We start from the raw sequence: 72,089 nt of genomic DNA, 5'->3' as shown, positions 1-72,089 counted from the left end.
ACCTCCGCCTCTTGGGTTCAAGTGATTTACATGCCTCAGTCTCCTGAGTAGGTGGGATTATAGATGCCTGCCACCACGCCCGGCTAATTTCGTGGTTTTAGTAGAGACAGGTTTTCACCATGTTGGCCAGGCTGGTCTTGAACTCCTGCCTCGGCCTCCCAAAGCGCTGGGGTTGCAGGTCTGAGCCACCACGCCCGGCCTCAGTGGTGATAGTTTTTGGTGATAGTTTTGTTTATAGTTTTTGTGATAGTTTTGGTGATAGTTTTTGGTGATAGTTTTTGGTGATAGTTTGGTGATAGTTTTACCAACGTCTGCAAAGGGGAACATGGGATTTTAAGCCACTTTTGCGTGAAGATGAGAGCCTTCGTCTGTCATTTCTGTGCATAATTTGCTGCATGTTATAACATAGCAGCAGTGGATACTAGAACCAAGTTCTAGCAGGTAAAAGCTCAAGGCAGATGAAATGTCTTTTGAAATAAGTGGAAGTCATTTGACGGTAGCCTGAGAGATTACAAAAATCAGACATATATTGTAAAAGAAGAATGACTTTTTTCTTTCTTTCTTTTTTTTTTTTGAGTCAGAGTCTCACTGCAACGCCCAGGCTGGAGGCAATGGTGCAATCTCGGCTCACTGCAGCCTCCGTCTCCCGGGTTCAAGTGATTCTCCTGCCTCAGCCTCCCAAATAGCTGGGATTACAGGTGCCGGCCACCATGCTTGGCTAATTTTTGTATTTTTAGTAGAGACGGGGTTTCACCATGTTGGCCAGGCTGGTCTGGAACTCCTGACCTCAGGCGATCCACCTGCCTCGGCCTCCCCAAGTTCTGGGATTATAGGCGTGAGCCACCACGCTTGGCCAGAATGAATTTTTTCATAGGTGAACTGGAAACTCCAAGAAACATTGTATGTTACAGCAACTAACTAAATCTCATTTGTCACTCTGGAACCATCTTCCTTGAGTAAATACTATATATATTAGTGCTTGGTTAGAGCCATTCAGAAAGGCCCAGTCATGTTTCTGGGCCTAGGTCTGGGACTGAAATTCTCTGGAAGCTGATTTCTTACTGTTGGGCTTAATTTTCTTTCTCTTTTTTTGAGACAGAGTCTCACTCTGTTGCCCAGGCTGGAGTGCAGTGGCGCGATCTTGGCTCACTGCAACCTCTGCCTCCTGGGTTCAACTGATTCTCCTGTCTCAACCTCCCAGGTAGCTGGAATTACAGGCATGCACCACCACGCCCAGCTAATTTTTGTATTTTTAGTAGAGACCGGGTTTCACCATGTTGGCCAGGCTGGTCTCTAACTCCTGACCTCAGGTGATCCACCCACCTTGGTTTCCCAAAGTGCTGGGATTTCAGGCATGAGCCACCGTGTCTGGCCCTCGGCTTGATTTTCTAAGTAGCTCATCTCCGCAGCTTCCAGCCATCCACTCATGGGTTCTATTTTACCACAAACTTGCTTCCCCCAGCCGAGTGCCAACTCTTCCTCCTCTTATTCTGTTTCTGCTGGAACTTCCAACACTTCTTTTTCAGGTTAAGGGTTTGAAAACATTATTTTAGAGAAAGTGTTCTGTTTCTAAATGCCCTTAAGGAATGTACTTAGAGGTGGCTGCATTAATTCCGGTGCTAATTCCTCTAATTAGCTTGAGCTGCTATGAGAAATACCACAGACTGGGTGACTTGGAAACAACAGAGATGTATTTCTCACAATTCTGGAGGCTGAAAGTCCAAGATCAGGGTGCCAGCATGGTCAGGTTCTGGTGAGGGTCGTCTTCTGGGTTACAGATGACCAACTTCATGTTGTATCCTACATGGCTAAAAGAGAGCAAGCTGTTTCTCTGCCCTCTCTTTTTTTTTTGTGAGATGGAGTTTCACTCTTGTTGCCCAGGCTGGAGTGCAATGGCGTGATCTCAGCTCACTGCAACCTCCGCCTGCCCGGTTCAAGTGACTCTCCTGCCTCAGCCTCCCAAGTAGCTGGAATTACAGGAATGCACCACCACGCCCAGCTAAGTTTTGTATTTTTGGTAGAGATGGGGTTTCACCATGTTGGCTAGGCTAGCCTGAAACCCCTGACCTCAGGTGATCTCCCCACCTCGGCCTCCCAAAGTGCTGGGATTACAGGCATGAGCCACTGCGCTCTGCCTCTTTTTTTTTTTTTTTTTTCAATTAAACTTTTTGAGACAGGGTTTTGCTCTGTCACCCAGTCTGGAGTGCAGTGGTGCGATCATAGCTCATTGCAGCTTTGAACTCCTGGGCTCAAGTGATTCTCCTGACTCAGCCTCCGGAGTAGCTGGGATCAAAGGCACATGCCACCATGCACAGCTAATTTTTAAATTATTCTTTTTTAGAGATGGGGTCTCACTATATTGCCCAGGCTGGTTTTGAACTCCTTGCTTCAAGAAATCCTCCCACCTCAGCCTCCCAAAGCAATGAGATTACAGGCGTGAGTTGCTGCACCCAGCTTGGCCTCTTCTTGTCTCATTCATGAGGGCTTCATTCTCATGACTTAGTTACCTCCCCAAAGCCTCCCCTCCAGATACCATCACATCGGAGATTAGATTTCAATGTATGAATTTTGGAGGGGACACAAATATTCGACTCATAACACCCCCATTTTGCAGGTGAAGCAAAAGAAAGCCAGAGAACTTGTAACTCATGTGAAAGCCATGTGTGTGTAAAAATTAGAAGAGTGCCTGACACACAGCAGATGAACAATACCATTATCTAGAATTACTTAAATTGCTAAGAGTCAAAGCAGGAGCTCAGAAGGTCTAAGATGGGGCAAGTCACAAGGGGATGGTCTATGGGCCCAAAGAAAATCCACCAGGGCTGGGCGCAGTGGCTCACATCTGTAATCCCAGCACTTTGGGAGGCCGAGGTGGGTGGATCACTTCAGCTCAGGAGTTTGAGACCAGCCTGGGCAACATGGCAAGATCCCGTCTCTACAAAAAATGCAAAATTTACCCAGGTGCGATGATGTGCATCTGTGGTCCCAGCTACTTGGGAGGTTGAAGTGGGAGGATCTCTTGAGTCTGGGAGGTGCAGGTTGTGGTGAGCCGAGATCGTGCCACTGCATTCCAGCCTGGGTGACAGAGCAAGACCCTGTCTCAAACAAACAAACAAAAACAAAGAAAAAAAGAAAATCCACCAATCCACCAGAGTGGTTCAAAGTCAATGCTCCCCAAGTTTTGCATGTGGCAGCATTCACAGAAAATGGTAATATTTTTGGCCAGGCATGATGGCTCGTGCCTTAAATCTAGCACTTTGGGAGGCTGAGGTGGGCAGATCACCTGAGGTCTGTGGTTCGAGACCAGCCTGGCCAACATGCTGAAACCCTGTCTCTATTAAAAATACAAAAATTAGCTGGGTGTGGTGGTGCACACCTGTAGTCACAGCTACTTGGGAGGCTGAAGTGGGAGGATTGCTTGAACCCAGGAAGTGGAGGTTGCAGTGAGCCGAGATTGTGCCACTGCACTCCAGTCCAGGCGACAGTGCGAGACTCCATCAAAAGGAGCCCTAAGGCTCTCTAAATGTTTTGTAAAAGTCATGCTTTTTATGATTGTGTCAAAGGTGTTGCAAAGGGTGATTTATCTATATTACCATAAAATTTCGTTGGAAAAATTGTGCCTCAACTTCCCAGTCAACCTTTAAATCCTTTTGACTTTAAGAATATGGTTGGAGTTTTAACCTACATTTTTAATACACAACATAATCATCGCTTCATGAATTTTCATTTATTTTTACAAGATGAAGTCACAGTCAAAATATTTTTACTTTTGACATTGAGATTTTGGTCTGTGTTTTAAGTGCATTTTCTTTAAGAGGCCCTTTTCTGATACCAAAAATCCAAGGATAACAGGGACCTTTCTGTACGTATTGTTCTGTGTTATTAACAACCAATGCAATATAAGTCTTTAGCCAGGTGCGGTGGCTCACACCTGTAATCCCAACACTTTGGGAGGCCGAGCCAGGTGGATCACTTGAGCTCCAGAGATCGAGACCAGCCTGGGCAATATAGTGAGACCCTGCCTTTACAAAAAGTAAAAAAATTAGCAGGGCAAAGTGTTGTGCACCTGTAGTCCCAGCTACGTGGGAGGCTGAGATGGGAGGGTTGCTTGAGTCTGGGAGGCAGAGGTTGCAGTGAGCTGAGATTGCGGTGCTACACTCAAGCCTGGGTGACAGAGTGAGAGCCTGTCTCAAAAAAAAAAAAAGAAAGAAAAAATAACAAACAACAAGAAAACAAATAAGTTTTTAGTAGGTGAGACATTATACCCAGGTAACTTGTTCAGTGTGCTTTCAGTTACTGGGTCTAACCTCAAAGACACTAGCTCTGAAAGACCACTTGAATTAGTGTGCTTCAAATTCTATGGTTCTATTAATGTTGATCGTCAAGATACACTTATTATTATACTTTAATTTATGTAATCCAACTGGAAGGAGTCAGTGGAGGAGGTTTGGGGCTTTCTTGTCCTGGAGATCATCAACAAAGAAATAGATGAGGGCTGGGCACGAGGCTCATGCCGGTAATCCCAGCACTTTGGGAGGCCGAGGTGGGAGGATCATTTGAGGCTAGGAGCTCGAGACTAACCTGGGTAAGATGGGGAGACCCTATCTTTATAAAAATAAAAATAAAATAATTAGGCATGGTGGTGTGTGCCTGTAGTCCCAGCTACTCAGGAAGCTGAGATGGAAGGATCGCTTGAACTCAGGAATTTGAGGTTGCAGTGAGCTATGATCATAGCACTACACTCCAACCTGGATGACACAGTCAGATTTTGTCTCTCTAAAAAAATTAAAAAGAAAAAAGAAATAGGTGAGTATCAGTTCTAAACCCCTGAGATGTTCATCTGACTGTGGATAGAGGGTTGTCCATAATACTCCTTTTGTTTTCTTTTTCTTTTTTGAGATGGAGTTTCACTCTTGTTGCCCAGGCTGGAGTGCAATGTTGCGATCTCAGCTCACTGCAACCTCCGCCTCCCGGGTTCAAGAGCTTCTCCTGCCTCAGCCTCCTGAGTAGCTGGAATTATAGGCATGCACCACAACGCCCTGCTAATTTTGTATTTTTTTTTTTTTTTTTAGTAGAGACGGGGTTTCTCCATGTTGGTCAGGCTGGCCTCGAACTCCCGACCTCAAGCCCACCTCGGCCTCCCAAAGTGCTGGGATTACAGGTGTGAGCCACCGCGCCTGGCCAATACTCTTGGCACAACTGGCAATTGAACATCATATTTAAAAGTCCCCTGGCATTTCCAAGCTGGGACTTTTCAACCTCAACCCCTCTCCTTGCCATTTTCATTGGCCAGGCAGAAACAAAAATGGCACAGGTGACGCCCTTTGGAGTTTGCATTGATTCCTGCCGCCCTTTGGTGCCTGATGAGGGCCTTGTTTCCATGCAATGGCTGAACAGACTGCTGGGCCATGGGTTGAGAGGCTCCTCTTAGCCTTCTCTTGTCCATTTACTCTTGCTGTGACCACCATGCTGTTTGGTGCTTTCATCCTTTTTGCATTTGTGTGTTTTCCAAATTAGTAGTTTGCTCTTGTGTGTTGACCTTTTTAATATTCTGTATTTTGATTGGTTGTTCTTACCATTCTCTCTCGTTTTCAGCCTGGCTAACCCTCCAGGGAAGAGGTGAAACAGCTATCCAATAAAAATACAAAATACTGAAAAGGTCAAAATACACTATTACAATAAATTACCATAACTCAAACAGGGAAGCAGGCATTAAAATTCTGATACGTACAAGGATGGAGATTGGCATGAGAGTTGAAAATGGCATTGCATTAATGCATTTGGATGTCAGAGTTCATCCAGAAGAGAGTAAACATTCTGAAACCAGAGTCTGAACATTATTTTGTGAGTCTTCTATGCTGTCACACCCCAGCATTGTTGAATAATAGAAATGCTGTCCTGAGCCGACGACTTTCACCGTTTTTCCTTCTTCCCCAGCAGTGAGGACAAGAGGGGAAAAAGAAAGAACAAACATCATCTCTGCAAGATGAAACTCTTAAATCTGGCTTGCCAAGAATCCTTTACAATTTATGGTTGGTCAAGACACAGGGCATTCATTTTATTTATTTTATTATCTGGGTTCTACGGCTGTCATTTGGCAGAAATGTCAGGTGCGTAAGATAGAAGCACATAGGTTGGGTAATATGGCAAGCTCCTCTCACTACAAAGAATAAAAAAATAGGCAGGTGTGGTGGCTGGCGCATCCCCGTAGTCCTATGGAGGACTGAAGTGGGGGGATCACTTGAGCCTGGGAGATTGAGGCTGCAGTGAGCCATGATCATGCCACTGTACTCCAGCGTGGGCGACAGAGTAGGACCCTGTCTCAAAAAATAATAACAATAAAAAAATAAAAAAAGAAATAAGAAGAGACCTAGTTCTAATACTGCCATGGACTTGCTATGGCTTAGGCCGTTTCCCTAACATTCTTAACCTAGTTTGCCTCATAAAAACATCAAAGTCATTATGAATATCACACAAGATATTGGGGATAAAAGTGCCTAACACAGGTTGTACCACTTTGCAAGTCTTGAGCAATATAAACTATCTTTTTCTCACCCCCCCGAGCTCTGTGATCTTGGACAAGTCTCTTAACCTCTTTGAGCCCTGCTTGCTTTCTTTTTTCTAGAGCTAGGAGGAGAAACCTAGTGGTCAAGTGGATGATTCAGTGACTTGCCAGGGAGTCTCTCTTCCCTCCATCCCATGTGGGCAGCAAAGTTCAATGAATCAGATCTCCAACCTGCAAGGCCATTTCATATTGGTTGGATCAATAGAAGCTCCATTTTTTTTCCCCTCTGAGATATCGCCAGCAGACATCACTTGGTGGCTACTGACAGCCAGGCAGCTGGCAGCTGTGGCCCGCTCACCTCTCCTGCCTGTCACCCAGTAATGATGGCAGACCCCCACAGGGGCAGGGTGTGCTATCAAATGCCTGACGGAACTTCAGGGGACAGAGCTTCTGCTCATGGGCATCGCAATCTAATCGGCTCCTGCTTGAACAAATTATCTCTTAAGTGCTAGCGTGAAGAGAGCTGTGTTAATCTACTAAATCATAAACCTTCCCCGCAGTGTGATGCCGCGATCCAGACAGATACTAATCTGCAGCCATGCTGTCAGTTTTGGTTTTGACACCAACACTTTGAATTGCCAACAGAAAATCGTATTTGACATTTAATTCCAATCACACAGAGGCTTTCATTGAAAGCACTGTCAGTTTACCTTTATTTGGGAAGAAAGAAGACAATATGCTCATGTCTTCTGGTAATTTTTTTTTCCCTTGGAGGAGGTGGGGGTGGAGGGGAGAGAGGAAGAAAATTCAAACTTCAAATAATGCACCAGCTGAAGAAGTGCTGTAATCCTCATGTCACCCTCATGTTGAATCCACTCCCACGTGCCTTTGGTTTTCATATTCTCACATTTGCCGCATTCCAGTAAATCTCCATCATTTTACACAGATTAGGCATTAATTCAGGTCAAATCAGGATTAATTAGTTAGTCTGAACCAGCCAGTGGCATCAATGTGCCAGCAAGCATTTTAAAATAATCTGTTCTTATTTTGAGTCAGTATTTTCCGAGAGTGGGACCTCTGGATAAAATTGCAATCAAGTATCAGATAGGACTGGAAATTTTAAAAAGCAAAATGTCAGTTTCAGCAATGTTTAAATCTCACCTGTCACTAGGATGCAACCTGAGTCCTGTGGGAAATAAAGGAATGGGTGGAGGGCTGGAGAGAGGGAATGTGTTCAGAGAGTAAGAGAACCAACCTGGAGGCTGGGCGTGGTGGCTCACAGCTGTAATCCCAGTGCTTTGGGAGGCCGAGGCAGGAGGATCGCTTGAAGCCAGGAGTTCGAAACCAGCCTGGACAACATAGGGAGACCCCCACCACCCCCATCTCTACAGAAAATTAAAAAATGAGCCAGGCATGGTGGTGCATGCCTGTAGTCCCAGCTACTTGGGAGGCTGAGGCAAGAGGATGGCTTGAGCCTATGAGGTCGAGGCTGCCAGTGAGCTATGATTATGTCACTGCACTCCAGCCTGGGTGACAGAGTGAGACCCTGTCTCTGAAAAAAAAAAGAAACGAAAAAAGAACCAGCCTTTCAAGTCAAGGGTTGTTTAATTTGAGAGTGTTCCAGAACCAGCCAGAGAACTTCTAAAAGACAGATCTCAGTGGGTGCCACCAACTTTCTGATTCAGTAGGGCCCTGGAGTGGGGCCCCCAAATTTGCAGTTTTAACAAGTTCCCAGTTGATGCTGATGTTGCCGGCCTGGGATTACCCTACTTTGAGAATCACTGTTTTAAAATCAGCATACCTGGTGGCCTTTAGATAGGGCAGAATGGAAACATACCCTGAGACGCGAAGAGTGGGGCTGGGGAAAACGTTTACCTCCAAATCAAACAGAAAGCATATCCCCTCTCTCTATGCCCTTTATCCATCCCTTTACTTCCCACAGGACTCAGGTTGAGAAAGGTAGCATTTCAGTGGCAGGCAAGATTTAAACGTGGCTAAAATGGACTTTTTTTTTTTTCCCATTTTGAGTCCTGTCTGATACTTGATTGCAATTTTATCCAGAAGTCTCACTCTCAGGAAATGCTGACTCAGAATAAGAACAGATTATTTTAAAATGCTTGCTGGCACATTGATGCCCTGGCCTGCAGACTTGGCAGGGAGGTCGGAAGTGCGGCCCCCAAACCAGCCAGTATTTGAGGACTAAGGGACTGCATTAGTCTGTTCTCATGCTGCTGATAAAGACATACCAGAGACTGGGTAGTTTATAAGAATAAAAATAAGTTTAATGGACTCACAGTTCCATCTGGCTGGGGAGGCCTCACAATCATGGCGGAAGGCAAAAGGCACGTCTTTCTTGGTGGCAGACAAGAGAATATGAGGACCAAGTTAAAGGAGTTTCCCCTTATAAAACCATCAGATCTCGTGAGACTTACTCACTACCATGAGAACAATATGGGGAAAACTGCCCCCTTGATTCAGTTATCTTCCACTAGGTCCCTCCCACAACATATGAGAATTATGGAAGCTACAATTCAAGATGAGATTTGGGTGGGGACAAAGCGAAACCATATTCAGGGCCAATTATGTGGTATAGCTGATCTTTTCCCATCTCACCTGTTGTCTTCCCACATTTTGACTATTTTGGCAATATAAGAAGGTATCAGGGCCACAGAGCAAACTGAAGGCAACTTATTTGGAGCACTGAAAATGAAATCAAAAGTGAAACTCTTGGTTAGGATAATGCATGCTCATTATGTGTGGGAGAGGCTCAAATATAGTAGAAAGAGCACTACATTGGGATTCAAAAAATCAGAGTTAAGTTCCAGTCTTGGCTTTGTAACTTAACCATTACTTGAGATTGCTAAGCCTCCATTGCTTCAACTGTAAAAGGAGGTAGTGATACTTATTGCATGGAATTGCTCTGCAAGTTAAGTGAGAAAGTGCACTGTATCAGTCCGTTTTTGCACTGCTATAAAGAAATATCCAAGACTGGGTAATTTATAAAGGAAAGTGGTTTAATTGACTCACAGTTCTGCATGGCTGGGGAGGCCTCTGGAAACTTACAATCATGGCAAAAGGAGAAGCAGGCATGTCTTATGTGGTGGCAGGCAAGAGAGATAGTGTGTGTTAGGAGGAAATGTCAAACACTCATAAAATAAAACCATCAGATCTTGTGAGAACTCATTCGCTATCAAGAGAACATCATGGAGGAAACTGCCCCCGTGATCTAATCACCTCCCACCAGGTCCTGCCCTTGACACATGGGGATTATGGGGATTACAATTCGAGATGACATTTTGGTGGGGTCACAGAACCAAACCATATTATGCACCAATATAAAGTAGGTGCTTAATAAATGCTTGCATCCTTTCTTCCTTAAGGATATCCCTCATCTAGGTCATTTTTTTCCCTTTAAGTTATATTGACTCCATTGTGGTTACAGAGCAGATAAAATTGCTTCAGACGTTCCCTTGATGTGGACGTAATTTTGTTACTCGACTTTGCACAGATCAGAGGTCTATCTTTCTGTTTTGTTTTGTTTTGACTGTTTTTTTTTTCAATAGAGATGGGATCTTGCTATGTTGCCCAAGTTGGTCTCAAACTCCTGGACTCAAATGGTCTTCCTCTTTAGCCTCCCAAAGTGCTGGGATTATGGGCATGAGCCACCGTGGCTGGCCAGAGGTCTATCTTTATAAGAAGATCTTGAGAGGCCACTTGGCTTGCTGAACATTTGGGCTGGAGAGGAAGGAAGAGAGAGATAACGAAAGATGGGATGTGGGGTTGGGGGTGGTTAAAGAGAACAGGGAGGTGGTCTTTGCTCTCTCTTCAGACTCTATGATCCTCTGAATCCCAGAGGATCTAAATGGCATCTAAAGCTTCCTGGGAGGGAAAGCCTGAATCCTTGCAGTGGGAATTCCACTCAGAGATGCTACTTGGAAGAAATACTCTACTTATATGATTCTGCCACATATGGGGAGCTCTATTCCCATAGCAACAGAGACGGAAAAAGGCAAAATCTCAACTGGGCTTGTGAGGCAGTGTGTCTTTTAGCTTCTTGACGGTAACTCTCTTGGGCTGACCTGAGCTTCCTAGCCCTTTGAATCTTGGTCACCCAGCTGAGAATGCCAGACTGCCATGGCTGGTGAGAGGTGTTTGTTCAGCAACTACTAGCTGAGGGCTTTCTCTGGGGGCCGGTTGCTATGGATACACAGATGAATAAGATGCACTACCTATGTGGTACTTGCCCAAAAGGACTGGAGGGGCTGGTGGGGGATTTGTAACCCCCAAACTCTATTACAGTAAGAAATGTGTTATAGTAGGATCAAATAAAATGAAGCATGACTGACAGGAAATGACTGATTCAGCAAGAAGTAATCAGGGCCCCCGAAAAAATGGTGGTGGGCTATGTTGAAGATCAGTGAGGTAGATGAGACATTTGGTGGCATTAACGTAGAAAGCCAGGCTCAAGCTTAGAGCTGGATTTGTATGATGGGAGACTTGACCTTGAAAAGGAAGACTAGCAAAAGCATGATGATTGGCCAGGCATAGTGACTCCCACCTGTAATCCCAGCTACTTGGGAGGCCAAGGTGAGAGGGTTGCTTGAGCCTAGGAGTTCAAGACCAGCCTGGGCAACATAGTGAGACCCCATCTCTACCAAACCCACCCCCAAAATTAGCCAGGCATTGTGGCATGCACCTGCAGTCACTGCTATTTGGGAGGCTGATGCAAGAGAATCGCTTGAGCCCAAGAGTTTGAGGCTGCAGTGAGCTGTGATTACATCACTGCACTCCAGCCTGGGTGACAGAGCAAGACTCTGTCTCTACCACAAACAAACAAACAAACAAACAAGCAAACAAACAACAACCCCAAAGTATGGTGTCTCTTTGTCCTGGAGGAATAGGTGTTTATCACCAGGGAGTAGTTCATCAAAACAAGGTCCGGATGGCCAGAGGCTGGGGTACGGGTGTCAGTGGGGACAAAGCTCATTTTTGAGAATTAGGCCACATGATTAGAGAAGAATTGACTGACATCCAAATGCTCAGAATATGAAAGTAGAGCTCCTTAATTCTCCCCATTTAAAGGCAAGAGTCTCTCAAATGTCCGAGAGGGACTGAACTTTCTCCTGGTACCAGGAGGCTCCAGGAGGGCTGGGTGGGCAGGGATGAAGGAAAGCCTGTATCATCACTGGCTGTGCCCTGCCTCAAGGTGTACCAGATGAGACCTCAAGGGCCCTCAGACCTCTGTATTACAGAAGTAGTCTGTTTGACAGTGAAGGAAGAAACTGGACAAAGATTCCGCTGGAGCCACTGGTCTGTTACCTTGTGCTGTAAGACAGGGGTCCCCACCTCTGGGCTGTGGACAGATACCAGTCCATGGCTTGCTAGGAGCCAGGCCACACAGCAGGAGGTGAGCGGTGGGCAAGTGAGCAAAGCTTCATCTGTATTTACAGCCACTCCCCATTGCTCACATTACCACCTGAGCTCCACCGCCTGTCAGATCAGTGGCAGCATTAGATTCTCATAGGAGCATAAACCCTATTGTGAACTGTGCATACGAGGGATCTAGGTTGTGCACTCCTTATGAGAATCTAACACCTGATGATCTGTCACTGTCTCCCATCACCCCCAGATGGGACCATCTAGTTGCAGGAAAACAAGCTCAGGATTCCCACTGATTCTACATGACGGTGAGTTGTATAATTATTTTATTATATATTACAATGTAATAATAATAGGGCCAAGCACGGTGGCTCATTCCTGCAATCCCAGTACTTTGGGAGGCCGAGGTGAGTGGATCACCTGAGGTCAGGATTCAAGACCAGCCTGGCCAAGATGGTGAAACCCCATCTCTACTAAAAAAAAAAAAAAAAATACAAAAATTAGCTGGGCCTGGTGGCTGGCGCCTGTAATCCCAGCTACTCGGGAGGCTGAGGCAGAGAATCACTTGAAATCAGGAGGCGGAAGGTTGCAGTGAGCTGAGATCACACCAATGCACTCCAGCCTGGGTAACAGAGTAAGACTCTGTCTCAAATAAATAAATAAATAAATAATAGAAATAAAGTGCACAATAAATGTAATGCACTTGAATCACCTCAAAACCATTCCTGCCAACCCAGTCTGTGGAAAAATTGTCTTCCACGAAACTGCTTCCTGGTGCCAAAAAAAAGGTTGGGGACTGCTGCTGTACAGTATTGTCCAAGACTGGCATTATCTTCCTGTCTTCAGTACTCCTGATAACATGTGACATGCAGGAAAGCCATGCCAGAGACTCATAGTGAGAATCTAATCCTCTCCGCAACCATCCATGGAATAATGGCCTTCCACAAAACTGGTCCCTGGTGCCAAAATGTTTGGCGACCACTGCTGTAAGAGGACTTAAAGAAGATGGTCTTCTGAAGGCTCCCAGAAAAGAAAAGAGGAGACCTTCTTCAAAAGCTCACCATCTCTCTCTTTTCTCCAGATTCCCTGCCACCTTTTGGGCGTGGAGAAGGGGTGTAGGGAGTGTGCATGTGTGCATGTACACGTGTGTGTGTTTGTGAGCACGGGCACGTGCCTGTGAACGTGTGCTTTCCTGCTGGTCCATGTCTAATACTCTTCTTGTTGTGAGAAGACCATAGCGGCCGTGGCAACAGCAGGGACTGACATTGTTGAGAAATATGGAAGGTGTGTGAATTGTCCATTTCACACTGCTCCTTTCATGCTGACGCCCTCCCTGGTGATAATGAAACGAGGAGGATGGGAATATTGTGTTTTCTGTTCCTGCCACTTTCTGGGGCAGCTGGTTGCTATGCAATCTTGTGAAAACTGTCGTCTGCAAGTGAGAGCTACCTGACCACGGTGCCGGATGCTCCTCTGTCCACAGGGGTGTTTGTTTATTTCACCTTTCACCACATCAAGACCTAGTTAGATTGAGCCAATTCCTCCAGTCTTAACTGGGGCATGGGAGCTTTGGACAATGCCTCCCATAAAGTAGACATCCAGGAAACATTTATTAAGGATAGTGATGGTGGTGAGCATGAACAAATTCTTGGAAACAGAGTGGCGGTGAAGACTCAGTTGATACATCTCTGCCCATCAGATTTAAATAGGAAGAATTAAACTGATGGATTATATTAGTATTTGGAGGTTTCTTTTTTAAATTTTTTAAATTTTATTTATTTATTTAGTTATTGAGACGGAGTTTCACTCTTGTTGCCCAGGCTGGAGTGCAATGGCGTGATCTCAGTTCACTGCCATTGCCACCTCCCGGGTTCAAGTGATTCTCCTTCCTCAGCCACCGAAGTAGCTGGGATTACAGGTGACTGCCACCACGCCTGGCTAATTTTTTGTATTTTTAATAGAGATGGGGTTTCACTGTGTTAGCCAGGCTCGTCTCGAACTCATGACCTCAGGTGATCCACCCACCTCGGCCTCCCAAAGTGTTGGGATTACAGGCGTGAGCCACCACACCCAGCTTGGTTTCTTCTTTTTTTTTGGATACAGCATGGACTTTGTTGCCATCCAGGTCACTGTGTGACATTGGGCAAGTAACTTTACATCTCTGAGTGTAAATTCCTCCCCTCATTTCTTGGAGTTACGAGCATCATATACGATTGATCATGCTAAGTATAGATTATAGTCAATAAATGTTAATGGTCATGATCATTGCATAGTGTAGTGGTTGAAGACATGGACTCTAGGGCCACACTATGTAGGTTTGACCTCTGACACTGCTGCTTACCTGCTGTGTGACCTTGACCTCTCTCTGTCTCAGTTTCCACATCAGTGAAATGGACACAATAAGGGAAACTGCCTTAGGAGGTTTTACGATGATTCAGCTAATTAATTTTTGCAAATTGCTTTGCATCGTTCTTGGCATATGGTAACTGCTAGATAAATATTTGTGAAATTGATAAATGAAATTAAGTATTGCATTGTAAAGTTTAATATGGAGAAAATCTCTTGACAATGAGAAAGATAGTAAAAACCCAACATTTCCCAAAATTTGTACATGTGGATTATTTCTGTATTGAACAATTTGCCATTTAACAAACAACCTCAAATCTCACTGGCCAACAGAAATAGTAATTTTTGGCCACGTTTTAGGTGGGTTACTGCTGTGGCTCATCAGGTCTCTGTGCTATGTAACAAATCACTCTGGGATCCAGGCTGCAGGAGTAGCCTCAATGTGGGATGTGTCCATACTTGGTCATTTTTGAGACAGTCTTGTGCTGTCACTCAGGCTGGAGTGCAGTGATGCAATCACAGCTCACTGCAGCCTTGAACTCCTGGGCTCAAATGATCCTCCTGCCTCAGCCTCCTGAGTAGTTGGTACTGTAGGTGCACACCACCATGCTCAGCCATTAAAAATTTTTTTTTGTAGAGATGGGGCTTCGCTATGCTGCCCAGGCTGGTCTCGAACTCCTGGCCTCAAGCGATCCTCCCACCTTGCCCTCCCAAAGTGCTGGGATTACAGGCATGAGCCACTGCACCTGGCCTGCCCATACTTCTGACAGAGGGGAAGAGCAAGTGGTCTGAGAAGAACACTGCAATTGCATTTAGAATTTCTATTTGGATGTGACGTGGTCAAGCTCAGACTAGTCACATGGCAGTGGATCAGAATGCACCATTTCCTTTCTGGGAAGTGGCAGTGCATAATTGTGAACAAGACAACTAGATACCAAAACAACGAAGGTAGTCAGATGACATGGCACCATTTTACATGAGGAACAGTTGAAAGTATTTAGCCTGTTGAGCAGAAGTCCAACAGGAGTAATAGTAGATGTCTTCACATATTTGAAAGCTATTTGGTAAAAAATTGTTGAAATATATCTGCACAGCTCTGAATTAGGGTACAAAGCACAAGGTAGTATTTGGCTCAACATAAATTCTAATAAAAACTGGCTGCCGGGCGCGGTGGCTCACACCTGTAATCCCAGCACTTTGGGAGGCCGAGGTGGGCGGATCACGAGGTCAGGAGATCGAGACTATCCAGGCTAACATAGTGAAACCCCGTCTCTACTAAAAATCCTGTATCAAAAAAATAAAAAATAAAAAAAGCTGGGCATGGTGGCTCACGCCTATAATCTATAATCCCAGCACTTTGGGAGGCTGAGGCAGGAGAATTGCCTGAACCTGGGAGGCAGAGGTTGCAGTGAGCCGAGATTGCACCACTGCACCCCAGCCTGGGCAACAAGAGTGAAACTCTGTCTCAAATAAATAAATAAATAAAAATAAAAATAAAAAGTTTCACTGCCCCTAAAAATCCTCCATCCCCTGCCCCCATATTCCCCTCCCCCAACTTCTGGCAACCAACCACTGATCTTTTTACTGTCACCTTTTCCAGAATGCCACATATTTGGGATGGTACAATGTGTAGTCTTTACAGATTGGTTTCTTTCTCATTTAGTAATATGCATTAAAATTTCCTCCATGTCTTCTTGTGGCAAATGTGAATTTATATTCTTATTTGTCTCCTTTGCATAGAAGGTAGTGTACTTCTCTGTTAAGTACATTGCTGTTTCTTTTAAACGGAAAATAAACATATGTTGGTGCTTTTCACATCAGTACATGGAGATCTTCATTCTTTTTGCTTTCTTTTTCTTTTTGGTACAGCACATTGAATTGCTATCCTATAATTTATTTCACCAGTCCTCTATTGGCAAACAGGAAAGTCATCCTTTTACAAATAGTCATGCATTGCTTAAAGATGGGGATGCATTCTGGGAAATGCACTGTTAAGCAATTTCATGGTGCTGACATCACAGAGTGCACTTACACAAACCTAGATGGTCTAGCCTACCACACACCTAGGTTATATGGTCTAGCCTATTGCTCCTAGGCTGCACACCTGTTCAGCAAGTGACTGTATTGAATACTATAGGCAATTATGACACAATAATAAGCTTTGTGTTTCTAAACATAGATAAAACATAATAAAAACACAGTATTATAATTTTGTGGGAGCACTGTTGTATATGCGGTCTGTCGTTGACAGAATGTCATTGTGCAGTGCATGACTGTAATGCTGAAATAAGGCCCATGTCCATGTCATTGTGGACGTGCCTGTGTATATCTGAAGGCTATATCCCACCTGGCATTGCTGGATGAAGAGGACTAGAGATTTATGTTATGTTTTGTCAACTTGCAGTAGTATAAACCAAGGGAACTGAATTAGTCCTCTGTAGCTGGCAGGTTTTTGTTTATTTTTCTATATATCTAGATAATTTCTGCCTTGAGAATATTGCTGCTGTGTAATCAGATATATAAATATTCATAACTGCTATATCTTAATTGTGAATGGTACCCTTTAGCATTACAAATGCCCTTTTTTGTGTCATTCAATGTTTTTTATCTCAATTTCACCTTGTCTAATATTAATATAAACCTTACTTTCATTTTGCTTGGATTTGCCTGGTATACATTTGCCTAGTCGTTTATATTTTATTTTGGATTGCTTTGTTCTACATATGTCTCTTTTATACAGCATGGAGTTTGGATTTGTTATGTGATAGGATTTAAAATTCTCTTACTTTTATTAATGATTGAGGTTTGTTTCCATACTGATATGTATGCTTGGGTTTTTCTCATATTGTACTCTTTTTATAGTTTCTTTTTAAAAAGTATTTCACTGTGATTTTTGCTCTGTGTGTGTGTAATTCTTCTGATATGCAGGAAGGCTGGTATTTTTATTCTAGTCACTACCCTCATAAAATTAATTGTAACTTTATATAATCATAGTTTCTATTTCTTTACAGTGTCTAATTGTTTCCTAGGCTGAGCAGTTATAAACTTAAAAACCTGATATGTTTCTGTGTTCTTCCTTCTTTCCTTCCCTCTTGTTAGTTTTCTGAATTTAGTCAATAGCATTATTTTTCTTGCAATTTACATTTGAACTGTCAGTAGGCTTTTATTACATTTAGTACACCTTGATTACTTGATTTGTCAGCTTTAAATAATATTCTGTGACTCTCATCTATCCTAGAGGTAGTGAACAGAAAATTCCTATACTATGTCTCCTTCCTTCGTTGCCTTCTCTTGTCCATTATTTTTTGTTAGCTGTATCATTTCTAGATTGTCAGGGCTGATATCACTCATATTCTCTTCTGTCATCCAAATGCATGTATGTGTTTCAGTCTTCACTCTATAGCTCCTTGAGTTTTTGTAGGCTCAAAACCGTTCATAGTCATTATACTTGAAGGATAATTTGGCTAAATAGAAAATTCTTGGCTGTGATTTTTGGGCATTTCTCCAGTGTCTTCAAGTGTTGAATGTTGCCGTGGAAAAAACTGAAGCCAACCTGATCTTTTGCTCCTGTCAGTGAACTTTTAAATGCCACTCAAAGGCTTCTTTATGTATAAAGTTCAGCAGCTTTACACGGAGATATATCAATGTTGACTATTCTGGGTCAATTTCCATGATCATGGTATTCCCTTTTAATTTGTAGAGTCAAGCCTTTTATTTCAGGAAAGTTTTCTTGAATTGTATTTGGTAAACATTTGTTTTCCTTCATTGCTTTGGCTCATTTTATTTTACATTCCATATTTTTAAAGGGAGTTTAATATTGGATCTCCTTTGCCTGTCTTTTACATTTACAATTTTATCCCTCATGTTCTATAACTCTGTAATATTTTACATCCTTTCATTGAAGTTTTGTATGCCTATCTCTAGTATGCCTTTCTCTATTTTCTGCAGTATCTCTTCTCCCTTTTGCACCTTCAGATTTTGTTTTCATTTCTGTGATGTTTATTTTGTTTTCTTTACTTCTTTCCTGAGTTTTGCCAGCCACATTTCATTAAGAAGTTTTGGAAATTGATAATTTTGCTGCTTTTTCCCCCTACATTTTTTCTTATAGAAAATCTGCATTGGTGCTGAATCAATGATCTATATTATTACTGTTGTTGTTTTTTATATTATATAATATTATGTGTCTTTATTATTCTTATTCCCGTAGTGAATAATCATGATACTATTATTATTATCATTTTTTTTTGAGACACAGTCTTGCTCTGTCGCCCAATATGAAGTGCAGGGGTGTGGATCTCGGCTCACTGCAACCTCCGTCTCCTAGGTTCAGGCAGTTCTGTCCTCAGTAGCCTGTAACAGGCATGTGCCACCACACCCAGCTAATTTTTGTATTTTTAGTAGAGATGTGGTTTTGCCATGTTGGCCAGGCTGGTCTTCAACTCCTGGCCTCAAGTGGTCTGCTCGCCTTGGCATCCCAAAGTGCTGGGATTACAGGCATGAGCCACTGCACCAAGACTGTTGTTATTATTATTTATCATGGTATGGGTTGGATTTCCTGAGCCAGCTAATTGCTGGAAGATGCTATGCAGGAAGGGGCCAGGGAGCCTCCTGAGCTTCCTCCTCTGCTCTGCAGAGACAAACTGCTGCCTGTAAACCTGGCTCATTTGTGATTCTCTGTGCGCCCTCCCTCTTCCTCTGCCACTGTGAACCCCAGAGGCCATAAGTCAACAGCTCTGTTCACCAGTTTCTTTAAATATAGATTTTGCTCTTCCTTTTCCTTTTCTTCCTCTTCTTCTTTTTTTTTTTTTTTTTTTTTTTTGGCAGAGTCTTGCTCTGTCACCCAGGCTGGAGTGCACTGGTACAATCTCGGCTCACTATAACCTCCACCTCCTGGGTTCGAGTGACTCTCCTGCCTCAGCCTCCTAAGTAGCTGGGATTACAGGCAGCCCGCGCTGTGCCTGGCTAATTTTTGTATTTTTAGTAGACACAGAGTTTCACCATGTTGGCCAGGCTGGTTTCGAACTCCTGACCTCAGGTGATCCGCCCACCTCGGGCTCCCGACGTGCTGGGATTATAGGCATGAGCCACCATGCCTGGCCTTTTTTTTTTTTTGATACAGGGTTTTGTTTTGTCATCCAGTCTAGAGTGCAGTGGTTGCAATTACAGCTCACTGCAACCTCAACCTCCTGGGCTCAAGCAATCCTCCTACCTCAGCCTTCCCTGTAGGTGGGAACCACATGTATCAGTCACCACACCAGACTAATTTTTACAGATTTTTTTTTTTTTTTTTTGTAGAGATGGGGGACTTGCTATGTTGCCCAGGCTTGTCTCAAATTCTTGGGCTCAAGGAATCCTCCTGCTTCAGCCTCCTACAGTGCTGGGATTATAGGTATGAGCCACCACACCCAGCCAGAAGTTTCTCTTTAGGATGTGCACTAACTGTCAGTCCAGGGCATTTTCTGGTGCTTTCTGAGATTTGTCCCCCTAGGGCCTTCATGTCACCCTTAGTGCTTTCACTCTTCACTTCCATCACTTGAAGTTCAGTTCAATCTCAGCCAATTTGCGGGCCCTGTCTTAGTCCATTTGTGTTGCTATAAAGGAATATCTGGCCAGGTACAGTGGCTCATTCCTATAATCCTAACACTTTGGGAGGCTGAGGTGGGAGGATTGCTTGAGGCCAGGAGTTCGAGACCAACCTGGGCAACAAAGTGAGACCCCCACATCTACTAAAAATGAAAAAATTAGCTGGGCATGGAGGCATAAATCCTTGTAGTCCTAGCTACTCAGGAGACTGAGGCAGAAGGGTCTCTTGAGCCCAGGAGTTGGAGGCTGCAATGAGCTATGATTGCAACAATGTACTCCTGCCTGGGCAACAGAGCAAGACCCTGTCTCTAAAAAAAATTGAAAAAAAAAAAAGGAATAACTGAGGCTGGGTAACTTATAAAGAGAAGAAGTTTGTTTGGCTCACAGTTCTGTAGGCTATACAAGGAGCATGGTGCCAGCAGCTGCTTCTGATCAGGGCCTCAGGAAGTTTCCACTCATGGTGGAAGGTGAAGGGGAATGTGTGCTGATCACATGGTGAGAGAGGAAGCCAGAGAGAGAGAAGGAGGAGGTGACAGGTTCTTTTCAACAACCAATTCTAACAGGAGCTAAGAGTGAGAACTCACTCTTGAATGAATGGCTCCAAGACATTCATGATGGCTCTTTCCCCGGGACCCCAGGACCTCCCCCAGGGCCCCACCTCCAACACTGGGGATCAATTTTCAATTTTCAACATGAGATTTGGAGGTGACAAAACAAACTCTATTCAACCCCAGCAGGCCCCTTCCATGTACTTTGAAATCTGGAATATATCTGTCTCCAAATTCCATGGAAACAATGATTTGAGTATGTATTAGTCTGTTTTCACACTGCTGTAAAGATACTACCTAAGATGGGGTAATTTATAAAGGAAAGAGGTTTAACAGACTGACAGTTCCACGTGGCTGGGGAGGTCTCAGGAAATTTATAGTCATGGCGGAAGGGGAAGCAGGCACTTCTTCACAAGGCAGCAGGAGAGAGAGAGGGTGTGTAGGAGACAAAGTCAAACACTTATAAAACCATCAGATCTTGTGAGAACTCACTCACTATCAAAAGAACAGCATGAGGGAAACCTCCCCCATGATCCAGTCACCTCCCACCAGGTCCTGCTCTTGACACGTGGGGATTATGGGGATTACAATTCAAGATGAGATTTGGGTAGGGACACAAAGCCAAACCATATCAGTGTGGTTTATAATTCTCCTTTTGCTTTTGTGTGATTTCTAGGGTGAAAAGTGGGTAAAATGAGGTAAAGTGGAAGAGGCTACTTATTTATGTAGCCATGTTCACACCAAAAGTCTTGCTTCTTTTTTTTTAGTTTGAGAAGAGTCTTGCTCTGTCACCCAGGCTGGAGTGCAGTGGTGTGGTCTCGGCTCACTGCAACCTCTGCCACCCAGGTTCAAGCAATTCTCCTGCCTCAGTCTCCCGAGTAGCTAGGATTACAGGCATGTGCCATTGCACCTGGCTAATTTTTGTATTTTTAGTAGAGATGGGGTTTCACCATGTTGGCCAGGCTGGTCTCGAACTCCTGGCCTCAAGTAATCCACCCACCTCAGCCTCCCAAAGTGCTGGGATTACAGGCGTGAGCCACAGCGCCCAGCCAAGTCTTGCTTCTTAAATCAAGAAGGCCATGCAGGGTTGGTATTTTCTTGCAGCACAGTTGTTTGGTAGAATTTAAAGCCTGGTGGGTTTAATTGTAAGTAGAGAAAATTGCTTTATGACAGAGATTTCTCTCAGGCCAGGGACAAAGTATCTCTCAGGATACTTGGGACAGTGTTATTTTTAGTGATAATAGTGCTTTCAGTACCTACAGATTCGGGATACCTTTCTCAGGAATCCAGAAAAGGTGTTTTTACAAGGCAATTAGCAAAGTTGTGTAATTTACACCTGCAGGCTCTCAGAGTGGCTATCCATCTGATTGGTTTTCATCTGGAGCTGCAGAATGGCTAGAGTTCTGGACATCCTACTGTGATGTCAAAACAGCCCTGGGTTATATCACAAAGGGGGCTTTCATACATTGCTGATAGGATTATCAATTAGTACAAGACTTCTGAAGGGAATCTGGCAATGTGTATCAACAAACAACAACAAAAAATTATACTCTTTGACCCAGTAAGTCTATTTTTAGGAATTCAGCTTAAGGATATAGTCAGAGTCGCAGACCAAGATCGATGCCTGAAGATGATTATATAAAAAATGGGAAACTGCTTAAATGTTCAAGGATATTAGTTAAACCGTGGTGCAGTGATATGATAGACTCAGAGTCATTCATTAAAATAATCATTCTGTTAACATTTAGTGATGTGGGAAAATGCTGATGATATTGTTTTTAGGGTAGATTATAAAAATCTACATACCATGTGGTCTTAGTTACATAAAAATTGCAAAAAAATCAACTAGAAAGAAATACATCAAACATTATTAATGGTTATTTTCAGTTATGAAACTATAGAATTATACTTATTAATTCTCTATATTTTGCTGTATTTTGAAGTTTTTCTACAATGAGCATGTCTAATTTGTTTTAATTGTCTTTTTATTTTTAATTTAGTTTATTTAGGTAATGTGTTCCTGTGGGACAAAATCCAAAAGGTATAAAGATATATAGTGAAAAGTCTATTGTCAGCCAGGTGTGGTGGCTCACACCTGTAGTCCCAGCACTTTGGGAGGCCAAGGTGGGCGGATCACTTGAGCCCAGGAGTTCGAGACCAGCCTGGCCAACATGGTGAAACCCTATTTTTCCCAAAAATACAAAAATTAGCTGGATGTGGTGGTGGGCTCCTGTAATCCCAGCTACTTGGGTGGCTGAGGCAGGAGAATCCCTTGAGTCTGAGAGGTGGAGGATGCAGTGAGCCAAAATTGTGCCACTGTACTCCAGCCTGAGTGACAGAGCAAGACTCTGTCTCAAAAAAAAAAAGTTAATGTCCACATCTGTCTTCCACCCAACCAGTCATTCATCAATTGCCTATTTCTTCTCCTTGGAAGCAACTAATATTACTAATATAATGAGTTTACTTCCAAAGATATTCTATGCATATCCAAGCAAAAAACCCTACACGTATATCTTCTTTTTCTCTTCCTTATTTATATAAATAGTAGCCTACGTATATGCATGCCATTCTGTTCATTAAAAAAAATTAATATGTTTTGGTAGTAATGCCATATAAGGACATACAGAGATTCCTATAGTTTAGGAATTGTTCCATTCTTTGGAGGTATCTTAATTTATTTAAAGAAAACACTTAAGCTATTTTCAATCTTTTTTTGTTGTTGTTATAAAGAATGCCGTGATGAATAGCCTTGAACACAGGTCATTTCAATCATATATAACTTTTTTTTTCTAATTTTTATTTTTAGTAGAGACAGGGTTTCACCATGTCAGCCAGGCTGGTCTCAAACCTCTGACCTCAAATGATCTGCCTGCCTCGGCCTCCCAAAGTGCTGGGATTACAGGCGTAAGCCACCACGCCCAACCCCCACATATATGACTTTTTTCATTAGTAACAGCTGATTATGACTGTCAACAAGACCTTAAGAGGTGGCTTGCCAAAGAGGCAAGATCTTGGTGTTCACGTCCAGTGTGTTAGATACACTGTTGATTGTAACAGAGCTGGGATGGGCGGGAGAGACAGGGAGGAAGGAAGCACCTTCATAGCTGAGATATGTAAGATGTGTCCTACAAACAGAATTAGTTAGGCTTATTCCCCAAAAAGCAGTGCAGTGGCGTGATCTCAGCTCACTGCAATCTCCGCCTCCCGGGTTCAAGCAATTCTCCTGCCTCAGCTTCTTGAGTAGCTGGGACTACAAGTGCGTGCCACTACACCTGGCTAATTTTTGTATTTTTAGTAGAGACGGGGTTTCACCATGTTGGCCAGGAGGGTCTCGATCTCTTGACCTTGTGATCTGCCCGCCTCGGCCTCCCAAAGTGCTGGGATTACAGGCGTGAGCCACTGTGCCTGGCCAGGGCTTACCATTTTTTTAATATTAATTTTTAAAGACAAGGTCTCACTCTGTCACTCAGGCCAGAGCACCATCATAGCTCACTGCAGCCTCAAACTCCTGGGCTCAAGCGATCCTCCTGGCTTGGCCTCTCTAGTGGCTGGAAATACAGATGCAAGGCACCACATACAGCTAACTTAAAATTTTTTTTTTAGTGAAAGGGTCTTGCTTTGCTGCCCAAGCTGGTCTCGAACTTGTGGCCTCAAGCGATCCTCCTGCCTCAGCCTCCCAAAGTGCTGGGGTTATAGGCATGAGCCACGGTGACTGGCCTACAATTTTTTAAGATACTTCTGCGAACTTTATGTCATTTGACTCATGTGGCTACCCTATGGAATAGGGTAGGGTATTGAATAGCCCCATTTCATGGGTGAGGACAATTAGCAAGTACCCGGTTTCCCATTTGGCTACGATCTCAGTGTAGACTAGAGCCAGCTCTCTCAAGGTCCAGCCTCCACTCTCTTTGTTTCTTCTTGCCTCCTGATCAAGATGTACATTACAACTTTAACCTTCGCAACTTCTTTCTTTTGACAACCATTTATAGCAAAGACAACTCATTCACTTACCGGGGGCAATATTTCACTACCAGCTTTTCTTGCAGGTTTTACCAGGATGTCACACTGCTTAAAAACGAGACCTTCTGTGTTTGATTTCTTCATTGAGATAGGATGGCTCTGGTGGGTTATTTCCAACTAAAAATATTGCAGCTGTTCTCGTTGGCATTGACTTGAGGGCTTCTGTCTCCAATTTATCTCAGTGTTGGAACAGACCCAGGGCTCTTTTCTGAGGAAAATCTTGGCCCTGCATGGAGCTACTCACTTCGCTTACCTCAAGCTTATATCCTTGTTGGGCTCTTTAATTTATAGATGAGGATGTCATACATACTCTGTGCTTTGCTGACTGTTAAAGCATAAAGATCAGCCTTTCATCAGCAGTGTAGAGTGTCTGTAATCCAGGTCCCTGTTGGAGGGCAAAACCCTAAATTCGTTGCTGCTTAATTTTTTTTTTTTTTTAATAGAGACAGATTCTCACTCTGTCACCCTGGACGGATTGTGGTGGTGTAGACCATAGCTCATTTCAACCTTGAACTCCTGGGCTCAAGCCATCTTCCCACCTCAGCCACCAGAGTAGCTGGGATTACAGGCATGCACCATCATGCCTGGTTAATATTTTTTTGTATTTATTTTTAGACACAGGGTCTTGCTATGTTGCCCAGGCTAGTCTCAAACTCCTGGCCTCAAGTGATCCTTCCACCTTGACCTCCCAAAGCACTGGGCTTACATGTATGAGCCACTGTGCCTGGAGGCTCCTTAATTCTTAACCAACACTTAGTAAAACCTCAGTTTTCTGTTGTGATAGTTTATCTATCTGTTAGTGCCATCTAGAACACTTCCATCCTTCAAAAGTCAAGCTTAAATATTTGATTTAGTCATTGATTCTATCAACAAATAGATACAGTCTGGGCATGGTGGCTCACGCCTGTAATCCCAGCACTTTGGGAGGCTGAGGTGGGCAGGTCACCTGAGGTCAGCAGTTCAAGACCAGCCTGGCCAACATGGCGAAACCCTGTCTCTAGTAAAAAATACAAAAATTACCTGGGGGCGGTGGCGGGCACCTGTAGTCCCAGCTACTCAGGAGGCTGAGACAGGGAAAATTCCTTGAACCCGGGAGGTGGAGGTTGCAGTGAGCTGAGATTGCACCACTGCACTCCAGCCTGGGTGACAGATTGAGACTCCATCTCAAAAACAAAAACAGAAACAAATAGATACAGAGCACTTACTCTGTACTAAGAACCAGTTTACATGTTGAGAACACAGCAGTGAGCAAGACAAAGTTCTTACTCTCAAAGTGTTTATATTCTAGTTAGAGGGAACAGATAGACCTTAAACAAATAAACAAGTATACCGGGCGCGGTGGCTCACGCCTGTAATCCCAGCACTTTGGGAGGCCGAGATGGGCGGATCACTAGGTCAGGAGATAGAGACCGTACTGGCTAACACGGTGAAACCCCGTCTCTACTAAAAATACAAAAAATTAGCCGTGCGTGGTGGCGGGCGCCTGTAGTCCTAGCTACTCCGGAGGCTGAGGCAGGAGAATGGCGTGAACCCGGGAGGTGGAGCTTGCAGTGAGCCGAGATCACGCCATTGCACTCCAGCCTGGGAGACTGAGCGAGACTCCGTCTCAAAAAAACAAAAACGAAAACAAAAACAACAACAAAAAGTAAACAAGTAAATATATAGTATGTCAGATAATGATAAATGCTATAGAGAAAGTTATGGCACTTTAAGGGAAAGAAAATAAAAAGATGTGTGTGTGTGTCCACGTATGTGTGTGTGCGTGTGTGTGTATATATGTGTGTGTGCATGTGTGTATGTGTGTGTGCGTCTGTGTGTATACCATTTCATATTGGTGAGCCCAGGAAGGCTTCATAATCACGTGAGATTGGACATGGGCCTGAAGGAGTAGAGAGTGGGTGCCACTTAGACACGGGAGAAAAGAGCATACTAAATCCTCTGCTATGACACTGGCCCCTCTGCCATGGGAGGCGCGGAGGTCTGGAGGCTTCACTGGTCTTCTCATTTTGGAAAACAATAAGTTTACTTTAGTAAACAACAAGTTAAACTGCTGGAACAGAACAAGCAAGGGAAAAATGGAAAGAGTTGCAATAAGAAAAGTAACAGGACTGGACGCGGTAACTCATGCCTGTAATCCCAGCATTTTGGGAAGTTGAGGTGGGTGGATCACCTGAAGTCAGGAGTTCGAGAGCAGCCTGGCAAACATGGTGAAACCCTGTCTCTACTAAAAATACAAAAATTAGCTGGGCCTAGTGATGGGCACCTGTAATCCCAGCTACTCGGGAGGCTGAGGCAGGAGAATCACTTGAACCCGGGAGGCGGAGGTTGCAGTGAGCTGAGACGGTGCCATTGCACTCCAGCCTTGGTAACAGAGCAAGACTCCATCTCAAAAAAAAAGGTAATGGTGGTGTAGGTGATACACCTAGAATTTGTAGGTGTATTAGGCAGGGTTCTCTGGAGAAACAGAAGCAATAGGAGACACACGTGTGCACACACACACACACACAGAGTTGACCATTGAGCGACATGGGTTTAACATGGGTTCACTTACATGTGCATCTTGTTCCGCCTCTGCCACCCTGAGACAGCAAGACCAACCCCTTCTCTTCCTCCTCTCCCTCAGCCTCCTCAATGCCAAGACGATGAGGATGAGGATAAAACCTTTACGATGATCCACTTCTTAATGGATAATAGATTATCTCTTCCTTATAATTTTCTTAATAATATTTTCTTCAGCTCACGTTATTGTAAGAATACAGTATGTAATATACAAATTATGTGTTAATTGACTATGTTATCAGTAAGGCTTCTGGTCAATAGCAGGTTATTAATAGTGAAGTTTTGGGGGAGTCAAAAGTTATAGACAGATTTTTGGGCTGGGTGTGGTGGCTCACACCTGTGATCCCAGCACTTTGGCAGTCTGAGGCAGGAGGATCACTTGAGGTCAGGGGTTTGAGACCAGCTTGCCTAACATGGTCGAAACCCCATCTCTACCAAAAAATACAAAAATTAGCATGCAGCATGCATCTGTAGTCCCAGCTACTTGGGGGGCTGAGGCAGGAGAATCGCTTGAACCTGAGAGGCGGAGGTTGCAGTGAGCTGAGATAGCACCACTGCACTCCAGCCTGGGTGACAGTGAGACCCTGTCTCAAAAAAAAAAAAAAGTTATAGGCAGATTTTTGACTGCACGGGAAGTTGTATCCCCTAACCCTTGCATCGTTCAAGGGTCAGCTCTGTATATATGTATGAAGGTATGTATATGTATATATACAGAGAGAGAGAAGGTGACAGAGGTTGATAAAGGCATTTATTATGTGGAATTTGCTCATGTGATTATGAAGGCTAAGAAATGCCAATATCTGCAATTGTCAAGCAGGAGACTCAGGAGAGCTGATGGTGTAAGTTCCATTCTGAGAGTGGCAGGCTCAAGTCCCCAGAAGACCCAATGTTTCAGTTCGAGCGTGAATGAAGGAAAGGACTGATGTCCCAGCTCATGCAGTCAGGCAGGAAGAATTCCTTCTGAGTCAGCCTTTTCATCTATTCAGGTCTTCTGTTGACTGCAGGAGGCCCATGTACATTAGGGAGGGCAATTTGCTTGACTCAGTGTACCAGCGCAAATGTCCATCTCATGCGGAAACACCCTCATGAGCACATCTAGAATAATGTTGGACCAAATGTCTGGGCACCACATGACCTAGTCAAGTTAACCTAAAATTAACTCTCGCAGGAGACGATAGTAGTCATTCTGGTGTTTACTTGGAGTGACATGGAGAGCTACTGGAGAGTTTTAAACAGAGGAGATATGAGCAGACTCAAGTTCTAGCAACATCCCGGGCTGCTGTGCTGAGAATAGATTGTAGGTGATAGGACAGGGAAAGGGCAGCTGTTAGGGCAGGGAGACAAGTTAGGAGGCAACTGAAATAATCTAAGTAAGAAACATAGGTCACTTGTACTAGAATGCTACTGGTGGGGATGGTGTAAAAAGATCCTGGCTCTAGACACATTTTTTTTTTTTTTTTTGAGATGGAGTCTTGCTCTGTCACCCAGGCTGGAGTGCAGTGGTGCAATCTTGGCTCACTGCAACCTCTGCCTCATGAATTCAAGCAATTCTCCTGCCTCAGCCTCCTGAGTAGCTGGGATTACAGGCGCCCACCACCACACCTGGCTAATTTTTACATTTTTAGTAGAGACAGGGTTTCACCATGTTGGCCAGGCTGGTTTCGAACCCCTGACCTCAAGTAATTCATCTGCCTCAGCCTCCCAAACTACTGGGATTACAGGTGTGAGCCACTGCGCCTGGCGTCTAGACACATTTTTAAGATAGAGCCTCTGGGACCACACAGGGCTTTGTTCATAATTTTGTGATGGTGCCTTTCAGTTTGGACGGCAATTGTTTACTTGTTTATCTCCAGCATTGATTGCCATTCTATTAATCTTTGTAATAATAGCCACATAATAATAATGGCTAGCATTTTGGACTGTACTCTGTGTCAGGGACTGAACTTGGTGCCATATATATATATATATATATATATGTATATATATACATATATATACATATATACATATATATATAGTTTCATTTGATTCTCACGTCAACTCTCTGAACATATTATTAATCCAATTTTCTCTAGGAGGTTCATAAAGTCTGGATATATAGATACTATTATTTTATATTTTTATTTATTTATTTTGGAAACAGGGCCTGGCTCTGTTGCGTCGGCTGGAGTGCAGGGGTACAATCATAACTTACTGCAGCCTCAAACTCCCAAGCTCAAGTGATCCTCCCACCTCAATCTCCTGAGTGTCTGGGCCTACGGACATGCACTACCATGCCCTGCTGATTATTTTTATTTTTATTTTGTAGAGATGGAGTTTTGCTATGTTTTCCAGGCTGGAGTTCTATATTTTTAAGATTGAAGATGTCCTTGATGATATATGGTATATTTGCCTCCGTTTCAGACTTACAGACACAAGGAGGTTCAGAAACTTTGGCTAGGATCTCACACCAATAAATGCCTAGCACTGTGTTTATTACCTAGCAGGTATTGAGTGAGTGGCATTCTTCCCTTCATAAGTATTTACGGTACCCACCCTGTGCTAGACATATGAGGACTGGGAGACAACACTGAAAAGATAGTCAAAGCTGCTTTCACATGAAACTTCCATCATGAAACCCCCAAGTATGCCATTCTGATGCAATGGCATACTTGGGTGCCAATGAGTGCCCACTGAGTGGAGGAATTGAAAAAATCCTTGGAACAGTTAGTAGGGACAAGATAGTTGAGAATCTCAAATGCCCAGGTGAGAAGCTGTATTTAGATAAGAGATTGCAATGCTTGTAGTTGAGTAAAGGCAGGAAGACCTGTGGGATGTGGAACAACACAGGACAGTGCCTTCCCAGCGAATCCACTATTTCTTTCCCCCTCATTCCTCTACGGTGCAATCTCAGAAAAGCACTGGCCTGATTGAAAACCCTACTCCTTCTTCTTGATGCTTGGCCAACAGGATGCCTTCTCATTTGGACTTCAAAGCAAGTGGCTGAGCAGCAAGAGAAGTCGCCCCCAGAGCTTGGAGAGTATGTTGACTCTTCCGCTGCTGTTTAGAGGAAATATTCGTTGGCAAGCAGCTGTGGTTTGCAGCTGAGCATATGGCTAGGAGTGGGGTGGTCCAGATTTCACCCAAGAGCCCCTGATGAGCCTGCAGCTGCTTCCAACACTGCTTCCCTGTCCCTGCCCCATTCCCCGGCCTGCTCTGCCACCTCCATGACAATCTGCTCTGTACACAAGGCAGAGTTCATCTCTCCCACTGTGGGGTGCAGGAGGGACCAGAATCAGCTATCCCTTTCTGGTATAAGGTCACCCACTGGCACAATAGCCCAAGGAAGGTAGTGGGTAACACAGGGAACTCCCAAAGTGATCAGCTGTCATGGAACTTGGTGATGGCTTTATACTAAAAGGCATAAAATGAAAACAGCCTTAATTTATTTGTTAGAGTCAGGGTCTCACTGTGTCACCCACGCTGGAGTACAGTGGCTTTCGTGATCATAGCTCACTGCAGCTCTGAACTCCTGTGTGATGGTTAATACTGAGTGTCAACTTGATTGGATTGAAGGGTACAAAGTATTGATCCTGGGTGTGTCTGTGAGGGTGTTGCCAAAAGAGATTAACATTTGAGTCAGTGGGCTGGGGAAGGCAGACCCACCCTTCACCTGGTGGGCACCATCTAATCAGCTGCCAGCAAATATAAAGCAGGCAGAAAAACGTGAAAAGAAAAGATTGGCCTAGCCTCCCAGCCTACATCTTTCTCCCGTGCTGGATGCTTCCTGCCCTTGAACATTGGACTCCAAGTTCTTCAGTTTGGGGATGCAGACTGGCTCTCCTTGCTCCTCACCTTGCAGACATATATATATCCTATTAGTTATGTCCCTCTAGAGAACCCTGACTACTGCTTCTAAGAAATTGTCACAAACGTGGTGACTTAAAACAATATGAATCTATTCTCTTAGAGTCCTGCAAGCCAGAAGTATCAAACAAGTTTCGCTGGGCTAAAGTCAAGGTATTGGCAGGACCAGCTCCTTCTGGAAGCTCTAGGAGATAATTCATTTTCCTGCTTTTCCCAGCTTCTGGGATCTGCCTGCACTGCTTGGCTCATGGCCCCTTCCTCACACCACTTCAGCCCCTTGCTTGTGTCCTCACAGCTCCTGCTCCTCTTCTGTAAGTCAGATCTCCCCAAGACTCCCTCCAATAAAAAGGACACTTGTGATTATATGAGACCCACCCAGATATCCAGTGTAATCCCCTATCTCAGGATCCTGAACTTAGTCACATCTTTAGGCCAGGTGCTGTGGCTCACATCTGTAATCCCAGCGCTTTGGGAGGCGGAGGCTGGTGGATCACTTGAGGTCAGGAGTTCGAGACCACCCTGGCTAACATGGTGAAATCCCGTCTCTACTAAAAATACAAAAATTAGTTGGGTGTGGTTGCAGGTGCCTGTAATCCCAGCTACTAGGGAGATTGAGGCAGGAGGTTCGCTTGGACCTGGGAGGTGGCAGTTGCAGTGAGCCATGATCGCACCACTGCATTCCAACCTGGGTGATAAGAATGATACTCGATCTCAAAAAACAAACCAACCAACCAAACAACAACAACAACAACAAAAAACCCAACTACATGTTCAAAGCTCCTTTTGCTATGAAAAGTAACATTCATTGATTCCAGGGATTAGGATGGGGAGATCTTTTGGGGCCATTGTTCAGCCTACCACAGTGAGTATCTGGGTCACTTCAGCTCCATTAGCTCTTCCACACAGTCAGAATTTGGCACATAGACTCACACCAATAATATGCACTTATGTATTCTTTTAAAACATTTTTTTTTTTTATTTTTTCTAGGTACAGATTCTCACTCTGTTGCCCAGGATGGAGTGCAGTGACACCATCTTGGCTCACTGCAGCCTTGATCTCCTGGGCTTAAGCAATTCTCCTGCCTCAGCCTCCTGAGTAGCCAGGACAACAGGCATGTGTCATCTTACCTAGCTAATTTTTAATTTTTCTTTGTAGAGATGGGGTCTTTCTATATTGCCCGGGCTGGTCTCAAACTTCTTGTCTCAAGTGGTCTCCCAACCTCAGCCTCCTGAGTAGCAGGGACTACAGCCATGCACCACCATGCCCAGCTAGTTATTTTATATTTTGGAGAGATGAAGGCTGGCCATTTTGCCCAGGCTGGTGTCGAACTCCTGGCCTCAAGCGATTCTCCTGCTTCAGTCTCTTGAGTAGCTGGTGCACTTATGTACGGATGGATTCTTTCCAAAGTTTTTTTGTCTTGATCTGCCCTCCATTCTAATCACCCCTCTACTATAGCAGCAAAGTAGATAGGGCAAAGTTTGTTCTCTGAAACTTAGCGTGGTGAAGCATGAAGCTAGTTCCATGGTAAGATCCCAGCACTCCTCTGTCAGCCCACACTAAGCGTGTCTTTGATCATCGCTGCAATGTCAATAACAATGATTTCTCCCTTCATGATTAGCACCACTTGAGCTAGGACTAAATGATATCAAAACAGCCAGTCAATTTAGTCAATTTACTCAGTCTGTCAATTTAGTAGAAAATAAAGAAATCAATGAAGTTAGTGGTTGGAGTGAATTGACAGGTTGTCTCACGGATTTAGTTGAGTCTGAAAACTGTATAGACAGTTCCGGAGATGACAGTCCCACCACCCTAAAGGGCCACTCTAAAATCATGGTGATGAAAACAACACCCTTTCTCCAAATTTTCAGGGATGATAACTATTTCAAGCAATTTCACAATCATGATCTAATTTTGTTGTGCCAACATCCCGAGGCAGTTAGGACCATTGAAACAGGGAAGCTAGATAAGAAATTTGGGGTGTGCATGGTGGTGTGCACCTGTAATCCCAGCCCTTTAGGGGGCTGAGGTGGGAGGATCGACTGAGACCAGGAGGTGGAGGCTGCAGTGAGCTATGATCACACCACTGCACTCCAACCTGGGCAACAGGGCACGACCCTGTCTCTGGAAAGGAAGGAAGGAAGAAAGGAAGGAAGGAAGGGAGGGAGGGAAGGAAGGAAGCTAGGAAGGAACAAACTAGGAAGGAAGGAAGCTAGGAAGGAAGGAAAGAAGGAAGAAATTTGAAGATTCACAACTGATATGGTTTGGCTCATCTTGAATTGTAATAATCTCCACGTGTCAAGGATGGGGCCAGGTGGAGATAATTAGATCATGGGGGTAGCTTCCCCCACCCTGCTCTTGTGGTAATGAATAAGTCTCATGAGATCGGATGGTTTTATAAATAAGAGTTCCCCTGCACAAACTCTCTTGCCTGCCACCATGTACGTTGTGATTTTACTCCTCTTTCGCCTTCCACCATGATTGTGAGGTCTCCCCAGCCGTGTGGAGCTGTGAGTCCATTAAACCTCCTTCCTTTATAAATTACTCATTCTCGGGTATGTCTTTATTAGCAGCATGAGAACAGACTAATACAACAATAATAACAATAACAATATGCATCTCCTAAAATGTGCTAAGAACTGATTTAAACACTTAACATATATTAGCTCATTTAACCCTCTCAGCAAGTCTACAAGGTAGGAACTATTGTTACTTACATTTTATGAGATGTAAGTTAAGGGCAGAGCTGGGATTCCAAGTTAGATCTCTTAACAACCTGCTTTCCCTCTAGATCAGAAGTTCTCAACCCCGGTTGCACATTCGATTCACTAGAAAGCCTGAAAATATGAAAAGTCATTCACATACGGTCATGCATTGCAGCTCTGTTTGTAATAGCAAAAAACTGGAAATAACCCGGAAAGAGAGCTATGGCATGTTCCCCTGACAGACTACTGTGCAGCTGTAAAAAGGAATGAGGAAGATCTCCACATGGCATAGGGAAGGATTTCCAGCAGGGAGTGAAAAAAGCAAAGTGTGTGGTATGCTGCTTTCATTCAAGAAAGGGAAGGATCATGTTTATATGTGTGACATAAATCACATTACATATGTACATATTTATGTTTCTATGTGTATATGTATTTATATTTTAATATAAGTAAATATACATGTATATATGCATACATGCATTCCTTAAAGTATACGCATATACATGTATATTCCTTTATATTTTATTATAAGGAAAATACATGTATATGCATATTCCTTAATATAAAGAAATATACATATATACATGTATATTTCCTTAATATAAGAAATATATGTCTATATACATATATATACACATATATATATATAGAAAATACATGGGCTGGACACGGTGGCTCACGCCCGTAATCCCAGCACTTTGGGAGGCGGAGGCGGGCGGATCACCTGAGGTCAGGAGTTCGAGACTAGCCTGGCCAAGTTGGTGAAACCCCATCCCTACTAAAAATACAAAAATAACTGGGCATGTGCCTGTACTCAGGAGGCTGAGGCAGGAGAATTGCTTGAACCCAGAAGGCAGAGGTTGCAGTGAGCTGAGATCGTGCCATTGCACTCAGGCCTAGGTAACAAGAGTGAAACTCCATCTAAAAAAAAAAAAGGATAAGAAAATACATATAACATTTCTTTACATGTATATATGTATATTTCCTTATATATGTGTGTATATATACATAGATATACATGTAAATGTCCTTATATTAAAATATATAAAGATAAACTATAAAATTAAATTTAATAAGAAGGATCCCTGTAGGAAGAGAGAAGGCGTAGAATTGGGGTAGGGGCAGGGATAAGAAGCTGAACTTCTTTGCACCATTTTTTGACTTGACTTTTTGTCTTTTGAACCATATGAATATTTTATGTAATTGTAAAACCAAATTAATTAAAAATAAGCAATTCCAAAATATGAAGATAAAATGAAACAAATGAATCCAAACATTTTATCTGGTTGGAATAAAACAGAAAGAATTAACGATTCCAAGTACCTGTAAAATGTAGTAATTTATTGCTTCTTGGCCTTTTCTATCTCCTGAAATGTGCTAAAAACTGATTGAAGCACTTACATATATTAGCTCATTTAATCTCTCAAGAAATCTGCAAGGTAGGAACTATTATAACTGATTTTATGAGGCGTAAGTTAAGGGCAGAGCTGGGATTCAAAGTTAGTATCTGTTCTTGATCTACGCTGTTAGATCAAGTGCAGTATCTGTTCTCAAGAGTTTAAAAATGTAGTAAGTTGACTATACATCCTTAGTAAAATATACCCTAAGGACAAAAAGCTGGGAAAAATTTAAGCTGTTTTCAGTAATCATATTGTTGATAGTAATTGATACCATCATTTGGAGACTATTGTGTGTTGTATGGGATAAAACAAATGAATAATTATAAACAGATTTCTTTTTTTAACACGAGAGTTTACACATGTAAAACCAATGAAGTAAGAACTCTAGTCCAGAATTTGAATTAGAAATAGATATAAACTCATATTTTCTTCAAAAACAAAGCACTTTTTATAGTTCTGTCCTCTAAAAAGGTCTAGAAACAGTTACCAACTCAGTAGCAATAAGTACCCTTAGGCCCCAGATTGTCATCTCTAAATACTATTTTGCACAAAAACAAACCAGCGCCTCTTAAAGAAATAAACTGCCTAAATTCTAGGTTTGGGGCAGGAATGTATACATAAGTCTGGAACATCTTGCCACACCAGACACAAGGATCATCTGTTAGCGATGGCAACAGAAGGATCATCTCAGAAGGACTCAGGAGCCAAACTAAATACACTCTCCCTGCCAAAGGTAGGGTAATTCAATCAGAATAAGAGTAATAATAACAGCGGATTGAAGCCATCAAATATGTTCATATTAGTGAGTTCTTAATGATACTGGAAGAAACCACAACTACAAACATTCGGTCACCTTGGGAGAATGCTAGGGAACCAATTCCTTCTTTTGGAAGCTGGTAAACGAAGTGAAGTTATCAGGTATTTATTCTGCCTTTCTTATTTGAACCATACCTTATATGTGCATATACATATGCACTATACACGTATATTTCCTTATCCACAAAGTGGATAAAAGAACGTTTCTCTTTATGGAAGCATTCTAGCAAACAATTCTAAATCCATAGAATTGATTTTTTTTGTTTTTTGTTTTTTTGAGACAGAGTCTCACTCTGTGGCCCTGGTAGGAATGCAGTGGCGTGATCTCAGCTCACGGCAGCCTCCGCCTCCCAGATTCAAGCAATTCTCCTGCCTCAGCCTCCCAAGTAGCTGGGATTACAGGCACATGCCACCATGCCTGGCTAATTTTTTGTATTTTTAGTAGAGACAGGTTTCGGCTTGTTGGCCAGGCTGGTCTTGAACTCCAGGCCTCAAGTGATCTGCCTGCCTTGACCTCCCAAAGTGCTGGGATTACAGGCATGAGACATAGCGCCCGGCTGCTAAATTTCTTTTAATCTATAAGTTACTCCTCTTCCTTTCCTTTTTACTGAGCAATTTTTTAAAGAAGAAATGAGGACAGTGTCTTGCAGAGTTTCTTTGCATCCAGATTTTGCTGATTGAAGCTCCATGATGTAATTTAATACACTGTCCCTGTATTTGCTGAAAATTGGTAGTTAGATCTGGAGACCTAATACATTTCAATTTTGAATTATTTGATAAGACTACTTCATAGGTAGTGGTGTATACTCACATCAGAGATACTTCATGTCTCATTGCCTCTTTTTTGTGATGGTAACAGTCACTAATAATCATTGACCAGATTCATTAGTGTATCAGGAATTTCAAAAAGACAATATTCTAGTCAGGCATGGTGGCTTACACCTGTAATCCCAGCACTTTGGGAGGCTGAGGCAGGACCATTTCTTGAGGCCAGGAATTAAATACTAGTCTGGGCAACATAGTGAGATCCTATCTCTACAAAAAATACAAAGAAATTAGCTGGATGTGGTGGTGTGTGCTTGTAGTCCCAGCTGCTCATCACTTGAGCTTAGGAATTCAAGGTTGCAGGGAGGCAATGACTGTGCCATTGCATTCCAGCCTAGGTGACAGGCTGGAACGTGTATATACACATTATATACACATGCACATACATACATATATGTCTGTAATATATATGATATATTATTTAATCTTTAAAATAATATCGATAATATATATTAAAGACATATATGTATTGTATATATAATGTGTATATATAATGATGTATATAAAATGTGTGTGTATGTATATAATATAATGTGTATATATATTTATAAAACAACAGGGGAAATTAGATTTTGACTGATTATTTGAGAAATTATTGTTATATGAGAGATTATTAATTTTTTGTGTGATAATGATATTGTGTTTTTTTTTAAAGCGTTCTTATTTTTTTAGGAAATATAATCTGAATATCAAGTAAATATGGCATCTGGAATTTGCTTCAAAATAATTATTTTTGGGCCGGGCACAGTGGCTCATGCCTGTAATCCCAGCACTTTGGGATGCCAAGGCCGGTGGATCACCTGAGGTCATGAGTTGGAGACCAGCCTGGCCAACATGAGGAAATCCTGTCTTTACTAAAAATACAAAAATTAGCTGAGTGTGGTGGCGGATGCCTGTAATCCCAGCTACTTGGGAGGCTGAGACAGGAGAATCACTTGAACCTGGGAGGCATAGGTTGCAGTGAGCCGAGATTTCACCACTGCACTCTAGCCTGGGCAACAAGAGTGAAACTCCATCTCAAAAAAAAAAAATTATTATTTTGGGGTGGAGAGGGAAGTGGGTGGAAGCAGAGGTTGACACAAGATTGATCCGTAGTTGTGAGTTACTGATATTTGATGAGGTACACGAGGGTTCATCATGGTGATCTCTGTAAATTGCGTATTCTTAAAATTTTCTATCTAAAATGTTAAAAAGTTATGGGGTAAAAATCCTTATCAAATTGCCTGTCGTAGTGTCTGGGTTCAGTTTTGTCTTTCCCTTTTAAAGCTCCCTAGGTGATTTTAATATGCAACCCAAATTCCAGAACCTTCTTTGATTTTCCTTAACAACCTTTCTGCAGTGGGGTTTGGAATTCAGTCCCTCTAGAGAGACGCCATCCTGGGGAGGCAACTCTCTCCCTTGTGATGGACTTCGTCTCGAAACTTTTTCATTTACTTTGGTTTCAGGGTTGCAAGATCTATTTTTCTAGTAGTTTTTCTAATTTCCCCAGCTGGTTTGAAACTTCAGGAAGTTAATAGCCATTTTGTATTTGGCTTATTTTGCCCTCGAGACCTCGGAGAATGCCTGCCAGTAATGAGCTGACCCATTTTTAGAAACAGGGTGTGGTTCTTAAGACTTCGCTGTCTCTTTCCCTCAAACAGGAAATGCTCATGTTCATGGGCATCTGCTTGGAAATCAGTTCAATTCAATTTTAAGATGCTAGATAGGCCGGGCGTGGTGGCTTACACCTGTAATCCCAGCACTTTGGGAGGCTGAGGCGGGAGGATTGCTTGCGACCAGGAGTTTGAGACCAGCCTGGGCAACACAGCCACTCCCTAGCTCTACAAAAACTTAAATGAAAAATTACCCAGGTGTGGTGGCACATGCCTGTAGTCCCAGCTACTCAGGAGGCTGAGGCAGGAGGATCACTTGAGCCCAGGAATTCAAGGCTGCAGTGAGCCATGATCACTCCACTGCACTTCAGCCTGGGAGAAAGAGTGAGGTTCCATTTCAAAAAAAGGAAGGAAGGAAGGAAGGATGGAAGGAAGGAAGGAAATGCACGCATGGCTGTAGGAGGGAGTTAGCAATCATTCAGGAGGAGGAAGCGGGTGTAAGAAATTCCTAAGGGGAGGCCAGGCATTGTGGCTTACATCTGTAATCCCAGCACTTTAGGAGGCCGAGGCAGGGGAATCACTTAAGGTCAGGAGTTCAAGACCAGCCTGGCCAACATGGTGAAACCCCGTCTCTGCTAAAAATACAAAGATTTGCCGGGTGTGGTGGTGCATGCCTGTAGTCTCAGCTACTCTGGAGGCTGAGGCAGAAGAATCACTTGAACCCAGGAGGTGGAGGTTGCAATGAGCTGAGATTGTGCCACTGCAGTCCAGCCTGGGTGACAGAGTAAGACTCTGTCTAAAAAAAAAAAAAAAAAAAAAAAGAAAGAAAAGAAAAGAAAAAAGAAAGAAATTCCTAGGAGGCCTCTTCTTCTACCCACCTGCCTTGAGTTTTTTGTCAGATCAGGGAGAGCCCTGTGGGATGCAGTTTCAAATGAGCCCCTCATGAATGGAGGGCAAGGACTGTTTGTACTGGAGCTGATGAACTCCCAGGAGGACTGTGGACCCAAGGACCACCCCTTAATCCCATGCACAAAATGCTGGACAAGAACAGAACTTCACCAGAGTGGGACAAGAATGTTGAGTCTATCAGCTCCGTCTAGCAACACTGGTTGGGTGCAACCTACACAGTCGCACAGGGTCAGGCACTTGGTTAATGCTCTGCTATCGCTGTCTTGAAATTCTTAATTATTTTTAAATAAGAGGTCCTACATTTTCATTTTGCACTGGCTCCCTGCCAATTTTGTCCTGTTGAGAGGAATGATTTTGAATGTGATGTTGTGGGGAGGGTCAAACCATCTCTTGATTCAGGCCCAAAAGATCTGGTAACTTGGAAGCCTAGGGGTGTATTAAACAGAATTTTCTTTCTTTTTCTTTTTCCTTTTTTTTTTTTTTTTTTTTTGAGAAGGACTTTCACTCTTGTTGCCCAGGCTGGAGTGCAATGACATGATTTCAGCTCACCGCAACCTCCACCTCCTGGGTTCAAGCGATTCTCCTGCCTCAGCTTCCCAAGTAGCTGGGATTACAGGTGTGCACCACCACGCTCGGCTAATTTTTGTATTTTTAGTAGAGATGGGGTTTCATCAGGTTGGCCAGGCTGGTCTCGAACTCCTGCCCTCAAGTGATCTGATTGCCTCGGCCTCCCAAAGTGTTGGGATTTCAGGCGTGAGCCACTGCGCCTGGCCCTTCATTTTCAAATATGCTGAATAATAGGATTTAATTAAAAGGGACATGATTGAACATCAACATAGTAGCCAAAATAGCCTCTGAAAAATTATTTTACAGCAGCAGTTCTCCAAGTGAGGTCCCTGGACCAGCAACAATCAGCATTATCCGGAAAATGTGAATTCTCAGGCCCTACCCAGATCTGTGGAAGCAGAAACTCTTGGGATAGAGCTTAACAATCTGTGGGTTAAGAAGTCCTCTGGGTAATTCAAATGCATGGTAAGGCACCTCCCCTTGCACATTAAACCCTGTTGAATTATGAATTGGTCTGACACCCTCCCACGTGTGAGAACCTGACTGTTTACAAAGGAAGAGCTTTCCCACCCCCTGGCTCATTTGTTGTGATTGACACCTGGGCCACCACACAGCCCTCTTAGCTACTTCTTATTGTTCCCAGTCTTTAAAATCTACCTCATGGAGTTTTCATCAAGTTACAATTCCACCTAGCAGAAGATTACAGGAGAAGAGGTAGAGTGAGAAATGCAAATGGGAGAGCTTCATGTGAAAAAGGACAAAAGATGGAGGGGATATTTGGTTGATTTTTGCCAGCTATTGCAGTCTCTTTCTCATGTATCTATCATATCTATGTATCTATCCATGTATGTATATATGTATCATCTATCTATCATTATCTATCTATCTATCTATCTATCTATCTATCTATCTATCTATCTATCTATCTATATTAGTCTGTCCTCAAGCTGCTATGAAGAAATGCCCGAGACTGGTTAATTTATAAAGAAAAGAAGATTAATTGACTTACAGCTCCACATGGCTGGGGAGGCCTCAGGAAACTTACAATCATGGTGGAAGGCACCTCTTCACAGGGCTGCAGGAGAGAGAATGAGTGAAAGCAGGGGAAATGCAAGATGCTTATAAAACCATCAGATCTTGTGAGACTCACTCATTATCACGAGAACAGCATGGGGAAAGCTGCCCCCATGATTCAATTACCTCCACCTGGTCCTGCCCTTGACATGTGGAGATTATGGGGATTACACTTCAAAGTGAGATTTGGGTGGGGACACAGAGCCAAATCATATCTCTATCTGTCTATCTCTATCTATCTATCTATCTATCTATCTATCTATCTATCTATCTATCATCTATTTATCTATCTGTATATCATCTATCTATTTCCTATCATCTATATGTGTTTGTCTACTTGTCTTTCTTCTATTTATGTAACTATCCTCGTGCGTGACCTTCTGTCAGTCTGTCTGTCCCTCTGTGTACCTGTCTCTTTGACTGTCTACCTATATGTCTGTTTGTGTATCTATTCATGTATTTGCATTTTGTTTTTTTGAGACAGAGTCTCACTCTGTTGCTCAGGCTAGGCTGGAGTACACTGGTGCGATCTTGGCTCACTGCAGCCTCCGCCTCCCAGGATCAAATCATTTTCCTGCCTCAGCCTCCTGAGTAGCTGGGATTACAGGCATGCACCACCACGCCCAGATAATGTTTATATTTTTAGTAGAGATGGGGTTTTGCCATGTTGGCTAAGCTGGTCTCAAACTCCTGAACTCAGGGTGATCCGTCCCCCTCAGCCTCCCAAAGTGCTGGGATTATAGGCGTGAGCCACTGCACCCAGCGTACATTTTTTTTTTAACTGAGATGAAGGATAATGGAGAGTGAAAAGGAAGGGAAAGAGGGGGAAAAGGACTTGAGTAAAATTTGTAACCTCTAGGAGCCTCAGATTCTTCAGATGTCAAAGAAGCATGTGTGTGAGTGGGGGTGAGCGAGTACAGGTGTTGTTGCGTGTGTGTGTAAAACTATCATTTCACAAGATTCTCATCAGGCTTTGGTGAGTACATTTGTTCCAACAAATCTTCTGACCCACACACAACGTGGTCAGTTAATGGGAATAGCAGTTGAGCCTGAAAGGGGAAGGAATAGGGGACAGGAGGGGAAGGAGGGGACTGTGAGGTGCAAGCTGATCAAGAGGGAGGAGGTGGAGAAGGCAGGAGAAAAGCGCATTGCAGGAAAGACAATTGCAGAGAAGAAGATTGCAGGTTCGGGGCCAGGCCGAGGTGGCGGGAGCAGGTTAAGTCAAATGATTACAGATGGTGAAAGGGGAGTCGAAGGTGGAAGAGCCTAGAGGTGTTCTAATAAAGACATGCCAGAAATAAGGGGGAAAAGCACTTTTTATGGCAGCAGCCAAAGAACCTAAATGAACATGTCTTTAAATGAATTGCTGTTGATGTTTCATGAGCCAAAATGTGCCAAGACTGCCTGGGGATGCTTCTCCCACCACTTTCCCACCCACTCCTGACCAAGTCGTGAAAATATATACCTGCTTCTCTCTCCAAGTCGTTCTGCCAACTAATTATCTGTAAAGATTCAAATCATGAACTGAAACACCACAGCTTTTTATGGGCACTAGGGGAGTATTAAATAGGGAGATTGGAAAGAAAATTAAAGTTCCCCCAATAGATTTTGTGGGGGGATTGATAAAAATCTGCTTTTAATTAAAAATATAAAGAAACAAGACCTCCTATGCATAAACAGGGAAGTCTTTGGGGCCTGGTCCCATGGGCAAATGCTGACAGATGCCTACTGGGATTTCGGCCTCTGCTGCCTGGTTTGTGGGCCTCCGGGAGGAGTGATTGATGGGCTGGCTGGATTTTCGGCTGAGAGGCCTCGCTAATAGATACACGAAAACAGAGGCTGTAACGCAGCTCACAAGATGAAGTAATGTGCTTGCCTCTGTCTAGGTGGGGAATTCAGCCAAGCCCTGTGTTTTAAATAAAATGAGGCTTTTGTGGTTCTTGGCATGGGCTCGCCAGTGCAGGCTAACCTTGGCACCCGTGTGCCAGGCTTTCTCTAGCAGTGGCTGCGGGATTGACATGGGCTCAGAGACTATCCAAGGGCAAGGATACTGGGTTCTGGGGACTTTCCACCTCCAAGCCTGTTCCTGTGTCATCAAAGGCATGGCGATCTACTTAGTTGCTCAAGCTCAAAAGCTAGGAATCAGCTTTCATTCTTCCCAAATCGCAAATGTATCTTAAATCTGTTCATTTTTCTCTGTTTTTCATTGCTACCACCCTATGTCCACCACCAACATCTCTTACCTGAATTCTATAAAGACCTCTCAATTAATCTGTTATTTCCATTGCTCACCCCTCCACAATCCACCTTCCTGCTAAAGTCCAAATAATTCTTTTTTTGTGCAATCCTCGGCAGGAAATACATTACAGCCCAGTGCTTCCTACAGGAACTGAAAAACCAGATGGCCTGGATTTGAATTCCAGCTTCCACCTCCTACAGGCTCTGTGAGCTTGGCAAGCTCCTTAACCTCCCTGTGCCTCAGTTTCCTTGGCTGTAAGATGGGGACAATGGTACCTACCTCACACAAATATTTGAGAATTGATTTGGTGTAAATAAAGTACTTATAACAATACCTGATAGTTAATGTTAATTTACTATACATATAAGTCTTAGTAAACATATGCACCTTGCTATAAATACAATGGCTAGCTATTATTTTGCTTATTATTCTCATCAACTTCCCCTTACTTTTATTTTTATTTATTTATTTATTTTAGAGACAAGGTCTTGCTCTGTGGCCCAGGCTAGAGTGCAGTGGTGTGATCATAGCTCACTGCAGCCTCGAACTCCTGGACTCAAGTGATCCTCTCACCTCAGCCTCCAGAGTACCTGAGACTACAAGCATGTGCCACCATGCCCAGCTAATTTATTATTATTATTTTTTTGTAGACACAGGGTCTCACTATGTTGCCCAGGCTGGTCTCAAACTCCTAGCCTCAAGCGATCCTCCCATCTCAGCCTCTCAAAGTGTTGGGATTATAGGTGGGAGCCACTGTGCCAGGCTCCCCTTGCTTTTAGACAATCCCAGACTTCTCTGCATGACCCCAAGGCCATGCATCATGTGGGTTCCACTGGTGTCTCCAATCCCTGGTTCTCTCACTCACTGTGCTCCAGCCACACTGGCCTCTCTGTTCCTCAGAGCAGGATAAGGAGCAAGACTAGACTGATGATTGAGAGCTGGTGTCCTTGTCTGCAGGAGGAAGGTCCCCAGGGCAGGGCAAGTAGAGAGGAAATGGGCTCACCTATTGCTGACTAGAGGGGATGTGAGGCCAGGGATCCTGGTGAGCTCTGAACTCCCCTTCATCATGATTATACCTCACAGGGTCCATGACTGTGGTTTAGTCCTAAAAATGCAAACAGAGGGCTGGGCAAGATGGCTCACACCTGTATAATTCCAGTGTTTTGGGAGGCTGAGGTGGGAGGATTGCTTGAGCCCAGGCATTGACGATCAGCCTGGGCAATGTAGTGAGACCTCGTCTCTAAATAAATTTTTAAAAATTAGCCAGGTGTGGTGGTATACGCCTGTATTCCTAGCTACTTGGGAGACTGAGGTGGGAGGATTGCTTGAGCCCAGGAGTTGGAGGCTGCAGTAAGCTATGATTGCACCACTGCACTCCAGCTTGGGTGACACAGAAAGACCCTGTCTCTAAGAATAAAAATGCAAGCAGGAAGAATGAGATCATAGCAAACACTGGTTTTTCCAGGGCTGCTGTCATTAAGAACGTGAACTGGATCTGATTGTGGAGCTTTTCCCTTCAGTAAGCAATAATTAAACACCTATGATGCACAAAGCATCAGCTAGGGCTGAAGACATATATCCCATCCATTCACTCATTTATTCATTAGTCCACAAATACTTACTGAGCATCTTCTATGCATCAGGTACCAGTTTAGGTGCTTGGGTGTATTAGTCTGCTCTCATGCTGCTGATAAAGACATACCTGAGACCGGGTAATTTATAAAGAAAAAGAGGTTTAATGGACTCACAGTTCTACATGGCTGGGGAGGCTTCACAATCATGGCAGAAGGTGAAAGGCATGTCTCACATGGCGGCAGGCAAGAGAGAGCTTGTGCAGGGAAACTCCCCTTTATAAAACCATCAGATCTCTTGAGACTTGTTCACTACCATGAGAACAGTATGGGAAAGACCCATCCCCAAGATTCAATTACCTTCCATTGGGCCCTTCCCATGACACATGGGAATTACAGGAGCTACAATTCAAGATGAGATTTGGGTGGGGACACAGCGAAAACATATCATTGGAATATGTCTGTGAGCAAAATAAAGATTCCCATTCACAAGGAGCTTACTGAGTTAGTGGAGAGAGAATAAATCTCCACTTAAAACAATAAGTATAAATATAATACATTTTTATAATATGATAAATGTAATAAAGATATTTAATATATAATATAAAATACAATACATATAGTAAATAAATTCATGTATAACAAATTATTCTGGGTAACATAAAAAGCACAGGAGGGTAACAGGAGTACAGGGGTGAGGTGTAGTTTTAAATACGGTAGACAAGCTAGGCCTTGCTTAGAAAGTGACATTTGAGGAAAGCCTAAACGGAGGTGAGTGAGTGATCCAGGCTGCTCTATGGTGGAAGAGATTTAGGCAGATCCACCAGCCTTTACAAAGGCTTTAGCCCTCTAAAGGTTTATTGAAAATCACTGACATAAGGCAGATTGATTACTAGGAGAAAAGGCATACAAGTTTATTTAACATGTATACACAAGGGCCTTCAGAATAAAGACCCAACCCCCCAGTGAGTTGCAGAAAATTGTATGCCATCTTGGCAGGGCACAATGGCTCATGCTTGTAATCCTAGCACTTTGGGAGGCCCAGGCAGGAGGATTGCTTGAGGTCAGGAGTTGAAGACCAGAAGCTTATAGACCATTTTGAGGTTACAGAAAGAATGGAGGCCTGGATCCTGGTAAAACAGGTTATGGAAAAGGAGCTGGGAGAAGAATTCTGTTGAGGGGATTACTAGGGAGAATGAATGGATTGGGGAACTTGTAAATAGTTCTCTTTGGAATTTAAATGATCGTTGGAGACAATCCTCATACTTGTAAAAGGGTCTGTTCAGGTGTGGTTATGTCTTGGTCTCCTTTTCTGCAATAGACAATGAGATAGACAGAGAGGGGAAAGAAAAACAGCTGTTCTCCCTGGTGGTTCTGGATCTCAGGCAGATAAAGGAATTTCAGCTTCTCGGGTGTGGAGGTGGGGAGGCTAGAGAGACCTTGAAGCTCCTTCATTTCAGCATGTCTAAATGCCATATTTTGGGGTATTGGTTTCTGAGCCAGTGGGTGTGAGAGACAAGAGGCAGAACAACCGTACTGAGAGTGTTCCAGCAGGTAGGCTGGAACATCAGCCAGGCAGACATCAGCACAGCAGGAGAGGACACCCCCACTCCAAACCCAGCAACGTCAGGCAGCCAGCAGGTGATGGGCAGGCGGGTGGCTGTTAAGCTGTCTCTCTAAAATATAATTGGTCACAGCCAGTGCCAGGGAAAGGCAGTCTCCCCATAGACAGGAAAAACCTGAAACTGGTGATCAGCAGCTTCCCAATAAGACCTCAGGAGTTGGGTGAGTGGGCTCAAGCATGCACCCTAAGAGGCAAAATGGCTGAGTTTCACTGGTCTATGACCTTCCTCTAGGAAAACTTGACTGGTAAGGGAAGAACACCTCAAGTGAGCATGCGTACAATTTCAGGAAACACACTGTGCATGCGGCCCCTCCCAGATGCTGGAAGGCCACTGTGCATGTGGACAGCCCACCCCATGGGAAGAATCAGGGGAGAAGGGATGCAACCCTCCGGAAGCAGGCCAACCTATAAAACCCCAAGTCCAAGGTCAAACTGCACTTGATCTCTCAAGTCGCTGTGTGGTCCTCTTCCAAGTGTACTTTACTTCCTTTCATTCCTGCTGTAAAGCTTTTGAATAAACTTTCATTCCTGCTCTAAAACTTGCCTCAATCTCTTCCTGTGCCTTATGCTCCTTGGTAGAATTCTTTCTTCCGAGGAGACAAGAATTGAGGTTGCTGTAGACTCATGTGGATTTGCTGCTGCTAAAAAGTGCCCCACCTACAGAGACTCCATGTATCTTGTTCACCTACTGTGTGCTTGGCACATAGTAGGTGCTCACTAAATATTTCTGAAATGAATGAATCCATAGGACGTGGCTACTGATTGAATGTGGGGCAAGAGAGAAAGAACAGAGTGAGGACCAGGCCATCGATTGCAGTAAAGGCTCAAGTCATGAGTTACGCTCAGGGGAAGTAGAAAATGAAGGAGAGAGGCAAATAAACAAACGAAAACCAGAAAACAAAGGGGAACCAGAAATAAGAAAACAAAAATTCAACCACACATGACCAAAAACATGGGCTCCGACCCCCAGCTGGGGCTTCTAGACCAGTGGGGTGTGGAGACCTGCATGCTTCAAAGCTGAGTTTTTCTATAGAAAAGAACCCCAGCCCGAGAACCAGACTTCTTGGGTTGAAATCCCAGGTGAACCTCCTGCTAGCTCTGTAATCTTGGGCAAATTACCTCATCACTGTCAGTACCTCAGTTCCCTGGAGTGATTGTGAGGATGAAAAAACAATACTTGCCTAGGGCTTATGGCAGCACCTAGCATATAACAAGTGTCTGATGCACTTAGCTGCTCTGTTAATTATTATTATTATTATTATTATTATTAATTTTGAGATGGAGTCTCACTGTGTCACCCAGGCTGGAGTGCAGTGGTGTGATCTTGGCTCACTGCAATCTGCACCTCCCGGGTTCAAGCAATTCTCCTGTGTCAGCCTCCTGAGTAGCTAGGATTACAGGTGTGTGCCACCATGTCTGTCTATTTTTTTTTTTTTTTTTAGTAGAGACAGGGTTTCACCATGTTGGCCAGGCTGGCCTCGAACTCCTGACTTCGTGATCCGCCTGTCTCGGCCTCCCAAAGTGTTGGGATTACAGGCGTGAGCCATGGCGCCTGGTTGTTAATTGTTATTACAAGAGAAGAGGGCCCAGTATAAAGTGTAGAAGCATGGCACATCAACATAGGGCCACAGTGGGCTGATGGGTGCCAGAGGCTGTGGCTATGCGTTGCAGCCATTCATTCTGTCTGTCCTTGAACTCAAGGTCCCAGGGCAGATTGATGGGGCCAAGCAGTCTGCAAGACTGGGAGGCAGGAGGCAGCTTCTAGGGGTGCCAGAAGAGAGAAAAAGTGAGAGGGAAAATTACTGTTAATGAGCAGAAGAGGGGCCAGGTGTGGTGGCTCAGGCCTGTAAGACCAGCACTTTGGGAGGCTGAGGCGGGCGGATCGCTTGAGCCCAGGAGTTTGAGACCAGTATGGCCAACATAGTGAGAACCCTTCTCTACAAAAGATTTCAGAAGTTAGCCAGGCATGGTTGTGTGCACCTGTAGTCCCAGATACTTGGGAAGCTGAGGCAGGAAGACTGCTTGAGGCTAGGAGTTTGAGAACAGCCTGGGCAATATAGTGAGACACCATCTTTAAAAAAAAATTAAAACATTAGCCAGGAGTCGTGGAGCACACCTGTAGTCCCAGCTACTTGGGAGGCTGAGAAGGGAGGATTTCTTGAGCCCAGGAGTTCGAGGCTGCCATGAGCTGTGATCACACCACCCCACTCCAGCCCGGGAGACAGAGCAAGATCCTGCATCTAAATAAATATATGCATTAATTAAATGGGGGAGAAAAGGGCTAGACTCCTGAGTCCTGAGGATAGCAAGGAAATGAACCCATGGCTTCTGTAGTGAAGGTCTTTCTTGAAGGAGCCCAACAAACTTGCCCAGGCAGGGTAGCAGCTAAACTTCCCAAATGCCCAAGGAGTGGAAAACACTCCAGAGCTATGATTTCAACCAACAGCCTGAGCAGATGGGTTCAATAAAGCCAATGGTTATTTACATCAATGCGAAGACTGCCTGTGTTTATTTCTGGCTCCTGGGGTCTGGAAAGGAAAAGGAATGACTGAAACGAGGAACGTGCTGAAAGGCAAAAAATGGACAATCTAACAAGAAAAAAATGTTAATTCTTAGCATAATCACTTTCATCCCAGGGCCTCCAAGGGCTCGGTGAGGGGATCTGGTAAGCCCTCCGGAGACCTCAGACTCATACCAGCTGGGATCCCAGAAGAAGGCCCTGGGAATTGCTCTCTTATGGTCTGGGAAACATGGGGCTGGGAATCAGGGGAGTAGAAGGGATACCTACTTAAGTGGGTGTTGGGGTTCAAATCTTGCCCCACTCTTTACTAGCTGTGTGACACTGGGCAAGACCAGAATCAATCTGGCTTCCCAGACCAGGCTTGGTGGCGCAGTCCTGTAATCCCAGGACTTTGTGAGGCTGAGGTGGGAGGATCACTTGAGGTTGGGAGTTCAAGACCAGCCTGGGTAACATAGTGAGACCCCCATCTCTACAACAAATAATAAAAATTAGCCAGGTGTGGCTGCACACACCTGTAGTTCCATGACTCGGGAGGCTGCGGCAGGAAGATTGCTTGAGCCAAGGAGTTTGAGGCTGCAGTGAGCTGTGATTGCACCACTGCACACCAACCTGGGTGACAGAGCAAGATCCTTTCTCTTAAAAAATTCTGTACTTTTGTTCCCACATCTGCAAAGGGAGAAAAGTAATGAAACATCCCTCGGAGGGTGGCAGGACTTGGTATTACAGTTAGGGAAGTCTCATTTGGTCATGTGGTGGAGGGACCTTCTCTGCCTCCTTGACAAGTTCATGCCACTGTAGGCATCTCCCGGGGAAGGTAGGACTCACAGATCAACCTTGCACCAGCTTTTGTCTCACTCTTTCCAGGATTTGGGAGTAAGAGAATGCAACATGATATTATTGCCCCTAGTTGATATGTCAGGCAGGCAAATCTAGGATCTAAGATGAGGAAATCTAGTCTCTAAGCCAATTCAAGCTCCCAGAGGCAGGGGCTGTGCTATGCTGGTTTAGTGGGGAAACACAGCCAAGCCTGATAGCTTGTCAGAGGCACTCAGGATGCTATCATTATTGCTCATGGTTTTAGAAAGTGCTGTGGGATTTCTGGCTAAAGTATGCTGTGTGTCCAGGGGAAATGCTGTTTCTCTCTCCATGCAAGGGAGCCTGGAACTGCCTCTCTTCTCCCACGTGAACAAATGGGAATGCCCTGGAGAGAGGCCATCAGGGGAGGAGGGCTGAGTCTCCCATAAATCAAGAGGTTCCATAAATCTCTTAACTCCTACTTTTCTCAGGGGAGAAGAAAAAAAAATTGCAAGAGCATGCAGGGTTTTCTAAGTCTGTAAACACTCTTGTCCATGGCTCTCAGGGGTTTCCGTATGAATCATGCCCCACCAGACTCAGTGCCAAGCACATAGCTTTTTAGATATGACCTGGCGGCTTCTCCAACCGAGCATTTTAAGAGCTCTTTGATGCGGCAAATGCTTCCACAGAGCCTCACCATGGGAAAGCTGCCTCCCACTGATGCATCTGTCCTCAGATCCTGGGTGCTGGGAAGCTGGACCAAGCTGTTAGGCTGCCTCATGTCAACTGGGAACCACTAATGAGCTTAGAACCATCATTAATTCAAGGCCTGGTCTGTTTCTTCATTTTGCCTCCTACAGTCTTGGTTGTAGAAATACTTTTATATTATATATATATATATATATATTTATATATATATATTTATATATATATATTTTTTTTGTTTGTTTGTTTTTTGTTTTTTGCTGGGGGAGGATACTGACTCACTTGCCTGGTACCAGCTGCAGTCTGTGTTGGACACAGCATGCTAGTGCTCTCCTGTTAGTAAATTTCTGCATATGTACTTTTTTGCCTCTTTTAGAGAACAGGGATTTCTGCATTGGATGCCACCTATAAGACATGCTCTCTTACTCACTCCTGAATCCCAGCAATGCCTGACATGTGACAGGTGCTAATGAACATTGACTGAACAGATGAGTGCATAAAAACAAGCTCTTTTGGCCGGGCACGGTGGCTCGCGCCTGTGGGATCCCAGCACTTTGGGAGGCCAAGGTGGGCGGATCACCTGAGGTCAGGAGTTTGAGACTAGTCTGGCCAACATGGTGAAACCCCATCTCTACTAAAAATACAAAAATTAGCCGGGCGTGATGGCAGGCGCCTGTAATCGGAGCTACTTGGGAGGCTGAGGCAGGAAAATTGCTTGAACCCGTTAAGGCGGAGGTTGCAGTGAGCCGAGATTGCGCCATTGCACTCCAGCCTGGGGGACAAGAGTGAGACTTCGTCTCAAAACAAACAAACACATAAACAAAAACCAAAAAGAAAACAACAACAAAAAACAAGCTCTTTTGCAAAATGGACCGAACCAGAGAAGGAAGCAGTGGAGATTGTGAAGGGGTTGGGGGGTGGGATGAATTAACCCGACTGCAGGGCTGGCTCTACAGGGGTATGGCGATGGGGGAAGAGAGAGCCATTTGTTCAAATGACAGAGCCCAAGGGATACAGGTAAACTGACTTCATTGGGGCTGCCTGTAGTCCCCAAAGAATTCCCAAATGCGGGGGCTTTGGGTTTGCTGCAGAGGTCTTTGGAGAGTGACATTTATTAAAGTATGGTGAGTGTCAGGGCTTCGGTTGTAAATGTCTTATCCCACCTGGGCAGGAGTCTAGGCGGTAGCAAAGGCTTTCCAGGCAGGGTCCTAACTGCAGAAACATGGGTCTGGCAAGAATTAGACAAGGTGGGAAGGACCCAGCCAAGCTCTCTGGGCTTCAAGGAAAGCCCTTTAGGTCTTTTTATGGGCTGAATGTTTGTGTTCCTCTCCATTCTCACAAATTCATATGTTGACATTCTAATCTCACTGTGATGGTATTCAGAAGTGGGGTCTTTGGGAGGTGATTAGGTTTAGATGAGGCCATGAGTTGAGGCCCTGGTGATGGAATTAGTGTCTTTACAAGAAGAGAAAGAGACACAAGATTCATCTTCCCTTGCAATGTGTAGATTGAACAAGAAGGCAGCAGTCTGCAAACCAGGAAGAGAGCCCTCACCAGGAACTAAACAGGCTGGTACCTTGATCTTGGACTTCTCAGCCTCCATAATCATGAGAAATGACTTGTTGTTTAAGCTACCCAGTGTAGGTATTCTGTTATAGCAGCCTGAACAGACTAAGACAAGTCTGATCCTAATGAGGAAGCACATGGCCCACGAGAACCAGTCATATAGATGGGGCAAAGACAAAGGCAGTGGGGAATGGGGAGATGCAAGTGGACAGGCACATGAGTAAGCACATGCCTAGTGGACTCAGGGCACCAAGACCAACTGCAGATGTCACCTCTGATGTGGACGTGTCTATGTGTATATGTGTGCTTAACATACTCTCTGAGGGTTTTACAACTGCCCAAGCCTCTGGTTCCTATGATTGTGTCAGGGTATGGACTCCCCAAATGAAGCTGGGGTTCACCATGATCCTAGGGACAGCATATCTCTAACTTCTAACAACTCTTTTCTCCTCCTCCTTGCTCTGTCACCCTCTCTGAACTCCAGCCCTATTTTCCTTGTAGAAGAGATGCAGTGCACCCATATGGGGCATGGAGGCTAAAGCAACTCCATCTTGGATGCTAATCCACCATGTTGACTTCTGATTAACCCTAGTTCTGGGGATACTGCTAAGATTTCTATTTTATCTACTGTTCCTTATGTAAGAGCATTTACTTACTGTAAATCCTGCCCTTAGGTAAAAGCAACATTGATGTTATTGCAGACACACACTTACTATTTATCTTGCCCTTAGGCAATACTCTGTGGTATATAAGCCCTGGGTCTGGGGGGTAATAGTGCAGGGATCCAACCATCTCGAATCCTCCTGAAACATGGCTTCTGTTCATAAGTTCCTGTTAAATGTTATTTTCTGAGAAGCTGGATTTATCTGCCTCTTTCTTTCGTCTCAGCTTCCATAGACTTTGGCAGTAGGTTTGCATAGATCTCACCACAGAACATGGGGCATTGCTCATTTCACCTTGGCCTGCAGCTCTTCTGGGCACTTTGGCCCCACTAGCAGGTACCTGCAGCTGGTTGTCTAAGAGTTATCCCATCTGGAAGCAGCCTAGGCAGGCGCTGGGTGGGCTGGAGGTAGCTCTGCCCACATGTCAGACAGGCCATAGAAGTTCTCTATCCTCTCACCAGCAACCCTTAAGCAATGACTGATAGATAAATACCCCTAATCTTTCATGCCTCAGGTGGAATAACTCAGAGATGTCCCCAGAGTACTCAGCAGGTATATTAGTCTGTTTTCATGCTGCTGATAAAGACACACCTGAGATTGGGTAATTTATAAAGAAAAATAGGTTTAATGGACTCACAGTTCCACGTGGCTGTGGAGGCCTCATAATCATGGTGGAAGGAGAAAGGCACTTCTTACATGGTGGCAGACAAGAGAGAATGAGAATCAAGTGAAAGGGGTTTCCCCTTATAAAACCATGAGATTGGTGAGACTTATTCATTACCACGAGAACAGTATGGGAGAAACTGTCCCCATGATTCAATTATCTGCCACCGGGTCCCTCCCACAACATATGGAAATTGTGGGAGCTACAATTAAAGATGAGATTCGGGTGGGGACACGGCCAAGCCATATCAGCCAGATTAAGCTTCAGTTGTGCAAAGTGTTAACTTGCTTGATAACATCCTTTGTTGCTTCCTTTCTTCCCTAGTCTCATTTTCCCACTCTTCTAACTGTGCTTCCTGAGATTATCTCCCAAACATATTATATCCGTTTGAATCCTTGTCATAGTGTGCATTGCTGGGGAAACCCAAACTAAGTTATGTGGTTTCAGCATCCTCTCCCTTTACACCAGCCTAATTATTCAGTGTTGGTTCAGAACTGAAACCCAATTTGAGGAGGCAAATAGACTTCATCTCTGGATGAGAGGAGCTGCAAAGTCACATTGCAAAGACTGTGGATGCAGGGTGGGGTGGAGAACTGGAGCTCTTTCTGCAAACGACTCCAGAGCCATCTTCAACTCCTTCTACCTCTCATAGGTTGCCAAGTGCTATCAAATCTACCTCTGTGGTGTCTCTTAAATCATGCCCTAACTTCCATTTTCCCATTACTGCTATCCCTAATCTCTTGCTTGAAAGTATGCAGCCACTTTCTAAGCGGATTCTATGTCTCCCACTTCCCCATCTCACCCCAATCTGCTGTCCCCAGTGCTTCTGGAGTGATGTTTCTAAAGCGCACTTGACTATGTCGCTCTTTTGCTCAAGACCCTTGCTGGCGTCCTAGTGCTTACAGGAAAACATTAAATTCCTCAGCCTGACATTCAAGGCCCTCTGTGATTTGGTTTTCCAGCATCATTTCTTGGGATTTCTTACCCACATATTCCAGAAATACCAGGATTTTCTCCATTTCCTGGAATTTCTCATCACTTTCCCTTTTGTTCAACTACTTTCCTCCACTTTACTGACTGCCAGAGTCCTGATCATCTTACGTAGCTGAGTGGAAATATTTTCTCCTCGTGTCACATTCTCTGATTACTCTTGTCTCTGTGCCTGTCTAGGACCGTGTTTATAGGTCATTGAGCAAACACACTCATCCAATCAACTCTTGCATGTGCTGAGTACCATGGTTATAAGATGTGTATTGTTCTGTTGGCCTGTTTGCTTTTTTTTGTTTAAATCATGACATTGTAAGCTCCACAAATAAATGGAATATACCTTCCAGTGTGTACCATAGTTTGGGATGAGCAGTAGGTGTTTAGTAAACCTTTGTAATTCAAACTGAGCTGAAATGAATCAGAACCTGGACAATAAGAGAGTCACCTTGTGCCTCCTGTAAAAGATCAAATTCTGTAGATGTGGAATACAGTATAAAATGCACTTAATGCAAAAGCACTACTGAACATAATTTAATCTTTCTTGGGTGATTCAAAGGCTCTCCAGGATCTTATAGCGTTGGAGGGTCATTAATGTGAGCATCAGTTCTCATTGTGTGGAGCTGCCAGTCAGGGAGTGCAGTTTGATAGAGTTCTGGAAAAATCAGAATTCTTCTTCTTCTTTTTTAAGCCAACAATTTGCCTAAGTGTCTTTAAAGTGCATATTGTAACCAAATCCTTGATTTAAAAATTTTTTTGGACAGAGAAGTTTAATTCTGGTGAGCTGTTGGGTGGATAAGAGTATAAATAATAGTGATTATCTGGGAGATGAATTTGTACAGTCCAGTCCTTGCTTAGGGTAGGGATTTGAGGTGTCTATACTGAAAAATGTCAGCTATGTCCTGAAACAATGACACCAATGTCATTGAGGTTGTAACCACCACAAAGCAGGGACTTAATTGTTCTTGCTTTGTGCAAGTAACCCCATGTCTGGGGCCCTCAGATCAGATTGGAGGATTAAATGATCTCTTTCATGTGGGTTAGAAAATACTCTCTCTCTCTTTTTAGTCCAGAATTGGCTAGTTGGATGAAGCATGCCTGAGCTGAGGCTTGAATGCTTTTGAAAATCAGCAAACACAACTACAGTCTCCATGATGTAAACCAATCTGCTGGACTACTTCCAATTTCAGCTCCGACACATGAAGAGCTTGGAAGTCATCATTCCCATCCTTCACAAAAAGTAAAAACCAAACAAACTAAAAATTTGTGACTTTTCTTGGGTCCCTCAGAGAATAAAGGTTTCAGGCAAACTGCCACCTTGACATCTGGAGAGAGAGGAAAGTCCAAAGAGACATAGCCAAGATCTGTTTACCTGAACCTGACGACAACAGAACGATCAACTAGTAGAAAAACTTAAATAATAATTTTGATGACTTGCTGGAGGCAGAGTGTGAATTTGCCTGAGAGTGAGAGACCTGGTATTTGGTGATTACAGCATACAGGTAAGTAAAATGAATGATGGTAATATCACAGGGGATGAGAAGGATAAATTGGGAATAATCTAAGGTACCTGCACTACATGTGAAGTGGTTTAGTGTTATTTGGAAGCAGACTTAATTAGTTAAAAATGTAAATCAGAAACTCTAGGGCAACCACTAAAATGTTTTACAAAAGAAGTATGCTTGATATGCTAAGATATAAAATGCTTGACTAAAACCGGAAAAGCCAGAAAAAGAGGAAGGAAAAAGGAACAAAATATGAGTAGAAAATGGTTACAAACATGGTAGCTATCAATCCAATTAAATCGATAATCACTTTAAATGTGAATGGTCTAAATATATGAATTTAAAAGACAGAGTTTGTCATAGTAGATTTAAAAAACCACCCAATTATATGTTGTTTACAGGAGACCCACTTTAAATATAAAGAGTCAAGTAGGTTCAAAGTAAATGTTTGAGGTGATGAATATACTAATTACCATGATTTGATCATTACACACTGTACACATGTATTAAAATATCATTCTATATCCCATAACTATGGACAATTATTTCATGTCAACTAAAAATAAAAGGAAGAAAAAGAAAGAAAAAGCAGAGACATAAACAAAAAAACACCATACTAATACCAGTCAAAAGCAAGCTAGAGTAGCTCTGTTAATTTCAGATGAAGCTGACTTCAGAACAAGTAACCTGATTAGGGATGAAGAAAGGTATTACATTATGATAAGGAGGGCAATTCTCTAGAAGTTAAGAAGATCTAACTATCCTAAATGTTTCTATACCTAATCACCAATGAAAATACATAAGGCAAAAACTGAGAGAACTGCAAGAAGAAGTAGACAAATCCACTATCACAGTTGGAGACTTCAATATCCCTCTCTCAGTAACTGACATCAAGTAGGCAGGGACTCAGTAAGGACATACTTGACCTAAAATAAACTACTGAGTTACATGCAAAGCATACTTTTGTGTTATTTCTTATTTCCCTAACCTCTTAATTTCGTTTCTCTAACCTCTTTGAAATGTCTGAAGAGAAAACCGTAGAGTAAGTCTAGAAACGTGATTGAAATTTAACTGGGCAAAACAACAGCAACGAAAACAACCCAGTTCTGTTAAAGAAAATAATGATCTCTTTCTTTAGATTGTAAGAAAGAAGATAATGGTACTTATATGACCTTTCATTTGTATAATCCCTGTTTCATTTCAAAGTACTTTGTCTCCTAATTAAAAAAATTGTACTTGTTTAATTAATTTATTTTGTAGAGACAGGGTCTTGCTATGTTGCCCAGGCTGGTCTTGAACTCCTGGCCTCAAGCAAGCCTCCTACCTCGGTCTCTCAAGGTGCTGGGATTACAGATGTGAGCCACTGCACCTGGCCCAAAGTACTTTTATATACCTTTAGTTTGACCCCTACAACCCTTATCCATAAAATGGGTACAAAAATACACACCATGTAGCCAAAAGGGTGTTTTCGCTCCCATTTTACCGGCTCCATAATCCAAGATTCAAAGAGACGATGTGACTTGACTGTGATTACCCAGGTAGGCAGCAGCAGATCTGGACAGAGAACCCAATTCTTTTGATTCTTACCCCACTATTCCATCCACTCCACCAGGTTTCCTCTTGAAATAACTGGGTTGGAGAAAGATTTCTTGGCACATTGCTATTTTGGACTTTGCAGACATAGCATTAGGGGAGACACCCCCCACCAACACACTTTAACATCTGTACAGTTTCTCTTCCAAAGATGTTTTTGCAAACAGCAGCTAGTGTTTATTAAGTCATCCCGGATTTGACAGGATACTGTCAAGTATTCAGCGCCTTCCGCCCTCTCTTGTTCTCTCTTCAACTCAGCACCACTCCCTCCACCTCCACCTCCTCCGGACCACTACATTTGATGCTTCCATTGCTTCAATAACAGAGTCAGAGAAAAAAGACTTCAAATGTTTGGCTTTTAAGGTGCATTCCTGGTATAAATCAGAGAGATTTTGGAGAATACATATTGTATCAGCATTTGTTATCTTTTTATTCAAGATGAGATTTTCTTTCTTTCTTTTCCTTTTTCCTTTTTTTTTTGGAGACAAGATCTTGCTCTGTCACCCGCGCTGGAGTGCAGCAGCATGATCATAGCTCACTGCAGCCTCATACTCCTGGGTTCAAGAGAGATCCTCCTGCCTCAGCCTCCCAAGTAGCTGAGACTATATGTGCATGCCACTGTGTCTGGCTATTTTAAAAAACTTTTTTGTAGTGATAGGGTCTCACTGTGTTGCCCAGGCTGGTCTCCAACTCCTGGCCACAAGTGATCCTTCCACCTCAGCCACCCAAGGTGCTGAGATTACAGGCATGAGCCCCTGCACTCCACCCAAGATGAGATTTTTCGAGGAAACTCTCACTGAGATGGGGGAGAAACGCTAGGTGGGGCCATGATGTTACCAAGTTTGGTAAACAGGGTGCATCCAGTATTGTATACTGCCTTTCCAGATCCTCTTCATGCCTCATTGCAAAAGGGAGGTGGGTGACAGAGCCCCATCCTGGGCTCAAGAAATCCTCCCTACCTCAGTCCCTCTGAGTAGCTGGGACTACAAGCATATGCCACCAAGCCCGCCTAATATTTTTGTATTTTTAGTAGAGTCAGGTTTCACCATGTTGCCCAGGCTGGTCTTAAACTCCTGGACTAAAGTGATCTTCCCACCTTGGCCTCCCAAAGTGCTGAGATTACAGGCGTGAGCCACCGTGCCTGGCCAAGAATGTTCACTTCTAACAAGTACCCAGGTGATACTGATGCTGTCAATCTGGGGACCAGACATTGAGAACCACGGGTTTAACTCACTGTAAGTCAGGACAACAATTATTTGCAGTGGAACACAATCCTAACTGATACCATGCCATATCTGAGAGCAGAGACAATGACAGGGCCTCCTCAACAGATGTCAGCATGCAGGGATGACCACATGTGAGGATTTGAGAGAATGTTCCATCTTGACAGGTGGAGACTGGAAGGCCAGAACTTAAATAGTACAATGAGGAACCAGGGGCAAGTCAAAAAAATTAGCCTGGCGTGGTCGTGGGCACCTGTAATCCCATCTACTGGGGAGGCTGAGGCAGGAGAATCGCTTGAACCTGGAGGTGGAGGTGCAGCGAGCCAAGTTCGCACCACTGCACTCCAGCCTGGGCAACAGAGTGAGACTCCATCTCAAAAAACACAAAACAAAACAAAACAAAAACACTCATAGAAGGGAGGGAAGAGAGGATTCCAGGCAGAGGCACAGCCTGGGCGAGAGTCTCAAGGCAGAAGAGTCTGGTGAGAGGTTTCTATAGGGGCAGATGAAGCAAGGAGAGAGGATAGAGAGGGACAGAGGCTAGAATGAGCAGAGCCTTAGAAGCTGCATGAAGACTGTGGTTTTGTGTCCTAAGGATATTGGGGAGCCTTAGAAGGGTGTTTTTTTAAAATAGGCTAATGTTTTATTAGAAGGGAGGAGATACAATTCCAGAGCAGCAAGAGAGAGAGACTCGAAAAGAAGGAGAAAAAGCAAATACAAAGCATTAAGCTAGGTGCAGTGGCTCAGACCTGTAATCCCAGCACTTCAGGAGACTGAGGTGGGAGGATCATTTGAGGCCAGGAGTTCAAGACCAGTCTGGGCAACATAGAGAGACTCTTTCTCTACAAAAATGTAAAAATTAGCCAGGCACGGTGGCGCATACCTGTAGTCCCAGCTACTCAGGAGGATGAGGTGGGAAGACTGCTTGAGCCCAGGAAGTCAAGGCTGCCGTGAGCTGTGATCATATCATTGCACTCCAGCCTGGGCTACAGAGCAGGACCCTGTCCCCCTGCCGCCCCCCTACCAAAAAAAAGAAAAGAAAACAAAACAAAACAAAATGGTGCAATAGGGAGCTGACCACAGCTTTATGGGTTGCATGGTTGGGCCATATGGACCATAATTTGTGGTGCACAGAGTGGTCCACCAAGGAGTGAGGGGGTAAATTCATGTGCTGGCTTTTTTGCACCTCCTGTCCCTCTTTGGTCAGGGTAGACCTCACAGGGTGATAACTCTTGATATGGTTTGGCTGTGTCCCCACCCAAATCTCATCTCAAATTGTAGCTGTCAGAATTCCCACATGTTGTGGGAGGGATCCAGTGGGATATAATTAAATCATGGGGGCAGTTTACCCCATATTGTTCTCATGGTAGTGATTAAGTCTCACAAGATCTGCTGGTTTTATAAGAAAAAACCCCTTTTGCGTGGCCCTTATTTTTCTCTCATGCCTGCCGCCATGTAAGACATGCCTTTTGCCTTCTGCCATGATTGTGAGGCCTCCCCAGCCACATGGAACTGTGAGTCCATTAAATCTCTTTTTCTTTGTAAATTACTCAGTCTCAGGTATGTCTTTATCAGCAGCATGAAAATGGACTAATACAACTCTCTAGCACTCCTGGGCTGTGTCACCAAAGACCCCTCCAGGGGACCCCTGGGGAAGTCATAGCTGGAGTGAGGCACAGTGCTATCTCTGAGTCTGGAAAGGGTGAGAGGAGACAGAGACTCCATGGTCAAGGTCAGGTTGGGCTGGCTTGAGAACTGGTCTGGCAGGTGCAATGGAGGCCATGCCTGAGAGGGTCCTCACAGCAGAGAAGAGAAGCACAACCAGAGCTATCCATTTAGCAAGCAGCTTGTCAACCAGTGAGGCAAATATGGGGAAGCACATTACAAAGTCCAATATAAGCCGGGCATGGTGGCTCACTCCTGTAATCCCAGCACTCTGGGAGGCTGAGGCAGAAATCCCTTGAGGTCAGAAGTTTGAGGCTAGCCTGGGCAACATAGTAAGATCCCATTTCTACAAAATATTTAAAAATTAGCCCAGCTTGATGATGCACACCCATAGTCCCAGCTACTTGGAGCTGAGGTGGGAGGATCACTTGAACCCAGCAGCTGCAAGCTGCAGTAAGCAATGATATTAATAGCTTCACTGCACACCATCCTGGGCAACAGAGTGAGACCCCATCTCTCTTTTTTTTTTTTTTCCTGGAGATGGAGTGTCACTCTTGTTGCCCAGACTGGAGTGCAATGGCAAAATCTTGGCTCACTGCAACCTCTGCATCCCAGGTTCAAGCGATTCTCCTGCCTCAGCCTCCCAAGTAGCTGGGATTACAGGCGTGTACCACCATGCCTGGCTTATTTTTATATTATTAGTAGAGATGGGGTTTCACCACGTTGGCCAGGCTGGTCTCGAACTCCTGACCGCAGGCAATCCACCTGCCTCAGCCTCCCAAAGTGCTGGGACTACAGGTGTGAGCCACTGCGCCCAGCATGAAACCCCCATCTCTCTCTCTCTCTCTTTTTTTTTTTTTTTTTGAGATGGAGTCTCACTCTGTTGCCCAAGCTGGAGTGCAGTGGTGCGATCTCGGCTCACTGCAAGCTCTGCCTCCCAGGTTCATGCCATTCTCCTGCCTCAGCCTCCCCAGCAGCTGGGACTACAGGCGCCCACCACCATGCCCGGCTAATTTTTTTTTTTTGTATTTTTAGTAGAGATGGGGTTTCACCGTGTTAGCCAGGCTGGTCTCAATCTCCTGACCTCGTGATCTGCCCGCATTAGCCTCCCAAAGTGGTGGGATTACAGGCATGAGCCACCGCACCTTGCAAGACCCCATCTTTAAAAAAAAAAAAAATCTTGGGGTGGGCCGGGCACAGTGGCTCATGCCTGTAATCCCAGCACTTTGGGAGGCCGAGGCAGGCAAATCACTTGAAGTCAGCAGTTCAGGACCAGCCTGGCCAACATGGTGAAACCCTGTCTCTACTAAAAATACAAAAATTAACCAGGCGTGGTGGCATACACCTGTAGTCCCAGCTACTTGGGAGGCTGAAGTAGGGGAATGGCTTGAACTTGGGAGCCGGAGGTTGCAGTGAGCTGAGATCACATCACTGCACTCCAGCCTAGGTGACAGAGTGACACTCTGTCTCAAAAAAAAAAAAAAAAAAAGTCCAGTACAGCCTTAGAAGGGTTTTAAGCAGAAGTTTGGGTAGGGGTTGAGCAGGTAGGGGTGGGGCAGGGTGTGTAGCATGTGGAAATTGTGAGTACGTGTATGTGTGTGGGATGTCACAACATATGTTTTTGAAAGGACAATTCTGCCATACTTTGAGATATCACCATTGGCAAGAGATTTTCTACCTGTCCACATTTTGGACAGTCTTCTTGGTTAGAAAATAATTCCTTAAAATTGGCTATACATCCTTGGATGTTTGAAGATAGCTAGCATGGACCTAAACCTAAGCATAGATAGGATTCTGAAGGCTAAGCAGATCTGGTCCTCCGTGTGTTTTTCATTAGACTTGATCTGATGTCTTCTTACCACCTGGTATTTTTTCTCAGCACGTATTACTGTCTGACTCCTAAAGTGTGAAGCTCAGAACGAACCCAGATCTATAGTATGGCCTGATTGCCCTGCATGTATCACTTCTCTCATTCTGGAAACTACACATTCAGCGCAAGCTAAGATTGTGTTAATTGTTTTGGCAGTCAGATCACACTATTGACCCGCGCTGAGCTTACTGACAAGTCTAACTCCCCAGGTTTTTCATATAAACTGCAACCACGTGCAGCTCCCTCTTCCCACACCTGTGCCTTTTGGACCCAAGGGCAGAACCTTACATTTGTTCCAATTAAATTTTATTCTTGTTAAACCCAGTTCATCACTCTATCCTGTCAAAAATGCCTGGAGCCCTTATTAGGTTTTCCAAAATACATGCTATACTCCCACAAGTTTCCAACCCATCAATCTACACACATTTGAATGCCTTTTCTGTGTCCGTGCTATTCTCAACATTGAGGATTTAGAGATGTTTGGGACTCTGTCATTGCCTTCAGAGAGCTCACAGATACCCACAAAGGCAACAAAAGTTGCATTGCACTGGGTGCAATAAAAGAGAAACCAAGTTTGATGGAAGCAGGTAGAAGAGGTCCCTAATCTAGACCAGGGTGAGAAATGAGGGATGGTGGGGAGGCATCTCTGCAGGGGTCACACCTAAAATAAATCCTGCATACAAAGTAGGAGAGCAGAAGATGTTGGATACATTAAGGCATGGAACACTTGAGAACCTGCAAGCACTTGGGGGATGGTGAGGTCAGATATGAAAGGCTGAAGACTTCAGACTTCATCCTCATGGGCAGTGGGGAGCCACAAAGGGACTTCTACAGGGGGCTGATATATGTAGATTTGGGTTAAAGAAACACCATGTAGCTTGAGGGTGAAGGGGATTGGGCACATGGTACATACCTAGAGGTGGAGAGGACAGTGGAACTGTTAACCATGCTCCTGGTGAGAGTTGTTGGGGGTGATGATAAAGCAAGTTGGTGTGGATGGACAGGAGTGTATGTAGATCTGGGATTGAATCAACAGGTCTTGGTAATGATTGGAAGGAAAGAGTGAAGGTTGGTGCCAAGAATCTTGGCCTTAGCACCTGAGTACATAATGGTAATCTTAATTTGGATAAGAAATTGAGAAGAGAAATAGATTTCAGTATGAGTCTTTGATTTTGATGCACTGTGAGGCATCTAATTAGAGATGTCCAGAAGACAGTTGAATACATCCATCCACATGGGCAGAAGTGAAGTGGACTGGGAGATACAGATTTGGGGATCATTAACCCTGAGATAATAGTTGAATATGGAGGGGTAAAAATGTTTAGGGAAAGTGTAAAGAAAGGGCTAAGATGAAGCCTTTATAAGGTTCAGCATCTATTCACTCATCTATCCATCCTTCCATTCATCATTCATCTATCCATCTAACCACCCACCCACCCACCAACCCACCTATGCATTCATTCATACATCATCCATCCATCTAACCACCCGATCATCAATCCATCCATCCATTCATTATCCATCCAACTACTTAACCATCCATCTGTCCATCCATCCAACCACCCAATCATCAATTCATCCATCTATCTAACTACTTAACCATCCATCCATCCGTCCATTCATCCATCCATCTAACCACCCAATCCATCAATTCATCCACCCATTCATCATCCATCCATCTAAATACTTAATCATCCATCCTTCCATCCATCCATCCGTCCATCTAACCACCCAACCATCTATCCATCCATCCATCAATCCATCCATCCCTCTATCTGTCTATCTCTCCATACAACCATCCATCAGTCTAGCAAACAGAGTACCTATTATGGGCCAATGACAGTGACAAATGAAGAAAAGGTAGAATCCTCTATCCCTGAGGAGTTTGTATTCTGATGGCTGTGGTGGGTAATAAACATGCAGCAATAAGAAAATGAGATAACTGTAGTTACCAAGTGGCACAAAGAAAATAAAATAGGGTGATGTGAAAGAGAACAACTAGGTTAGGCAGCATTAGCTGGGATGGTAAAGAAACGAGAAGGGGCATTTTGATTGAGACCTACATGAGAAGGAGGCAGTTTTACATGACAATCTGGGGGATGAGCTTGGGATGACTAAAGAATGACAGGTACAAAGATGCAGAGAGAGAGGAATCAGCTTGGCCTTTGTGAATGAGAAACTGGAATAGCTGGAGGGTAGTGAGCAGGAAGGGAAAGAGTGGTGAAGATGATGTAAAGCAGGTGGTCAGGTGCCCTGTAGATTAGGTAGGATCTTACAGACCTTGCTGAGGACTTTGGCTGTCATGGGAAGATTGTTCACCAGGAACATAAGTATGATCTGGTTTATGATTTGGAAAGATCATCCTTGTTGCTATGTGGATGATGTTTTGTAGTGAGGCAAAAGTGCAGGCAGGGAGACCAATTTGGGCAGTGGTCCAGGCAAGATATAATGGTAGTTTGATGATGGAAGTAGCAAGGGAGATGGGAGAAATGGTCATATTTGATATGAATTTTGGAGGTTTACTGGATAGAACATATTTGTGGATTAGATGTAGGGTGTGAGGAAAATAATCAAGAATATGCTTAGGTTCTGTATGTAAGAATTTGGATGATGATGATACTATTTGCTGAGATAAAGAAGGCTTGAAGATGGAGCAATGCTTTCTTTTTGTGGGAGATGGGAGTAAATGGTTTGCTTGTTGCCAAGCTAGATTTGAGGTTTCTTTTTGTCATTCAAATGAAGATGTTGGGCAGGATGTTGGAAATATGAATCAGTAGCAGAAGGAGAGATAGGGTTTAGAGACACAAATTTGAATGTTGAGAGCACATATAGGCAGTCTCGAAGCCATGGGAATGAATGCACACATCTAGCATATATAGAGAGAAAAGATAAATGACCAGCAGGGGAAGGAGGTCTGTCAAGAAGACTGGGAAGGGCCAGGTACAGTGGCTCAGGCATGTAATCCCAGCAGTTTGGGAGGCGGAGGCAGGTGAATTGTTGGGCCCAGGAGTTTGAGACCAGCCTGGATCACATAATGAGACCCCATTTAAAATTTAAAATTTAAGAAATTAGCCAGGTGTGGTGGCATGCGCCTGTGGTCCCGGCTACTCAAGAGGCTGAGGTGGGAGGATCCCTTGAGCCCAGGAGTTCCAGGCTGCAGTGAGCCATGTTTGCATCACTGCACTCCAGCCTGGGCAACGGAGTGAGACCCTATCTCGATTGAAAGAAAAAGACTAGAAGGAGAGTCAGGTAGATATGAGGGCAGATGTTAAGAGAGGTCAGCTGGGCACAGTGGCTCACGCCTGTAATCCCAGCACCTTGGGAGGCTGAGGTGGGCGGATCACGAGGTCAGGAACTCATGACAAGCCTGGCCAACATGGTGAAACTCCATGTCTACTAAAAATACAAAATTAGCTGGGTGTGATGATGCATGCCTGTAATCCCAGCCACTCAGGAGGCTGAGGCAGGAGAACTGCTTGAACCCAGGAGGCAGAGGTTGCGGTGAGCTGAGATTGTGCCACTGCACTCCAGCCTGGGTGACAGAGCGAGACTCCGTCTCAAAAAAAAAAAAAAAAAAAAAAGGAGAGATCAATTAGAATGAAGACTGAAGAGTATTCATTGGCTTTAGGACAAGGCAGGGCAGAGGTGATGTTTGCCAGACCATTTCAGTGGCATTGGGTGTTGAAGAGTGAGTCGGAAGTGAGACTATGGGGAAGTGACTGCACATTTTTTTCAGTAACCTTTACTCTGAAAGGAGGCAGAGAAATGTGGTAGTAGCTAAAAGGGGACCAATAAGTATGAAGGCACTTCTTTAAAAATAATACTAATTTTTTTTTTAGGGGATAAGGCAATGATCTGAACTTGGGCATGAGGTCAGGGGCAGACTACAAGCAACAGTAGCCTAATAATGAGCTCCAGAAATTGAGGACCTTGCCTCTGGGTAGCATTGATCTTGGGCCCTTGGAAGGATGGGAGCAAGTGGGGACGAAGTGGGTTCAGATGGGCAGATCAGAAAGGCTGCAGCCCTAAAACCATGTGTGGCCTGTTATCAAGAAGCTTGTACCCAATGGGAAAACCAGATGTGAGGCTAACTTGGTAGAGCAAAAAAAAAAAAATTTTTTTTGAGATGAGATCTCTGTTTGTCACCCAGGCTGGAGTGCAGTGGCACCATCATAACTCACTGCAGCTTTAGCCTCCTGGGCTCAAGTGATCCTTCTGCCTCAGCCTCCTGAGTAGCTGGGATTACAGGCACAGGCCACCATGCCTGGCTAATTTTTAAATTTTTATTGTTTGAGATGGGGTCTCACTATATTGCCCAGGCTTCACTCAAACTCAGTGGGCACAAGAGATGTCCCTGCCTCAGCCTCTTGAGTAGCTGGGACTACAGGTGTGCACCACCATGCCCAAGTTAATTTTAATTTTTTTGTAGAAATGTGGTCTCACTATGTTGCCCAGGCTGGTCTTGAACTCCTGGCCTCAAGTAATCCTCCTGCTTTGGCCTCCAAAGGGCTACTATAGGCAAGGACCACTGTGTCTGGTCTGGTACAGCACGTTCTTAAACTATGCTGCTTCCTGTTTTAAGAGCTCAAAAACCATCTGCTCTATAACATTTCCTGGATCAATACAAAGCACGCTGGTTTAGGCCTCTCTTGGGTTTAGAGGCAGGGTTCCAATCTCCTTCTCTTTCAGAAAACTGGCAAAAGCAAGATACATTCTTGGTTCTGAGGGTGGGAGTGAGGGGAACTTCCAAAAAGAGGACTAGCCAGCTGTTGTCTTGAGCCCCTGGATGGCCCTGTTCCCACTACTCTTCAAGCTCTCCTGGCCTCTCCGCAGGTCTCTCTCCCACCTCCAAGCTCCAGCAGGAAACTTCCTGAGTCCGCCCCCTCCCCCAGCCCCGCCAACCCCCAACCATGGTCTGTCAACCAAAGGCTAAGCCCATCAGGCGGCCTCCAGGACTCCAGGCCAATGCTGCCTTCTGATTGGTCAGTGTCTTTGCCTTACGGGTGGTCAAATATATTTGAACATCACTCTTGCAATTTCTGGGAAGCAGAAATCAGCTTGTACATCTTCAGGTCTACTCTTTGCTGCTTCTGCTACTGGCTTGGCAGTCTAATTAATAAGTTCTTAGCATTCCTTTGGAATCCATTCAGTTCAAGAGACTTGCACTCTTGAGTGCCTAAGTGCTCGGCTGCAGAGGCTGCCCCACTTGTGCTCTGATTCCTGCTTTTCACAGTTAATTCTGTCTCTTTGCGAACAAAGATTACTCTCTCTGACAGGTACAAAAGAACAGAACAGGAGCTGGAAGGACAGAGGGCATTGTAGGTGGAGGAAATAGAATGAATTAATGCCTGGAGGCACTTGGGAAATGGTGAGAGGCCAGTTTGAGCTCCGGGCTTGCAGCACACAGCTAGAGGCGGGAAGGAGCTTTGGGGGAAAATGGTCCTTTGGGGTCAATGCACACAGGACTCTGAGTGTCAAGCCTGGGGAACTTAGGGTTCATTCTGGAGGCCATGAAGAATCAGTGGAAAGCTCGGATTAGGACAGAGACGTGAAAAGCCCTTTGCCTGTAGAAGGTTGACTGCGGGCTACAGTAAGGAGGGGCTGGGGGTAGGAGAAGCATTAGGAGATTTTGCACAAGTCCAGAAAGGAGCCAGCTGAGGGCATGGAGTGGGCACGGAGGTGACAGCAACCCTTCTTTAGGGTCACTGGATGTGAGGAATGGCTGTTGAACTTGGCAGCTCTGTGCTCCGGGCAGGTTCCAGTAGTGTTGCTATGAAACCCGAACTGATTTTGCTTGTGTCTAAAACCCATCACGTTAGCCAATTCCAAATTGTGTTTGAGTTGAAACTTCTGGTTTCTAACAAATGGTTTATTTAAATGACCTCTTTAGGGATTATTAAACATGCTTGTAATTTTCTGTAAGCTTCCTTGAGATCTTAAGGGTAAATGCAAACAGAGCTTTAACCCTTTAACATAGTTTTACGCTGGTAATACTTCTCTCTCTCTCTCTCTCTTTCTCTCATGGTCACATTTTTTGGGGGGATATGGGTAGGTGGCTGAGATGATGTTCAGACATTGCTCATTTTGGCAACCTCTTCCACATCCCGCATCACACACAGGACAGATCCCTGAGGCATACCCCTGGAGTGTTCCTTCAGACCACACACATATAATCTCGATTCCTCCATCCCACCCCTTTCCATACTCTAGATTTTAATTTTTACAGGAGACTTACTAACTGGGGAAACAGAGAGGGGAGAAGAGGGGGAGGAAAAACTTGGTGTGGTGGGTGTTTCCAGTTCTGTCCCTTTGACTGGGTTGAGGCTCTCGTTTGGGGGTCCAAGAATGGGGCTGAGAGAACTCCTGCACATTCTTGCCGTGGAAAGCATAGTTGGATAAGGAGCACCAGCACCGCCCAGGAGCTTGCAGCAATGCAGATTCCCAGGCCCCATCATTGACCTAACAGAATCAGAATCTGTATTTTAATCAGTTCTCTAGGTGATTCCTCAGCACATTACAGTTTGAGAAGCAGTGGGGACAGTGGTTTCAAGCTCAGCTACACATTAGAAACACTTGGGGAGATTGAGGAAGTCTTGATGTTGGCCGGATGCAGTGGCTCACCCTTGTAATTGCAGCACTTTGGGAGGCAAAGGCAGGAGGATTGCTTGAGCCCAGAGTTCGAGACCAGCCTAGGCAACATGGAGAGACCCCCATCTCTACAAAAGATAAGAAAATTAGCCAGGTGTGCTGGCGTGTGCCTGTAGTCCCAGCTACTGGGGAGGCTGAGGTAGGAGGATCCCTTGAGCCCAGGAGGTTGAGGCTGCAGTGAGCCATGACTGCACCATGAGACGTTTCAAAAACAAAATAAAATGAACTCCCAATGCCTCTGCTGCACCCCACACCCATTAAATAAGAATCTCTGGGACCTGGGCATTTCTACCAAGCTTCTAGGTGATGTTGATACTCCAGGTCCATGGACCAGCCCTTCATCAGAAAGATTCCAGAGAATGTACTGGCCTCTCATCACTATCAGGGCTGACGAGTAACGTGAAGCTGGGGAGGAATCTCCGAGGGCATCCAGCACTCCCTGGCCAGGCTGGGGAATGGTAATTTTGGGATCACCCTTGGCTCTTGCATAAGTTTCCCACACAGGGACTGCTACAAGGGCAGCTGCATTACTCCCTTGAGGGGAATTACAATGGTGGAGTCCAAGTGGGAGCCAGGGTGTTTGTGGGCTGCCAGAAATAACTGGAGGACCCTTGGATAAGGGTTAGTTTTCTTCTTGGGTAAGTTGAGGGGGTTTGAATTCATTCTAATGTGACCCCATTTTACCTTTTCCAAATGGTGAGGCATGACATATTGGACAGAGATTTTTATCTGTCTGTCCAGCCATACATTCATCCATCCATCCACTCATCCATCCACTCATTCACCATCCATTCATCCACTCATCCACCTATCTGTTCATCCACTCATCCACCCATCTATCCATTCATCTGTCCATCCATCTGCTCATCTATCCACTCATTTATCCATCCATCCAACCATCCATCCATCCATCCATCCATCCATCCAACCATCCATCCATCCATCCATCCATCCATCCATCCATCCATCCACTCATCCATCCATCCATCTATTCATCCATCCATCCATCTATTCATCCATCCATCCACTCATCCATCCACTCGCTCACCATCCATTCATCCACTCATCCACCTATCCGTTCATCCACTCATCCATCCATCTGTCCATTCATCTGTCCATCCATCTGCTCATCTATGCACTCATTTATCCATCCATCCATCCATCCATCCATCCATCCATCCATCCACTCATTCACCCACTTACCCATCATCTATCATCCATCCATCCATCCCTCCATCCATCCAGCCAGCCAGCCAGCCAGCCAGCCAATCAATCATCTACCCACACTACTATGCACACAGTCTATCACTTTGCTTATTGTTAATGAACACCGGCTTGCTAATTGTTGCTCTCCAGAATAGCCTGAGATTAGCCATCATTGTTAAATTATCCTATGAAGATAGAAGGCAAGGCTCTAAAGAAGGCATACAGAAACGAGCATTCATTCTTCATGTGGGATGGCAGTTGCTGAGGTCAAAACCCTAGTATCATTAAGAAACACCCAAAGTAACCACTTGTCGGGGGTCACAAGGCCAAGCCCTTTACTGTTAGTGCTCTGAATGCTTCAAGAATTCTAGGTGTGGTTAGAAGCTGTGTCTTGAAATAAAGTACCCTGTGTCTTTAGGCCATTTGCAAATTCGCTTGGAATTCCATGCAGAAATAATGCCTGGCTACGGAAATCAGGCCTTCAGTGACAACCAATCGTCGTTAGTGAGCACAAACGACCCACAAATGGCCACAGATCAGCAGCTCATGGGCTTTGTGCAGTGGCAAATTGGCCCCACTGGAAAGGCGTGCTAGAATGAGCAGTGCTGCACAACAGCCCCTGAGTCAGCCTGAAGCCTCGTCTCCCCACCCCCAAGCAGATGCAAGCCCTGCGTGAGTCCCTTGGCATTCTGTGACGCAGATGGTTTGATGGGCACAGCTGCTTGCACAACAGGAGTGGCGATGCTGTGTGGATCTCACCCACCCAGAAGAAAGGGAACAAAACGGCCCCGCGCCCTTCCTGCTACTCTCCTTCTGCGGTGCTATTACTCCTCCTCCCAGGCTGGAAACATTGCCGCCGGCTCTGACTCTGCTGTCACTTTCCTCCTTCCTGTAGCTGTGGTTTGGCACAGCTTTGTCCAGAGATATCATTGTCCTTGACAGACATTGGGTCAGCCAGGGTGGTGCAAGAGAGAGACAGGGCACAAAACGCAGTCACCTAGGCCAAGGCAGGTGTGGGTGAAAGCTGACCTAGCTCCAGGCACAGAGTCTGAGGGCATCCATCAGTCTCATTGTTAATTCTAGAAGGGGTGAGCTCCAAGGAACCATCAGTCAAGGGAGCACAGCAGCAGGGTTTCTGGGTGGCAGCTAGTATGTGGCTGTGTATAGGATTCGGTGGTGGTTTAGGTAGGTATTGGCTCATAAAGAAGCATGAGAGCTTGTGGGCCAGGCTCTGGCCAGAGGCTTGTTCTTTTTTCTTTTTTAAATGGGGTCTCACTCTGTTATCCAGGCTGAAGTGCAGTGGTGAGCTTACTGCAGCCTCAACTTCCTGGGATCAAGTGATCCTCCTGCCTCAGCCTCCCAAGTAGCTCCCATGTACTATCATGCCTGGCTAATTATTTTTTATTTGTTGTAGAGATGGGGTCTTGCTGTGTTGCCCAGGCTCATCTTGGACTCAAGCAATCCTCCCACTTCGGCCTTCCAAAGTGCTGGGATTACAGTCATGAGCCACAGTGCCCAGCCCAGAGACATGTTCTGAAGTACTTGGCAGAGCGTGTGATGGAGCCAAGGATAAGGCTGTCAACTGGCTGTGCAGAAGGGTCAGTGGGAGAAGGAGGAAAGGAAGCTGTTCCTGGGGACTTACCTATAGTATTGACTCCAGGTATGTTTGGCATCAGTGGAGGACTTGGGACTGAGACACTGGGTCCAAAGTTTGGGATCATGCCAGGATTTCAGGGCAGCAGAACCGTGGTTACTGATGGGTGTCCTGACACAAAACAAGAGTGTCGGCTTTTACATAGGGGTTTTGGAGGCCATTGGCCATGAAAAGCTAGGGAGACTGAAGTGGGAAAGGAAGTAGAGGTTGGCAGTCCCTCAGATCTTACTGTTACCTAGCTCTGTTTCTTCCTTCAAAAGACCTTTCCTCCTCGTCTTCATTTCTCCCACTCTAGGATCTGGGTACACTGCTTCATAGTCTGATTGCCACCCTACATATTTTTGCCTCACGTTAATTCCCTGGAGAGGCAGTTCTGGGAAATCATTAAGAGCCTGATTTAAAATATTCCAGCTCTGTGACTTTGTGTATGTGACTTCATCTCCCTGTGCCTCAGTTTCTTCATCTGTGAAACTGAGATAATAATAATAAAATCTACTTCACAGGATTGCTGTGAGACTTAAATAATGATATAATAATAAAGCCCTTAAAATAATGCTTGGCATATAGTGTCATATATGTGTTTGCTGCTGAAGCTAATTCTGCTACCATTATATAACTCCTCCTGCTCCTCCTCTTCCTCCTCCACACAGTCTAATCCCTCTAAGCCTCCCTGCAGCCTCCAGATGCAAGCACTCACCAAATCTTCTGATGTTTAACCCACG

The 72,089-nt window shown here is 44.4% G+C and overlaps 1 long non-coding RNA gene across 1 annotated transcript; it reads left to right on the top strand.

Annotated features, from left to right (window-relative positions):
• The first annotated feature begins 21,860 nt into the window (after positions 1 to 21,860).
• LOC129534607 (uncharacterized) lies at positions 21,861 to 43,172 on the top strand. Its single transcript, XR_008681242.2, has 4 exons — positions 21,861 to 21,922; positions 35,486 to 35,622; positions 39,905 to 40,063; positions 43,028 to 43,172. It is a non-coding gene; the product is annotated as an uncharacterized lncRNA (long non-coding RNA).
• The last annotated feature ends 28,917 nt before the right edge of the window (positions 43,173 to 72,089 follow it).

Source organism: Gorilla gorilla, chromosome 6 (assembly GCF_029281585.2).
Source record: "Gorilla gorilla gorilla isolate KB3781 chromosome 6, NHGRI_mGorGor1-v2.1_pri, whole genome shotgun sequence".
In the NCBI taxonomy this organism is placed as follows: Eukaryota; Metazoa; Chordata; class Mammalia; order Primates; family Hominidae; genus Gorilla; species Gorilla gorilla.
Note: the sequence above shows the minus strand (reverse complement) of the source record. Positions and strands in the feature narration are given on the sequence as shown.